This window comes from Coenobita brevimanus, unplaced genomic scaffold, assembly GCF_032717465.1.
Source record: "Coenobita brevimanus isolate Jiangsu-jjx unplaced genomic scaffold, ASM3271746v2 jjx.HiC_scaffold_2705, whole genome shotgun sequence".
Lineage (NCBI taxonomy): Eukaryota > Metazoa > Arthropoda > Malacostraca > Decapoda > Coenobitidae > Coenobita > Coenobita brevimanus.
The window spans coordinates 128,946-200,009 of NW_027643659.1; the positions used below are offsets into that span (position 1 = coordinate 128,946).

Sequence of the window (71,064 nt, forward strand, 5' to 3'; positions counted from 1 at the left end):
ATACGATCACAGTACAAAGGAACTGATTAAGCAGGAAATAACTTAGTGTAGAATCCGAATGCAGTATAGATATCGCTGGGAAATAAGCCAGGAAAGATGTGATAAACTGTAGATTAGCTGGAAAGAATGGAAAACACAATCCACTGAGTGTCCACATATAGAGCCACATGGAAATTTATATTAGACCACCGCCATTAAGAAATAAAAGGACCTTTTAACATGAGGCAACGTAAGAACAAGAGAGAGAGAGAGAAAATAAAAACGAAACGACAATGGACGGTATAAAGATTCGTCAAAGTTACATAAGGGTCCCCTACATTTTGTGGGAATTTTCTTTATTGCAAGCCCCGCCCCCAATGCGGCGTCTACCTGTCTGCCACAACCCATTTAAAACCCCTATACCCAGTCAGCGACCCTCAGTGTCGCTCTTGGGTTGGTTGGGTGTACATCTGCTTCGTTTAGCGCATGGCGCCTGGCCATCTAACTCTTCATCTGCATCTCGCTGCCACACACCAGTGATCAGCGCCTCAGTTACCAAATGTTACGTGGGGAGTGTGGACGTGCGCCGCCCAGCTCCGTGGCGCCTGGCTGTCTGGTTACACCAATGCACACCAGTCTCGCGTCATGGCAAGGGCGGAACATGTTCGTGTTTCGCTGAGGGTTCACTTAAGCACCAATAGTTTATTTATTACTGACCCTTTTATTAATCAACTACTTAGTTCACATCCTGCAATTCACTTAAGACTCTAAACCACCCCTACACCCATTATCAAGATCACGGCAGCCACGTAATAACCCGCCATCCTCATATCCAGCACCCCCCCCCTCAGACCCTAACCCCCCATACTCCCCTTCCTCCACCCCTCCCCTTTCCTTATCCCCCTACCCAAGCCCCCCAGGGCTACAATACCTTACCCTAACACCCGTATCCTACGTCATTATTATTATTATTATTATTATTATGTGGGCCTGACGCTGTGCGGTGAATGCAAGTCCCGCTCTCACTGGTAGGTCTTCCCATGCTTGACTTCCAAGTCCACTGATGATCACGGTCAGTAGGACCTGTAAAAAGGGTCAACTTTTATTTTAGGTATTCTATAGGCCTATCCATAATATTAGGTAAGTCTGTTACCTGTCCCGTAGATCTTAAACTATAGGTTTTTCTTCCTCCTTCGGCATCATCAATCGAATCAGCCACCGCACCTTCTTCTTGCTCTTCGTGCAAGCTCTGCACGCTTTGAGTACTTTCCTCTGTTTCCTGCAATTGTGAGGCGTTTCCTTCGTCCGCTCTTTCTACGTCTAAAATATCTCTCAGTTCATATTTTTACACTTCCTCTGGTGGGAGAGGATCCTCATGGAGGGGATATGCTCTCCGCACATTACCATTCATTGTCTCGTCTAAATTATCTTCGTGGGCAAGCCTGACTCTGTCTGTGTGGACTTTCATGACTCTCCCCGTGTTTATGTCTACCAGTTTTACTATCACATCACTAATCTTCCCTTTCACTCTAAAAGGCCCATCGTATAGAGGTTGAAGTTTCTTAGGCTCTCCTGGCTTGGGAATCTTTCGTACATAAACCCTATCTCCTGTACGAATCTCTTTTACTTTTGCTCTCGATGTCTGTTAATTCTCCATGGCCTCTTGACTTTCCTCAATGTACCTTAAACATCTTATAAAGGTACGATTAGCTTTAATGACCATCTCATTTTTATAGTTATCCAGATCATAGTGAATGCTATAAGTGGAGCATGAAGTGTGCGAGCATTATAAGCTGGAGACAGGCCTTACCCACCTGAGGCAGCGAAAGGGAAGACACGAAGAGAGGGTGTGGCAAGAGAAAGATAAAACGAGAGAGAGAGAAAGCACAAAAGTATATCGCTATTTTTATCTGAAGCTTCAATTTGTGCTATACGTAACAGATATCTAATGCATATATATTTTTAGTAATGATACAGTACTTTATTGCTGATTCTGATTGCTATCGTCCTTACACCTGCTCTCTTTTACACACAAGACTCCTACAACCCACTCTCAGCTGAATAAAACCTTCTGACCTCAGCAATATAAGGAAGGGAGAATATTCCAATAATAACATTGTAAATTATGCCAGTACGATCACTCTCTGTTTCCTATGCTTTACTCTCAGGTGGATCAAAGCGTCTAGGATTAGCTGGGATGGAACACTAAAGTATTCCCTGTCATGAGAGGGTCACCATACCATCTTTTGGCTATAAGAGTAGCTAAGCAAAGATTCTAAGCTTGGTAGGACTCGCTGCTTGCCTCTGTCAGTCAGTGGCCGCCGGACGACGAGAGGGAGAGGGAACGTCGGCGCGTTCTTGTGGGTACGTGTTGGAATTTGCTGTTATTAGCCATTCAGGGGGTTAAACTAGGACACAAAGATATATTAGTGGCAGCCAGGGAGTGTTATAAGCTAAAGACATGTAAAAAATATGGGTAACAAGTGTATTTGTCGGTGAGACGAAGAAGGTATCAGTGAGTAAAGGAGATGGGAAGGTAAGGGTGCGTTGACTCAATCTCCTAAGGTAAGCGTTAGATTTTGCTGTTTTTAGTCATTAAGATAATTACATTAGGACACAAGGATATCTTGCTGACAGCCAGGATGTATCATAGGCCAAAGACAAGTAAAAAATAAAGGTAATACACGTCAGTTTGATGAGACAAGGGGGCAGTGTGTGAGGGAAGGGAGCCGAGCAGCGTCTCAGTCCTGGCGTCTCAGCACCAGTGAAATAAGTGAGTATCGTCCTGTGGATTCTCGTGCCTATCAGACTGGTGGACATGGTTTGTTTCCCCTTTGTCTCTGTCCACGCAGCAGTACAGATCAGAACCTGAATATAAAGTGACTACTGAGGCTTGTATTTTAGGGTGAGAACTTGCTGGCAAAAATAAGCTAAGTTCTGTACTCATAAATCTGCTGTAAGTGCATTCACGTACACAGGCATGTGCTCAAAAAAAGCATCAATACAATACACACATACACAGACGCACATCCACGTGCACACATGTACACACCTGCACACACACATATATACATGCATATATACATACAGGGAATGCACGAAGGCGCACTTAATTTACCTATATTTACAAAGTTAATGCTCCTGGAAGGAAGCAAGCACATGGTAGTACATATATATTGATGCACCCACATATGTTTCAATACACACATACTGATTCACGCAGCCATTGTTGCACGTACACAGTGATGCACGCACACACGCTGGCACAAATACACCGATGCACACACATGGATGCACGCACGCGTTGATGCATTCAGACACTGATAGACGCACTTGGCAATGTATGCACACACTGATACACACACACGCTGATCCAGGCACACACTGATGAGTACACACACTGATGCACACACATTTATGAATACTCATATGGACACACACACACACACACACACACACGCATATATATGCACATTTACTGATATGCATACCCAAACCTTCATTCAAACAGGTTCACTATGAGCTCTACAATGCATCCACACGCAGTGTCCCTGCCGGACACACACACAGGGTCACCTGGTACACACACACACACACACACACACACAGCAACCACATCAAACCATTCACCTCCACCCCCCACCCTCCACACACAACACATTCACCCACACACACACACACACACACACACACACACACACACACACACACACACACACACACAGCAACCACATCAAACCATTCACCCCCACCCTCCACACACAATACATTCACACACACACACACACACACACACACACACACACAGTACTCTCTAGTGGAACTTGCTGGTGAGGAAATGTGTGTATGTAACTGTGATGGTATCGGGAGGTTGCCATGGTAACACACAGGCACCTCACACCACACACACAAAACACATAGACACACACACACACACACACACACACACACACACACACACACACACAATTTATTTTTGGGTAGGGCTGGTAAAGAGACCTGTATGATCATGAGAGTTAATAGAGACAGCATTAACACTCTTATAGTAGTATGACTCACTCTCAGCTGAATGCTATCGCCAAGCAGTACCTGGAATAAAATACTAGAGTTGCCCCTACCATGAGAGGGCCCGGGTACCATCTAGTGGTTGTAAAAGTAGCTGGACAAGTTTCTCGTCTTGGTAGGCGTCGCTACTTGGCTACTTTTGCTAGTGGCCATATGACAGTAGAAGGACGAGGGTGTGTGTGTGTTGCTGTGCATCAGTCCCCTGTGGTAAGTGTTGGCTATTTGCTGTTTTAAGCCATTAAGGTGACTACATTAGGACACAAGGATATCGCACTGACAGCCAGGAAGTATCATGGCCCAAAGAAATAATACCTATGAGGCTACTAGACGTAATTCTGATGAGACAAGGGGGATGTTAGTGTGAGGGAGATGAGGAGGCCTTGTACCGCCTCAATCTTGGTGCCTCAGACCAGTGAAATAGCAGTGTGAGTGTCATCCTGTTGATTCTCGTTCCGATCAGACTGGTGGACTAGGCTTGCCTGCCTCCTTGTCCATGTCCACCCAACAGTACAGTTTGGGACCTGAATGTATACTGATAAGTGCGATTCAGATATGAGAGGGACAATGTGATGGAAAAAATTATTGTATGTAAATTATTTTGTCCTGAAGCGCATGTACACACACACACACACACACACACACACACATTCGCACACGCGCGCGCACACACGAACTCACGCACGCACGCACGAACTCACGCACGCATACACACACAGACACAGACACACAGACACACACACACACACACACACACACACACACAAAGTATATTATGGTGCTGTTCCTTCATTTGCCTAGGCCGAGATCGTCGTTTTTTTGCAGCTGATTTCCCGTAGTGCAGTGGTAAATTTGGACAAATATACAGCTCTGCATCATTTCCACGTCCCTTCTTCGTGACTAGCATCATTCTAGTGTTAACCCCTTGTCACAACACAAAATTTAAGAAAGAGATTGCAATTTTACGCCAAGTTAGATTGAACAGGGGTCCTTATCCTGCGGCGGTGTGTCACAGGCTGATGATGATGATAATAGGGTTGTCGGAGATGATATTGATAATGATGATAGTGATGCTGCTGATGATAGTGATGTTGAAACTCCTGAACCAACTAACTGGACCGAGATTATGGTGATTGTAATGATGATGAAGCAGTTGGGATAATAATGATGATGATGATGATGACGGTGATGGAACTTATGTAGTAACTCTTTAACAGGGTTGTGATGATTGCTGTGCTTGACGCTGTTGCTCCTGGCGATGATGATGACGATGATGATGACAACGACAACGATGATGATGGTGATGACGATGATGATGGTGACGGCGACGATCTTCATGTCTGTCTATGGCTGAGTCGCCTCTTGTTTTTCGTTTCTCTTCAAATGTAGTTGGTGACTGTGTGTAGGAGAGAGAGAGAGAGAGAGAGAGAGAATGTGTGTGTGTGTGTGTGTGTGTGTGTGTGTGTGTGTATGTCCGCGCATGCTTGTGTGTATTTGCGTGCGTGCGTGCGTGTGTACAGCATTTCCCTCACACTCGAACTATTTATATCATAAGAGTGCAAATGAGGTCAGGGATATTGCTCTTCTTGGCCATACAAATACTAAACATTTACACTATATTCTGAAAAAACATACTGGATTCCTAAGGTCACTCAATGGGTTTCAATAATCATTGTTCACTGTCTCTTTATTTATCGCAAGGATAGGGATGGCGAATAAGAAAATGACTAGAAGAATGCACATGAGTTAGCTGGAAGGATAGAGGGGGATGGGGAGACCGACGATGAGATGGAGGGAAAGAGAAGAAACATATGAGTGGGATACTTGAGCTAAATGGTAGAGGACAGTACATCATGAAGGCGATTTGCTTGTTCACCCCTTACGGGATTAAGGCGTCTGGCTATAGATAAACAGATATAGATAAATAGATAGATAGGTAGGTGATGATGATAATATGATATTGATGATGATGATGATGATGAGAATGGTAATGATAATGAGAATGACGGTGTATATAATGATGATGACGACGACAGCTGTGATGATGATGATGATGAGAATATTAATGATGATTTTTGTCGGCAGGTGGAAGGACGAAACAGCAGGAACTCTACCATCGGTCCAAGCATCCACGATTCCACATCCATCCATCCATCCATCTTGCTTGATGTTAAAAGCTAAGTCTATTTAACTTAAGTAGTACCAATTGCTTCTTCATAAGCTTTCCAGCTGTCTGAACAGATCTGCAGTAGCTTTTAACTTCTAGAATAACTCGGTTCTGGTACTCAGTTTGGTACTTTTATTTTCCTTTCATCAGAACTGCCGCGGCAGATTTTGAGAAAAGTCCCTTAAGTAACTCCTATTATTTTTTTTACTAGGTTTCTAATGCTGTCCATAGATCCTTTGTTGCTTTAATAGTTTCCTAGACAACACAGTCTTGGCGCTGTTCTCTGCCACCCTATTATACCATGTCATATAGTGTTCTCGCTTGCTTGCTCTCTACCCTCGCTCGGTTGAACAATAAATCACTGAAGAAAAGGTGGTATAAAGCCCCCTAAGCCCCCGTAGTATTACACCCTCGGTATGCAGTTCGTTTCCTGTGGCCTTGTAACTTTGTGTACCCGAAGCGCTTACAAAATAACTTGAAATAATTTTCCTTTCGTAACTAGACTCGTTTCACTTTAACTTGGCCTGAGTTGTTGTTGTTGTTCTTGTTACATCTTAGGCTCCTCTGGATGTGAACCCTGTGTTATATTGAAGGATTGTCTGTGTTGTGGTGGTGTGGTGCAGGAAGTGAGTGGGTGTGCTGTGGTGTGGGGGTGCCACTTTGCAGTATGATCACAGGGGATTGTATGTGTGTTATATTTTGTGTTAGTATTGTAGCAGGGAAGGTTGGTGTACTCGTGTCTCTGGGTTCGGTAGTGTCTGAAGGGTGTATGTCTGGTGGTGGCACATGAAGGATGCTGTTTGGTAGAAAGTTTTGGCTGGCCGGGGTGTCTGTGTGTTTATGTATGTGTTTGGTATAGAAAGTTTTGGCTGGCTGGGGTGTGTGTGTGTTTATGTATGTGTTTGGTATAGACAGTTTTGGCTGGCTGGGGTGTGTGTGTGTTTATGTATGTGTTTGGTATAGAAAGTTTTGGCTGGCTGGGGTGTCTGTGTGTTTATGTATGTGTTTGGCAGAAAGTTTTGGCTGGCTGGGGTGTTTGTGAGTTTGTGAATGTGTCTGGGAAGTGTAGAGTCGGGTGGAGGAGGGGATATGTTGCAAAGATACTCTGTGTAGTGTTGGGCGGTTGTTCGATTTTGTTTGTGGAGAGGATGATGCAACATAAGGTTACAAAGGTGGGACGGATCTTGAGCTGAAGTGATGAACTGTGTGCCTCTCATATTCACTTGGTCTCTGACTGAAATTAGTTATGTTTCTTGGTGTAGGCTGTCAGTACTTGTGGTCTTAGTGTCTTCTGCTATCAAGGTATTGTTTTCTGTTCTTTAAAGCTTCTTCGTGTTTGTGTTGGGTAAGATTAGGGCTCAGCTTGTGCGGCAGTAATTCACGGTTGTTTTAATGTATTACTTATAAGTGGAGGATGGAGTTGGGATGTATATGAGAGAGGGTGTGTGTGAATTAGGGGGAGTGATGCATAATGACGGGGGACAGGGTGGCATAGAGGAGACTTGTTTGTGGCCACCTCTTACGGGATTAAGTCGTCTGGCTATAGATAGATGGATAGACAGATAGCTTATAGTTTCCATACAGTTTGCCGAGTAGTAACGATAGTTATCACTAGAATATGATGTTAGTCACGAATGAGTGCTGTGGAAAAAATGTAGGGCTGTAGTATTGTCTACTTCTGCTACTGATCTGCCTGACATTCTGGTATGCTTTAAATAAAACTCTGTGCCAAGTTAAAGTGAAAGGCGTGTATGTTTGTGTAGGAGGAACAAGAGACAAGGAGGTATTCTGTGGCCTGTTTTCTTTGTGCTTCCTAAAAGACACAGTAATAGTTATGACGGGGCATTGGTGGCAAGTTTGTGAGTCAGCACACACTTACGGCCTCTCATTATACAAGGTGGTCCATATATTACGTCACCCAGTTCTTGTGTATTGCGGGCACGGCTCAGTGAACATTACCAGTGTCTACCCTGCATCATTATCTATTTCCCACAACCCTCTTCAGGCTTAGCTTTATAATATAGGCTTTAATTTAGGTCCACTGATTGCATGGTGGAGAATTCCCATAACCTTTTTTATGCTTAGCTGTATATCATTGTATTGTATAATCTTTTATGTCCACGATCACAAGGCTGAGTAGTAATTTGGTGAAGCGATCAGAATGTCTTAGCTCATCACAAAAGCCGTCCCCACAACACACAAGACTGCAGAGCGCAATATACTTATCACCTATATTAAGTCAAAGCCACAGTTTAAAAGGTAATGAAACAAGACAGAAAATTTAAGTTTTCATTATTAACACTTCAGTATAGAATACATTAACAGAGACAGCAATATAAAATATGCATTCAAAAGTAGCATTTGTCCACAGAACATCCTGGAGGGGAGCGACCCGACTTGCAAGGCAGATCACACCATCACCACCAGGCTTCTCTCGGCAGGTCAGGGCAGATCACCAGCAGCAGCAGCAAGTCATCTCACGGCTGGGGAAGACACGACACCCTGCCGCCGCCGCCGCCGCCGCCGCCGCCACCACCACCACCACCACCACCACCACCACCAGGCATCTCAGAGTAGGGGAAGACACCACACCACCGTCAGGCTTCTCACGGCGGGGCAGACCAAACTTCAACAGGGTATGACCAGTGTGGCAAGGAAGCAGCAACAAGGCAGCAGACTCCAGCACGACCTGTGAACCAGATGTGTATTAGTTCAAATCAGTGTTAGCTTTAGTTATTTAATCTTCTATCTATCTCTATCTATTGCCAGACGCCTCAATCCCGTTTGGGGTGGCCACAAACAAATCGCCTCCAAGTCGCCCTGTCCCCCGCCATTTCACTGCCCTGCTCCCAACTCACACCCCCCTCTCTCATATACCTCTCCACCCCATCCCTCCATCTCATCCTCGGCCTCCCCCTCCCTACCTCACTCACATACATTCTCTTCGTCAGTCTTTCACCCTCCATCCTCTCCACATGGCCAAACCACCTCAGTGTGTTCTCCTAACGCTTCCTATCACATCCACATCCACACCACAACGCTCCTTTATATCCTCATTCGTCAGCCTGTCTCTCCATGTGACTCCACAGGCTCCTCTTAAATAACTCATTTCCACTGCTCTCACTCTTGGCTTGTGTCCTTCCAACAACGTCCAAGCTTCACTTCCATACGTTAGAGTTGGTATCACAATACTGTCATGTAGTAACTTTTTCACTTCCATGCTCACTTCCCTGTTTCTTATCACTGCTTTCAATGAACCAGCAACCTTTCTTCCCTGCTGTACCCTTTCAAGCACTTCACCCTCCAAACCTCCATCCTTACTCATCACACTACCCAAGTACTTAAACGTACTCACATTTTCCAATTCCTCACTATCCAACCTCGCTGTACATTCACTGACTTCGCCTCTCTCAAAGACCATCACTTTACTCATCCCTACATTCACCTTTAGATTCCGTTTCTTACACACTCTCCCAAACTCATCCACCAAGCCTTGCAGCTCCTCTTCGTCTTCACTCAACAACACAGTATCATCTGCAAACAACAGTACAGGGAGTTTCCAAACACTATCCTCTCTCACCAGGGCCACTCCAACATCCACTACCCTACCTTGTACCTCTTTTATTACCCCATCCATGTACAGATTGAACAACCATGGAGACATGACACATCCCTGTTTCAACCCAACCTTCAAAGAGAAAAATTCACTTAGTTAACCATCCACACGCACTACAGCCTTTGCACCATTGTACATACTCTTCACAGCATTCAACAACTTCCCATCTACTCCATATATTCTCAACACTTTCCACAATCCTTGTCTATCCACCCTGTCATATGCTTTCTCCAAACCCATGAAAGCCGCATACAACTTCTTTCCCTTCTCTAGAAACTTTTCCACTAAAGATCTAAGAATGAATATCTGATCTACACAACCTCTTCCCTTCCTAAAGCCTCCCTGTTCTTCTCCAACTAATTCCCCTGTTCTTTCTCTAACTCTGTCAATAAGTATCCTACCATACACTTTTCCTATTATACTAAGAAGACAGATGCCCCTATGATTACCTCACACTTCTTTTTCCCCTTTTCCTTTGTACAAGGGAATAATTATACCTGACTTCCAATCCTCTGGGACTCTACCTTCCTCTCAGGCCAATCTGCACATCTTCCACATCCATTCTACTACTATCTCTCCCCCATGCTTCAGCATTTCACCACACACTCCATCAATTCCTGGGGCTTTCCCCGATTTAACTTTCTTCATTGCTTCCACAACTTCTGTCCTACTGATTTCTTCCTGTCTTCTCACCTCCCTCCTTCTCCCAGCCATTCCCCAGCCACTTATACTCGCATTACTTCCATCCTCTATGTTCTCTATGTTAATAAGTAAATGTTTAATTTGAAGTGTGACGTCACTGGTGCATTATAGGAGCAACGTTGAGAGATGCTGGAGATGAGTGAAGATTTTATTCTTTACGGTGTTAGTCTACTTCTTATTATGGTAATTCTTATGCCCATGTGTTTATCAGTGTTTGCTGTCATTATCGAGAGGTGTAGTCGGCTGATGTAAGTTGTAATTATTAGCTATAAGGATGATATACGGCGGTGTGTATCTCCAGGTGACCAAGATGTCCCTTTAAACTGGAGTAAGCAGTGCTACTTAAATCCCCCGATATTCACACCATCTGTTTAGGTTTTAAGGTCGAATGTGATCCTGTACATGGGCAGGCATAGTAGGTTAATTGGCTGGAAAAAATGAGGGGATGTGTGTAAAAACTAATGGGTAGTTTGTTTACATCGGGGATATAAACTCCGCGAGTCCCTTTAACTCTTGCAATCCCGGTGATGCCCTTTTCAGTTTATTCATAGTGCCAGAAGGCAATTTTATTCAACTTATGCAAAGTCTCTGCTATTGCAGGAGTTCAGTGAGGCTGTGTCTAACCCCTACACTTCCAGAAGTCTATACAAAGCTAAATATAATCATGAGATGGCATAAAAAAAAAAAAAAAAAAAAAAAATCCCTGCTCTGTGAGTTAAACTAGTGAAGACTGAAGGTATTAACATGTGTAGGAGAGACACTGGATAAAGCCTGATTGGAGATATAGTATACTGAACTGGAAGGACTGCATACCTTACATCCTTCATTAACCATTGCTGCTACCTTTAAATAAGAATTATCATACTGAAGGTAATTACTAGCAGCCTTCATTAACATATTACTGTACTGTAATTAGGAGAGAGGTTTCATAAGTTGATTGGAAGTCAGGAGACAGCAGGAATATACCATTACTGTTGAGGGGGATGAATTTGTGTGTAGGCTATGATATAGGAAGCATATCTCAGAATATGGATGTACAAGGTTAATCATATCTTGTATAGTACTTACACTTTCAGATTTGATAGCTTTTCCTTTTGTAATCTTTACTGAATGATGCAATCAGTTCATGATTACACATTATATAATCTCAGACTTCATCTGTGTCATTGTAGTTGGCTCACCTTGACAAATTTTAGTCCTTCTGCTGCTTAGTTCCTGTATCTAAGTGGCAGAATAAGACAGTATTATGGTTTTGCATCCTCCCCATAGATCTTCATTGTGATTTGCATGATAATCTAGTCTTTATCCCTAGAAACAGCTCAGCATTCAAGGTGGAGAGATGCCAGGTTTTTGTCAGTTTAGGGTGGACATGTAGTCTATATGGTTTGTCTTTATTCTTTTATGTATTCATTATTATTATTATTATTTTTTACTGTGGATCAAATTTAGCGATTCATCTCTTCCGTTTATAAACCGGTACAACAGATAGGCTTTCATTCTCAGTTCTCACAGAAGGTATAACCAATTAGTACTGTACTGTCTTCCTGTGCAGTGTATATTTTGTCATTTGTACTCTCATTAAGAGTTTCATTAAAGAATTTGTATCATATGTTTAGTTTCTGTGTCACTCAGTGTGTTAAGTTTATGTAATATATGGTTAATCGTTTAAGTCCTGCCGTTCGATAGCAGACGTAAGTTCCAGTTTTTACTTTCTCCCTTTATATAAGTAGCAACTGCTCTATATTCTTTCCATAGCACTTGTTCATGATTAGCATTAAACTGCAGGCTTAGGTATACCAAGTAGCTCAGGAAATTTCGAGATATCTCCTCCTAAAGCGACATTAATAGGTACATGACAATTGAGTTTAGTCTGTGCATGTTGCTCAATTTCCCATTTTTTGTAACATGTAAAGAAATAAAATACAGTAGAAGTTTTAGCCACTACTCTTGTGGGGCTGCGGTAGCATGGTCAGGATGGTGCTGGCTTGCTAATCAGGAAGACCCGGGTTCAAGTCCCGGTGTGATAGAGGTTTCTTTAAAATGTGGCTGAGGGAAGTTTGCGTAGCAGGCTTTCCTTAAAACCACAAGGCCCCATACTTACACTTCAGCTCACATACACCAAGACACTTACACACACTACTACATACATACACACACACACACTACTACATACATTCACACATCGACACACACACACTACTACACACACAAGACACGTACACAGCCACCTTCACACAGTAGACACACACACACACTACTACATACATACACACATCAAGACACACACACACACACACAAGACACGTACATAGCCACAGCCACCTTCACACAGTAGACACAGCACACACACACACAGAGGGTGGGACAGACACACCACAGGCAGACAGAGATGGGTATAAACAAAACACAGGGAGTGAGAGAGGAGGGGGTTTTATTAAAAAGTCCAATTTTGGTATACCTCCTGTGGCAAAATTGATATAGCCCCCCCTTTAATATTTTTTGGATATTTTCATTTAGTGCCCCCCAGGCCCCAGACCCACTCGGCTGAACCAAATTGTCTGGCGTCAGCTGGAACATGATATACCAGAGTTATGCCGGTCATGTGGGGGTTAATGGTGACAGTGTAGTAACTGTCAGGCTCCTATGACTCACTCAGCCGAACAAAATCGTCTGTCAGCTGGAATGGAATACTAGAGTTGTCCCAAGCACCAGAGGATTATTAATCTTAACCCCCCGAGTGATGCTCGGGACAAGCATCACTCAGGGGGCTAAGTTTCTTAACCCTCTGGTGCTTGGGACAACTCTAGTACCCCATTTCAGCTGACTCAGACGATTTTATTCGACTGAGTGAGTCATAGGAGCCTGACAGTGTCAATACCGTCACCATTAACCCCCTCACGACCGACATAACTCTAGCATCATGTTCCAGCTGACGCCAGACAATTTGGTTCAGCCGAGAGAGGATCCTAGGATCCTGAGAGACACTATAACATCACAAACAAAATACAAAATGCCTTCCCTCCATCCTGAACGTACTATAATTCATTTACATTAAGTAAGCTCGTATTTTCGTATTTTTGCAGCTTATTTCATGTATCTTAGTTAAAAGAAAAAAATACTACGAGCCGGTGAATAAAACCCACACTTGTAGACGAAGAATATAATTACCAAACAGTTTCGGTGGACACTGCCACCATCTTCAGTGGTCAAGATAATGAGAGGGAGTGACGTACTGACTATACAAGGGTTCCTTTTTATGCGTGTGTGTGTGAAAGGGTGGGGTAAAGGTGAGGTGGGGTGGGGTAGATTGTAAGCGGGGATTAACCCAACGGTGATTCTAGGGGGGGACATTACCGGACAGGTCAGGTGTAATTCCTATCTGACCTTACCTGTGTCGTAGCAGGAAGGGATGTCCCTTCCTGCTACGACACAGGTAAGGTCAGATAGGAATTACACCTGACCTGTCCGGTAATGTCCCCCCCAAAATCCCCCTTGGGTTAATCCCCGCTTACAATCTACCCCACCCCACCTCACCTTTACCCCACCCTTTCACACACACACAGGCATAAAAAGGAACCCTTGTATAATCAGTATGTCACTCCCTCTCACTATCTTGACCACTGAAGATGGTGGCAGTGTCCACCGAAACTGTTTGGTAATTATATTCTTCGTCTACAAGTGTGGGTTTTATTCACCGTCTTTGATTATCACGCAAGAGTGATTCATCCAGCCAATACTACGAGCTCTGTATCTTTTCATAGCCCTTCTTCGTGACTAGCATCGTATTCTAGTTATCTATAGTTACAACTGAGCATTCAAGTTGGAGGGATCACAACTTTAAGCAATTACAGTAAACAAACAAACAAAAAGCAAGTGTCGTCCTCTTGACCTCTCGTCTTCGCAGGAATGCAGCGGTGGCGCCATCTTGTGCGTGGAATGCGTGAAGTGCAGGCTCTTGAGTGGAAGGAGCACGGAGCCACGGGAGACTTAATAATATTCGCTAGTCAGCCAGTCTAGAAGCCTGGGACATTTGCCTGAAATAATAATAATAATAATAATAATAATGATAATAATAATAATAATAATAGAAATAACAACAAAACCAGTCATATACATAATTCAATATCTTAGTCACTCGATCTGTCCATTCCGCCCCTTCAGTACGAGGACGCATTTCTGTAAGCTATTTTTTCTAACATGGGAGGTTCGATACGTTTGATTAAGCCTATCCATAAGACTCCTAAAGCTGAGTAAATGCCTCTGAAAGTTGCAAAATATAAAATATAAAACGTCTATATGATATAAAAACCTTTGTTCACCTCCGGGACTCGATCTGTGGCGCCTAGAACAAGTGCTGACGTCATGTTTACACTTTGCTACCTTTAGACGATTTCCTGGAGCTTAAAGAAACCCTCTCGGGATGATGGGACAGACACAATAACCCCTTCAGACAGAGAATGACTTAGTTACTTTGTTCTAGGTAACCGGACGATTTTATTCAGCTTAGGAGATCCCCTCGTAGTGAAGGGGTTGATGGTGACTGTATCTAACCCCTCCAGTACGAAATTTCTCTCCAGAGTTGAAGAAAATCGTCTGGAGGAAGAAAGATGAAAATGGAAAAAAGTGTTAATGTGGACAATGAGTTAGATAAGACTGGTTTGGTTAAGGTAGGGTAGGGATGGGACGGTTGTGGCAGGGTGGGGTAGCGTTGGGTCGGTTATGGCCGGGTGGGGTAAGGTTGGGTTAGTTTTGGCAGGGCGGCGTAGGATTGGGCCGGTTTTGGCAGGGTGGGGTAGGACTGGGTCGGTTTTGGCAGGGTGTGGTAGGAATGGTTCGGTTTTGGCAGGGTGGGGTAGCGTTGGGTCGGTTTTGGCCGGGTGGGGTAGGATTGAGTTTTTTTGGGCAGGGTGGGGTAAGGTTGGGTCGGTTTTGGCAGGGTGGGGTAGGATTGGGTCGGTTTTGGCAGGGTGGGGTAGGAATGGTTCGGTTTTGGCAGGGTGGGGTAGCGTTGGGTCGGTTTTGGCCGGGTGGGGCAGGATTGAGTCTTTTTTGGCAGGGTGGGGTAGGATTGGGTCGGTTTTGGCATGGTGGGGTAGGGTTGGATCGGTTTTGGCAGGGTGGGGTAGGACTGGGTCAGTTTTGTCAGGGTGAGGTAGGATTGTGTCGGTTATGACAGAGTATAGAATAGGTTTTGGTTGGTTTTGGCAGCGTGGGTTAGGATTTGGTCGGTTTTGGCAGAGTGGGGTTTGATTGGGTCGGTTTTGGCAGGGTGGGGTAGGATTGGGTCGGTTTTGGCAGGGTGGGGTAGGATTGGATCGGTTTTGGCAGGGTGAGGTAGGATTGGGTCGGTTTGGACAGGGTGTTAGGACTCCATATTATAATTACAAATCATAATAGTTCCGTCATATCCAACGCCTATTTCACTCAGTTATACTACACTGTCTCATCAGATTTGGGGCGATCTTCTCTACGATTTTTGTTCTTCTCCGCTTAGTTCAGTCCTTTAGTTCATTCATGACCCTTGGCTTTCCTTTTTATTTTATTTTTTATGTGGTGGAGCGCAGGTGCACGAGGCTAGACCACCATTAGTCCAGAATATTAAAGGGTAGGCCACCAAGCTACGCCCTGGTAACGTCTACACGTCAAAACATCTGTCCACCTCTGGGACTTGAACCGCGGAGCGCTGGACGCAGAGCTCTCGGTTTGCGGATGTCACTTTTACTCTTTGCTAGCTTCTGACGATATCCTACAGCTTCAGAAAACCCTCTTAGGATGACGGGACAGAATCATTTAATCTTTCAAGCCGAGAACAACTTATTTACATTGTCCTAGCTGACCGCATGATTTTATTCAGCTTAGGAGATCCCCTGATAGAGATGGGGTTGATGATGGCAGTATTTAACCCTTCCAGTTCGAAATTTCTCTCTACTGTAGAGGTGAAGAAAATCATCCGAAGGTAGAGAGAAGAAAACAGGAAAAGTAATGTAGTGGTGAAAGGGCTGTACAGGGGAGGGTAGGTTAAAGTAGGGTAGAGTTGGGTCGGCAATGGCAGGGTAGGGTAGGGTAGGCTGAGGTAGGCTAGTGTAGGGTTGAGAAGAGTAGGGTAGGGTAAATTGAACTGAATAAGTATATACAATAAAATCTGGCGATACAACAACCAGGGTCATATGCCGCCGGACGACAACGAGAATAAAAGCACTCGAAAAGATGAAATACACACACACACACACACACACACACACACACACACACACACACACACACACACACAATTCATAATTAAAACAAGAAAAACACTAAAACACTAAGAACACTAAAACCACTGTATACTAAATTTTACACGGTAGTGCAGCTGCCTACACCAAGCAAAGGTTTCCCCCTCCACCACAACAAGCATCCTCTCCAAGTACCAACAGAAGACTACAATCCCTCTCCTGCCCGGTGCTCAGAGAGGTAACGATGGCGCAATTCCCCAACAGTGGACACCATCAGCAAAAGCCGAAGAGTCAGGGGGACGAAGCATTCCACACAGAAAGTAGGGGAGAGTCCTCCATTAAAAATCAATGAGAGAACCAGGAATGGCCCATTCGGAGCCAGCATAAAGCCGTCTCCCACCTGCATTCAGACCTCGGCAAATGAAGGGGCCCGTTTACCCACAAATATCACACATTTTGTTGGCCCCCACCGCATCCCACCTACTCTGCCAGTGGGAGCAAACAGTGAGTGGTTAGATGAATATCACTGAGCGAGGCAGGGGAGAGGTGAGGATGGGCGAGAGGCAGCAGCCTTTGCCAGAGCGTCAGCATGCTCATTGCCCACAATGGTACAAAACCACAAAGCAGTCCCTAGCAAGCACAGCCATTCTAAAACACTGTAGACAACAAAAGAGGATTGGACGGGAAAACACAAAATGGAGATCGGCAGAGTCGCTAAAAACTGTATAACAAACAGGAGGGAAGCTAAATATCAATTTGACTGCGAGTAAAATAGCAGTAAGTTCTGCGATAAAAGTAGATACGATGGGGGAAGACTCCTACCACGAATGAAATCGGGAAATATAACACCCAAGCCTGTCCCCTCACGGGATTTCAATCCATCAGTACATACGAGAATCGAGACACTGTGAGAGGAAGCATGTTCTAAAAAATAGCAAAGAGCCGCCTGTGAGGAAAGAAAGGCCCCTCTCTCAGGAAAGTAAACACACGGTTGCACCCCTGAGAGGAGCCAGGGAGCCATCCTTGGTACACGCACAGGACAAACAAGAAAGGTTGGAACATCCACATCCCCCATGGCAGCCTTCACCCTGTACCCAAACGGATGTGGATAGCGAGGATACGGCGAGGCAGACACTCCCTCCGGAACAGAGCCAACAAAATCTTCCTGAACTTTAGCAAAGACGGTGACACTAAGGACACTAGTTTGAGGCACTCCCTCCTCTTGAGGATATGAGGGAAACAAGGTGGCACCAATACGGAAAAATTCCATAATCAGTGAAGGCAACCTACCACGCAAACCAAGATGGTGACCTGCAATACCTGGCTTGTGAAACGGTAGGACAACAGCCCCCGCCAAGAAGCAGGAGTGGACGAATCTCTCCAAATTCTATTTATAAGACTCAGGAGGAAGGACACTGCTTCATCATCCAGGTACCTCAGCACTGCATGGGGAATATTATCGACTCCGGAGAAGTGTCATGACAGGGAAAGGGTAGACCAAAGTTTACAACAAGACAAAGGGATGTTGTAAGTCTCTCCGCCCCCAGAACGGATGTCCAACACCTTAATCTCCTCCACCTCCCTAAGCCTGGCAAAAACCGAAGAACGAGTATCCCTACAGGAGACCTCAGCGGTAGGATAGGGTAGGGAACGCTAGGGCAGGGTAGGCTGGGGTAGGGTAGTGTAGGGCAGAGAAAAGTAGGTTAGGATGGGTTGGTTTAGGCTAAAGTAGGACAGAATAGGAGAGGGGTAAAATGTGCCTAGTCCAGGAACGAAAAATATATCAGTTATCCATGTAACTAGCGTTTTCTATTTCGGTAGATTATTTTCTTGTCTGCCTAAAGTATCGTGATGTACGAACAATGAGATTAGATATCGAAACTGTAAGATGCGAATTAGTTACAAAGACGGTATTTTGTTTTGGCTAACGTTACATCGATACGTTCAGCTAAGAGCAACTCGGCAGAACTGAACAGTATATGACGTGCTAGATGAACGCTGTGACCGGAAAATAAATATATATGTATATATACTTCAGCATACAGTAAGCGATTTTATGTTAACTGAAGAGAAGCCACCACAGCTAATGGGTTAAGTTTACACACACACACACACACACACACACACGTTGCGAAAAGTTTCACTGACGAAGTGGGTGGTTACTGTCCCCCTCGAGCAAGGGGACTGGTGTGTGCGTGTGTGGTCACAGCCTTGCCCTTAGATCGGACTATATGAGCTCTCAGCTCCCTTCCGGGAGGGTAAAAGCTGACGATCACGACCATCAAGTGATCCTGACCGACCCGGTGAATTACACACACACACACACACACACACACACACACACACACCATTACTTGCAACTGGCTGGCCTATCATACAGCCATATCCTATATTCATGAAGTACAACACATCTTACATTTATGTAGTATGTAAAAAAAAAAAAAAAAAAAAAGATGGTTATATAATACAGAACTGGGAAATATGATGATGATGATGATGATGATGAGAGGGGAGTAAACAGGGTGAGATGAGGAGAATGAGAGAGATGGATGGACATAACAGTGAATGTATTATGTATATTAACATGACAAATGCCGAAGTAAGCTGGTAAGGGTGAGGTAATATGGAGCCTGACCCTACCGTGACACCATATAATTATTGATTTATCCACCGATAGATCTATCTATCTATCTATAGCCCGACGCCCTAATCCCGCAAAGAGTGGCCGCAGACAAAACGCCTCCAAGTCGCTCTGTCACCCACCATTTGACTACCCTCCCTCCAACTCACCTCCCCCCATATACCTCTCAACTCCGTCCCTCCACCTCATCCTCGGTCTACCCCTCCCTCTCCCTCCCTCCACTTCACCTACATACACCCTCTTAGTCAGTCTTTCATTCTCCATTCTCTCCACATGTCCAAACCACCTCAGTGTATTTCTCCTAATCTTGTCAACCACATCCACATCCACCCCACAACGTTCCTTCACTTCTTCATTCGTCAACCTGTCCCACCATGTCACTCCACATGCTCCTCTCAAGTAACTCATTTCCACTGCTCCCACTCTTGACTTGTTCCCCTCTTGCAAGGTCCACGCCTCGCTTCCATACATCAGGGTAGGGATCACAATACTATCATGCAGTGACTTCTTAACTTCCATACTCACCTCCCTACTTCTCATCACTGCTTTCAGTGAACCAACAACCTTCCTTCCCTGCTGTACCCTTTCACGCACTTCATCCCCCAAAGTTCCATCCTTACTCATGACACTACCCAAGTACTTGAATATATATATATATATATATATATATATATATATATATATATATATATATATATATATATATATATATAATGATATATATACCTCTCCAGTCCTTCCTTCCATCTCATCCTCAGCCTCCCCCATCCCCTTCCACCTCACCTACACTCTGCTAGTCAGTGTCTCTTCTCCATTCCCTCCAAATGGCCAGACCTTCTCAAGGTATTTCTCATAATACTTTCCATCACATGATACATTGCATAATAATTACCTTAAGCCATGCAAAGGAAGGCATGTTGCCTCGTGTTGTGGCCCCGTGTAGATAGATTAGTATGTAGTCCTCTGCAATTAACTGGTCTAGTGTTGTCAGCACATACCTGTACAAGTAATATATAAGTTTCATATACCTTTGTGCCATTAATGTATTAGGTGGTCCATCTATTGTGCTCTCCAGTCTTGTCTGTTGCAGGAAGGACTGTCTACTAATGTGAGGAACAAAGTCATTTTGGCTGCCTCATGAAATTATTAATTAACTGTACAGTCAGTGAACATAATAGAATAAACAGTAAAAGGCATGAAAAAGGCTATGGGAAGTAGAAAATGATGCAGGGTATGCACTATACTATTTTTACTATAACATGGCTCAGATTTTTGTCCTTTAGTGACTTATTTCATGTTGCTAGTGGGAGAAAAAGACAATACTACACCTGAACATCCTTTTCATAGCATATCTTTATAGGTGACATCATATTCTAGTGTTAATTTATTGTTACAACTCATCATTAATGATGTTGACATGGTAGTTTTAGGCCAAGTTAGAGTAAAAAGGATATAGTATTGCTGACTGAGCTGTCCCAGCAACACATGAACTTTGGTTGCATAATACATGGATCACCCTTGATAAGTTTCACTTATATATTTTATTAAGACTTTATACAAGTTTCATATACTGTACTTGTATTTCCATTGTGTAAGTTAGCAGTACCAGTCATATAAAAGTAGCTGATACTTTATTTATATTTCCATATAAATCACTGTTCCAGCATTAGGCCTACATTATTTTAAAATACAGTAATTTCATTCAAGCTGGAAGAAAACTTACATGAAGAGGTTGTCCATGACATAATCATAGTCTTTGCGTGACCTGTCAGGGAGGAAGCAGGCAGAAAAGACGATGATGGCCTCATTAGCCCCTGGATAGTAACCCCCGTGGCTCAACACTTTCTTGTACGGCTCAATCACCTGCAACATTATCATCACCATCATCATCACCACCATCATCATCATCATCATCATCATCCCAACCTCTTTTCCCATACAAGGGTGGGGTGAGGTAGGGTTAAGAGAGCAATAAAAAACACTAATAAACTAGAGGGAGAACTATCTAATTTCTGCCTAGTTAACTAGGCTGCACTCTCATTCACTCACCATTCATGCTCCTGGGATTCTGACTCCACCTTGCAGTCACAATCCTTACAGAGAGAGTGATGGCCTTGGGAGAGGGGGGGAGAACCAACACATCATCCATTTTGGGATGAGATACTCTAGAAAATATGAGTATGAAACGTATTGAAGACGAGGAAAATTTATATAATTAATGCTGAACGTAGGAAAGCTAAAGCGACATACAGTTAACAAATTAGAAAATTGCCAAATTTCGCAACATCAAAAGCAGTGTTTTGGTGATGAGACTTACGGCAGTGTCTGAGGGGCAGGACTCCCATCGGATGGCATGGATTTCTAATTTTGAGCATCCTGTAAGTTTTTTAAAATTTGCCTCCATTTGCTGTGACAGATAATGATGCATTCTAGAAGATGTGGCAGCACATACAAGAGAGTTTGCTGTATATGCACAATATATTGTATATATATATATATATATATATATATATATATATATATATATAGAGAGAGAGAGAGAGAGAGAGAGGAAGTGAGGAGTGTGTGCTGCAGCACAAGCTATTGATTTGTGATATGGTGTTTAAAGAACAAGTGATGAAAAAGAGGACTTATGTACCTAGGAGGAAAATATGGAAGCTGGAAAATCAAGTAGTAAGGGATGTCTTCTATAGCGAGTTGAGGAGAGTGGTGGCTGAACAAGGAGTCGTAGACCGAGGCGTTAATGAACAGTACAGAGCCCTTAAGAACAATCTCTTGAGAGTTACTGATGTAATGTGTGGTTGGACAAGAGGACCACCAAGACATAAAGTAGCTTGGTGGTGGGATGAGGGTGTAGAAGCTGCAATTAAGATGAAAAGAAGGCTTTTCTGGGAATGGAAGAAGGATGGTAGCAAGGAGGAATACTTGGCTGCCAAGCATAGGGCTAGAAGAGAGGTATACAGGGTGAAGTCTGAGTCACAGAGACTTTTTCTTGATAACCTAAACCAAGGGTCTATCATTAATTTTAGTATTTGCCCCAAGTAACTGTACTCCTTGACTACTTCAAGAATTTCTTCTGGTATACTGATGATGCCTTTGGTGTGTGAAGATTACACATTACAGTAGTTTTAGTCCAGTTCATCTTTAGCCCTACTTTGAGCCTTTCTCTGTTTGGGTCATTTAACTATTCTTGCAATAAATGTACCATCATGCAATCCCATTTTGTCCATATAAAAAGGAGCCCTGAGGCCCAGGGATAGGCTACCCATTCCTAATATTTATAGGCAATGGTGACCAGCCCCACTTTCCCGTGAGTGGCATTGTGCAAGCAAAGAGCCCCCAACTTCCTCCTCAGATGAAACCCATAGAGGCTCCATCTGGTCACAGTGCCTTAACCCACTAAACCACCAAAAACCATTTGGTTATACAGATATACTGACTGAAAGTATCCAAGCAGATGTTGCTCATAAAGGTGTACAGTACGTACTATGGGTGGATGGGGTTTACTGCTCACACAATACCATTCTGGGACAATAGATTGGTCATTCTCACTTCAAAAATCAGGAATTAAGTAGACCAACCCAGGGTCCCTATGTTCCTGGTGGGGCAATAAAAGATTGGATGATGGATAAATGATGATGTACTGACCTTCATGTCAATCCTCCGTTCAATTCCAGATATGACAACTGATCGCCATGACCGTTCCTCACTGGTTTCCTGCACTGCTGTGTACTCAGGTAGTGGCTCTATCCTTGGCTGAGGACCCAGACCTGAATCAAGATAGAAGGGTCTTGTTATCTATTCTTTTTTCTTCTTCTTCTTCTTTTTTTTTTTTTTTGAGAAGGGATGTCTTCATGTTGTGTCACTGATATAACCAGGCAACTCCACTGCCTGATAATGCTAATGCCCCTGAACTCTCATCCTATCCCCTGAAAAGAGGTTGATGGACTGCAGGGGAAGGACAATGTACACCTGCAGTCCACTGGGTTCATGTTTCAGATGAGCATGATGGCACAACAACAGCAGTTTTTTTTTTTTTTTTTTTTTTTTACAAATAAAGCCACTGTAAGTTACAGAAAGATTGAGTGTTAAAGTTCTTTTGTCACCTGTAAAGCTCACTTGCCAATTTCCCTGTTTCGGTAGTAGATGGATGGCTATCATCAACTCGGGAGATACTACCATGAGAGTGGTATGTGATTACAAGCTCTGTAACAAGGCACATAATCATCACTCTCAGGCATGAAACTTTGACAAATTGTTAGAGTCCAGGATGAGACATTTATATTGTTACAAAGCTTACCGAACATCTCTGATATCTTTTTTCAGCAGTTATCAGCAACTGTAGGAAAGTAATTAGCTAGTTTTGGCACTTAATTTAGTTGCCAGTTCATATAAAACATAAGTAATACCATGATCAACCCTGTATGGTATGACGATTCCACGAGAGGAAACATGGCATCATTTTGCTTGTGCATGTACCTTATATATCCTACTGGCTGCATGGAAAAAACTGTGATATTATGGAACTTATCACTGTAGTGCATTTATTTTAGGTGAATAACCAAGGGGACGCATTCCTGCCTAATAACTATAGATTCATGAAATTCATGCAAGGTCACATGCTATAAAACTGCTTCAAAGAAACTTGGATTTTCATACAAAATCCATAATGTCTACCCTAATGAGCAGTTAGCTGTAATTTGCAAGTCATGTGCAGTCTCAGCATAAATAATGCTTTCCCATGTGGAGTGGATGTGGAGATGTTCCACTAAAACAACTGGACAAAATTCAGAGCAAAGCTATAAGAATAATTAATAATCCTGCAATTATAAATTAACTACCTCTCTTACAAGTCAGACAAAGTATTGCCTCCCTTGAATTATTTTACAGATACTTTTATGGCAAATTCTCAGACAAAGTTGCATCCATTGTGCCACCTCTCCATACATTCCCCTGTGCTACATGGGCATCTGGTAGCACCATGACTTGACTGTCACACTGCCATATTGTAGAACTTCTGCATATCAGAATTCCTTTATTCTCCAAACTACTTCTCTCTGGAACTTGATTCCCCAGATTTTTCCCCAAAACTTCAGCCTTCAGCAGTTTAAGTCAAACTGTTGCAGAGTTTTTATGAATGGAGGATACCTGTAATTTGGTGTATGATATTTTGTTTTGTTTGGTTTTTCCTTCCTCTGTTTGTCTTTTGTTTCGAAAGAAAAAAATGGACAAGAACCCAGTAAATTGCAGGTTGAAGTTGCCCTTGCATTCAATCATCCTCCTTTCAGGGGATAGGAAGACTGGGAGGGCTTGTATAACTGGGCAGTAGTATCACCCCATTACACTGGTGTCACCTTGTGAAGTCATCCCTATCCAGAACCATGCAACCTTTTGATACAGCCAGACCAATTGTCAGTCAGCAATACTCACACTCCATGATGGATTTCACCATGGGTGTCTGGAGAGGGGGGCAAGGGGGGGCAGTTGCCCCACCTTAGAATTCCAAAGTGTGTCTGGAACTTTTCCGGACGTCACGTATATTTTCGTTCCTTTGAGTTATAGCACATCAGCATATGAATACTTTTCGCCTGCAATTTAAGTACATCTTGATACTATATTTTATAGTGAATTATATGTTCGGTCGGCACATATATGTATAATTTCTTTAATTTTGCCCCCCCTTACAAAAATCCTGCAGATGCCCCTGGATTTCACAGTTCATCCAGTGTATCTGTGTCAACACGGGTGAGCACATTGGTGAACGCGCCACATGAAAGCATCTGTGTATCATCTTCATCACTGTCACATAGGTTCTTTTCATGTAACCTTTTGTTGTAACCAAACAGCTCTTAGCAATACTTACATTCCATAATGGATTCCTGCCGTACATCTAGTGTGTCTGCATCATCAATGAACTTGTCTTGTGAAAGCACCTGTGCGTGATTGTCATTATTTCATATAACCCTTTGATATATTCAGACCAGGTGATGACATAATTATGGAGGTATGCAAAATGTAGGAGGACTGCTTGATGTAACAGAATGGGTTAAGGTAAGCCTGTGCCCATGGTCAGACACGATGAAATGGCTGTTAATCCTTTGCCCAGAGTTAACACATAAAGAAAAAGAGAAAAAAACTCACGCTCCATGATGGATTCCTCTAGTTCATCCGGTGTGTCTATGTCATCTGGCGTAAGCATATCAGTGAACTCATCATGTGAGAGCATCTGTGCGTCATCGTCGTCGTCGTCATCATCGTCATTGGTGTGTTGGCTGAGGGAGGAGAGGGAGTGTTGGTCGTCCTCCACCGCCACTGTCAGAAGCTCCTCTGTCACTGTCAAACGTTTCTTCCGGGTCACCTCCAAGCTTGACGGACGCTCTGTAGAAGAGATGCTCAAAAATAAGAAACTGGGAGTGAGATTCTTGAACATAACTGTATTTATGATCAAGGCCCTGTTATAACTGTGATATGTATTCCCAGGAAGGACAAAGAAAGGACAGTACAGTGTCTTCCCATGTCTCTTGTTCTTCCCAGAAAAAGAAATCTTGGTTATGAGAGATATTATCGTAGGTTAATATATATATTTTTTGAGGGAAGAACAAGAAAAGGGCAGTACAGAATCTCTCATATCTCTGGTTCTTCCTGTAAAATACATATAAGTTATAACAGGGAATCGATTGCAAATGTGTTTGAGAATCCCACCTTGGGATTGGATTCATAAATACACATAGCCCCGTATTCTCTTTGGTTAAGTAGGCCTAGATTTTATCTGTGTGTCTGATATAATGTACCATTGTATCTCTGTTTCTAATATACTGTTGATATATACAGTTAACTTTTGTGGTAGATGGGGGGGACAATCATCCTGTCACTCAGTGTAGGGATGCCCTATGGTCTCTACACTGAGTGACAAGCCTAAAGGTTTCCTGTACCCTGGAAACCATTTACTACACTGGGTGGTAACCATATAACTGGGGTTTTTGGCAAGGTTAAGTATACCCCAGATTCCCCTATCAAAAATCACTTAATCATGGCAAATGTTTTGGAGAGCCTCAGAGGACCCAATACCAGCCAAGGACCCCAACCAAATGGACAGGTTTCATGGCCATGTGGAATGTGAGAGGTGTGAATCAGGACAGCAAGAGGGCGGAAGTGGTGAATGTGTTCAAGAGTGCGAGATATGCCATGATGACACTGTGTGAAACAAAGATGAAAGGGTGTGCAGTGGAGGAGTGGGAGGGTGTAAAGTGTGTGAGGTCGGGCATGAATGGGCGAGGAAGATGCAAGGAAGGAGTTGCTTTGTTGATGAATGAGGTGTGGCAGAATGGAATGAGAGATTACAAATGTGTCACCTTGAGATGTATGTATGTCATGTTCAAGTTTGAGAAGGTGAAAGTGGCTGCCACTGTGATTCTAGCATATGCACAGTGTGATGACAGGAGTGAGAGAGAGAAAGACAGGTTTTGGAATGAGCTGGATGAAGCAGTGGGAGAAATGCCTAGGAGCTAGAAAGTGATTGTAATGGGCAATATGAATGGAAGAGTAGGCACTGGTCCTGAGGATGACATAATGGGTTGTAATGGAGTACCAGGAGAAATTGATAACGGGAAGCAACTGAAGGATATATGTCAGGAAAGGAGGTCCTGCATTTGTAACTCGTATTTCAAACACAGAGATGCACATAAATATACATGGTATAGAGGGAATGGGGATCAAGTTGAAAGAAGCCTGATTGATTATGTGCTTGTGGAGGTCGATGCTGGGAATGGTTGCTGATACGAAGGCAGTAAGAGGACGATGTGGTCTGTCAGATCATATGATTGTGGTATGCAAGATCAAGCTGAAAGGAGTGAGGTGGACCAGGAGAGAGAGGAGCAGTCAGGGAGAAAGTCTGAAAGTCGAGAATCTGAGGATCAAAGAAATGGATGAATACAGGACCAAAGAAGGGGAGAGTTAGAATCAGTATATTGGAATGAAATGGATCTGGACAGCCTGTAGAATGCATATAGGGATTGCTTAGTTAGGAATGCTGAAGTGGTGTGTGGTGTGGCAAGAGTAACAACAAAGAAGAAAGGTACGGCATGGTGACGTGAAGAGATTAAGAGAGCGGTGAAGGAAAAGAGAACGAAGTGGCTGGAGTGGTTAAAGGACAGGGGTTCAATTGAAATAAGAACTGAATATATTGAGTGCAAGAAGCACGTAAAGAGACTAGTGAAGAGGAAAAGGAGATAAATGATGATCAAGGAAGAAAAATGAATGCAAATTCCTCTGAAAATAGGAAGTTATACTGGAAAGAGGTGCAGAAATGTAGAAGTGACAGTGGAAAGAAATGTGAAAGAGTGAAGGATGTAAGTGGTAGATTTTTAACCCATGGGGATGAAGTAGGGACAAGATGGAGAGAATATTTTGAAAGCTTGGTGAATACGTATAGAGAGAGCAGAGCCACTGTAAACATGATTGGGTTTGAGGATGCGCAGAGGAATGCAGTGATAGGAAACGTGACACTTGCACAGGTGAAGAATGCTGTGAAGTGGCTGAAACATGGGAAAGTAGTTGAGGTGTATGCAGAGATAATTAAGTGTAGTGGAGAGAGCAGAATGAAGTGCTTTTTGGAGATATGTAAGAAGGCATGGATGAGTGAAACTGTGCCAGCAGATTGGAAAAAGGCTGTGATTGTACCCCGGTAGTTGAGCAAAGTGGGTACAAGGATTATTGTGGCATAAGTTTATTAAGTGTGGTAGGGAAGGTATTTGGAAGAATTATTATAGAGAAAGTAAGAAAGATATCAGAAGTCCTAGTGAGTGGTGAACAGGGTGGCTTTAGGAGTGCCAGAGAATGTGTGGATCAAATATTTGCTGTGAGACAAATAGTGGAGAAGGCTTGTGAGAAGGACTTTAAGGTGTTTATGGCATTCAAGGATCTGGAAAAAGCATACAGCAAAGTAGATAGAGAAGGATTGTGGAAGATTTTGCACATGTACGATGTAGTTGGGAAACTGCTAGGTGCCATCAAGAGTTTTTATGATAGCAAATGAAGCATGTGTAAGGGTAAATGGGCATCTAAGTGAATGGTTCATGATCGGTGTGGGTGTGTGACAAGGTTGTGTGATGTCCCCATGGTTGTTCAGTATATATATGGATGGGGTGATGAGAGAAGTAAAAACATGAGTAATGGAGAGAGGGATGGCATTGGTACTGAATGGTGATGGATGGAATATCTCAAATTTGTTGTATGCTGATGATGGAGTACTACTTGCAAATACTGGACAAGAACTTAGTAGACTAGTGCAGAGTTTTGCAGATGTCTGTAACTGTCGTGCCTTGAAAGTAAATGTAGAAAAGAGTAAAGTGATGGTTATTGAGAAAGAAGGTGACTCCCAGTGTGATGTTACAGTGAATGGAGAAAGACTGCAATTGGTGAGAGAGTTCAAGTACCTGGGTACAGTGATAGAAAAGAGAGGAAAATGTGCAAAAAAAGTGGAAAGTCAAGTGACACAAGGAAGTAAAGAAGCTGGTGCTATTAAGACCTTGATAACAAACAGAGGCTTGAGTGTTGCAGCTGTGCGAGGCTAACATGAAGAAGTGTTCGTGCCAACTTTAACATATGGATGTGAGAGTATGGTGTGGCATGAAAATGAAAAGTCAAGAGTGAGAGCGGTAGAGATGGGACTGCTGAGGATTGTATGTGGAGTACAGAGAGTGGATAGGATACAAAATAATGATTCGTGAACGATGTGGAGTGAGGAAGTCTGTGGACACCAGAGTCAGAGAGAGTGCACTGAGATGGTATGGTCATATGGAGAGAATGGATAACAATAGAGTGGTGCAAAAGGTATATCTGAGCAAATTTGAAGAAGGGAGGAGGCGAGGTAGGCCAAGGAGAAGGTGGAGGGGTATGGTGGATGAGTGTGTGAGGAAGAAAGGTATGGAAGTCAGTGAGGCTAGGTAACTGACAGGAGATCAAGCTGGCTTGATGAATGTTGTGAGAAGAAGCTCATGATCAGGGATTTGGCACCCCTTTTTAACGTGATAGCATCCAGAGTGATTATATTGGATACGTTTATGTGAAACTACAGAGTGTGGTGAATGTTTTTAACGTATCAGATAGATCCAGGATTCTGGAGGCTTGAATGATGAGTGAATGGAAGCATGGACCATTGTACTGGGCAAATTTGGGCTGTCTAGACATTGCTGCTCCTCACCCTGCCCTAGGGTGGGAAAAGAGGTCCGGATGATACTGACTTTCAGTTATCTGCCATCACAATATACGGCTGAAGGCAGTATCTGGCGCTGCTGGCTCAGCTCTGTTAAAGCAATATCATTCATGGGAAAGTTTTTAGGATAGAGGGTCGACAGGGATAGTAACACAGTATCCTGCTCGACGCTGAATGTCGAGCCGATGGAGGGTATTATGCAATATCTGGTGTTTCACTTTATTTGGCATAGGGCTTGGCTGAATTATGCAGGATAATTGAAAGTTTACTGTACACATTTACAGTCACACTCTTCAGCCAGTCATCTGGAACAACACACTGATATATAATTGAGTTTTTCAAATCAGCAACTAAACCCACTCATATATATCTCCTGAGGCCTTCAGCTTTTCAGCAGTAAATCCAGAAACACCCACCACCTTCCCCAACTGCATATTGCCTATCGCTCTGCTCCCAGTATCAGCATCAATCAAAGTTCAAGGGCCAAACTTTGGATCTGTTGACTCTAAACTTTCCCTGTTCCAGTCAGACTCCTCATTCAGCAAACAGTTATAATGCTCTCTCCAGGGATCTTTAATATCTTCACTGTCTACCATTACCATTTTTTCATCATTCTTCATATACTGCTTACCTATGATATCCCTGTTTTCCCTTTTTGTCTGATTTTCTACCTTAAATACCACGTTCTTCCTTTTCAGATGAATAATGTTGGCAGTGATGATGATGATGATGATGATGATGATGATGATGGTCCTTTATGTATTATAAGTTGATGATGATGATGGTGGTGGTGGATCCTTGATGCTTCCTAAGTTTATAGTGATGATGATGACAATGAGAGTGATGATGTTGATGAAGATTCTTTACATATCCTAAGTTGATGATGAGAATAATGATGATCCTTTACCTTTCCTAAGGGTGACCTGGCCGGTTGGGGGTGAGACAACAGCGGTGTAGAGAGAATAATCGTCCTCTGTAGGGGTGACAGGTGGCTGTGAGGTTTCTTCCCTCTCTGCAAGTCGCACTCCCCCACACTCCTCACTGCCAGGCTCCACCAGGTATCGGAGGGTTGTCGGGGAGCTTGGGAAGTCCACTGGGGGTTGACAGGAAGGGAAATTGACAGATAGACTGATGCTTTAGTTTACTGGATGAATAAGTAGATTAGACAGATTGGTAGTTAGAATTATAGACTGTTTTTTTTAATTGACTTATATGATCACATGCTTTTATGACTGTAACATTTAGCACATTTTTTTCATTGGTGTTTTTCACTGCTACATTGCCCATTTTTCTCATTATACCTGTATGTTCATTTCCTCACTTACAGTATATGATTGCTAGAACACTAAATTCATTAAAAAATCATTTGTTATACAATCCATCCACCCATCCATCATCCAATCCTACATTGCCCCTTGAGGAGTGTAGGAGCCCGGGGCTAGGCAGTTGGTCCTGACATTTAAGATGAGAGTGACCAGCCTCACTCATCCCTGAATGGCACTACATGAGCAATCAACCCCAACCATCCCCTGGATATAAACCTTCACCGCTCAACCCCAATCACCCCTTGGATATAAACCTTCACCAGCTCAATCTGATTGGAGTGCAATAATTACCCACAAAACCACCAGGAGCCAAAATTTGGTTATATGGTTACCACCCAGTGTAGTAAATGATTTCCTGGTGTACAGGAAACCATCTGGCTTGTCACTCAGTGTAGAGTCACCCACAGGCAGAAGGAAGAGGAAAGAATGAAGGAAAGAAAGACAGAAGAAGGAGTGTAAAGTTACCCATAGGCAGAAAGACAAGGAAAGAATGAAGGAATGGAAGACAGAAGAGGATGGAAGGAAAGAAGGATGGAGGAGAGGAAAGGGCAGACACCCAACAGCAGCACTACACTGAGTGAGTGGATGGTGAGCATTCCCACCCACTTTCAAAAATGCATCCCATTCATATAATGATGGCATGCTGTTGATAAATAAGTAGACATTTTGTTGACCACAATAACATTCCTCTGTAGGCATAAATTTATAAAACTGCATTTTTCTTTTCTCCATCCAGTTGACACTACATCAAACTCAGTCTGTAACTTGCTTAACATCATACATGTACCATGTCCACTAACATTTACAGAATATATAGAAGAGTATGTATAATGCATGAATATTATAACCTCTTTCATGTTGTCTCTATATCAGAAAGGGTGTACTCAGGGTGTGTGTGAAGTTGAAGGGTGTATTATTATTATTTGTATTATTATTATTATTATTATTATTATTATTATTCTGTGGTAGGTGGGGGCACTCACCATCCACTCATTCAGTGTAATGCTGCTCGCAGGTGCCAGCCCTTTCCTCTCCTCCTTCCTTCTTTCCATCCTTCCTCTTCTGTCTTTCTTTCCTTCTTTCTTTCCTCTTCCTTCGGTCTGCGGGTGACTCTACATTGAGTGACAAGCCAAATGATTTCCTGTACACCAGGAAGCCAAATGCTGCACTTGGTGGTAACTATATAACCAGATTATGGCGCCTGTGGTTTAGTTGGTAATTAAGGCACTCCAATCGGATTGAGCCGATGGAAATTTATATCCAAGGGATGGTTGGGGTTTATTGCTCATGTAATGCCACTCAGGGATGAGTGCGACCAGTCACACTCATCATCAATGTCAGGACCAACCTGCCTTGCCCAGGGCTCCTACTCTCCTCGTGGGGCAACACAGGATTAGATGATGGATGGATGGATGGATGGATTATTATTATTATTGTTATTATTACATGATTGGATGATGGATGGATGGATTATTATTATTATTATTATTATTATCATGATAGAGAAGTTAGAAGGAGAGTGGAAGATAAAAATGGTAGATTGATGGTGGAGAGGGGAGAAAAAGTGAGTAGACGGAGAGAACACTTTAAGGAACTGTTAAACATAGAGAATGAAAGTAATGTGAGTATAAGTGGCTTGGGAGTGGCTGGGAGCAGGAGGTAGGTGAGAAGGGAGGAAGAGATCAGTAGGATGGAAGTAGTGGAAGCAATGAAGTAAGTAAAAATGGGGAAAGCTCTAGGAATTGATGAGGTGTGTGGTGAAATGCTAAAGCATGGGGAAGAGATAGTAGTGAAATGGATATGGAAGATGTGAAGATTGGCTTGGTAGGAAGATAGAATCCTAGAGGATTGTAAGTCATGTATAATTTTTCCCCTGTACAAAGGAAAAGGTGAAAAAGAAGTGTGTATCAATCATAGGGGTATTTGTGTAATAGGAACAGTATATGGTAGGATGCTTACTGACAGAGTTAGAGAAATAACAGAGGAATAAGTTGGAGAAGAAGAGGGAGATTTTAGGAAGGGAAGAGGTTGTGTAAATCAGGTACTCATCCTTAGGTCTTTAGTGGAAAAGTTTCTAGAGAAGGGAAAGAAGTTGTATGCAGCCTTCATGGATTTGGAGAAGGTATATGACAGAATGGATAAACATAGCATGTGGAAAATATTAAAAATATACAGTAAAAGTCCTGTAATCTGAATGACAGGGGACTGAGGGTCTTTTGAACACCTTTTTTTTTTTTTTTTTTTTTTTTTTAATACTATTGAGAGGGACCTCAGAAAACATTAGAAATATGTACATGATCATTAAATAAACACTTAATATAATATGGGTCATTGTTTTACTCGCTGGAAATGCATAAAGGTGTAGCTGAATAGTTGCAGGCAGTTATTCCAAGTCCAAGAGCAAGTCCAAGCCAGATAAATCCTTTGATAAAGCCCAGACAAAGCCCAGAGAAAAAATCCACTTGATTTACTTAGTTTTCACTCAGTTCACTAAACAGTAACTTACTGTAATTCACTTAATTTTCACTTAATACACTTATATTTATTACTGCATTTAAAATTATCTGCCAGCTCAAAAAATTTGGAGTATTGGGATATTCAGATTATTGGTGGTTGGATTAAAGGACTTTTACTTAATAGAGTAAATGGGAAGCTGCTGAATGCTGTGAAGAATATGTATGAGGGTGCTAAGGCTGCAGTGCGTTTGGATGGTGAACTGAGTGAATTTTTCTATCTGAATGTTGGATTCAAACAGGGATGTGTCATGACTCCATCATTGTTCAATCTGTATATGGATAGGATTATAAAAGAGATGCAAGGTAGGGCAGTGAATACTGGTGCAGCCCTAATGAGAGAGAGCAGCATTTGGAAACTTCCTGTTCTGTTGTTTGCAGATAATACCGGTACTGTATTGTTAAGAAAAGACAAAGGGGAACTGCAAGGCTTGGTGAAAGAGTTTGGGAAAGCGTATAAGAAATGGAATCTAAAGGTGAACATAGGGAAAAGTAAAGTTATGGTCTTGGAGAGAAATGAAGTCACTGAATGGTCTGTGAGGTTGGATGATGTGGAAATGGAAAATGTGAGTCTGTTTAAGTACAGTACTTGGGTAGTGTGATGAGTAACGGTGGAAGTTTGGAGGATGAAGTGCTTCAAAGGGTACAACAGGGAAGAAAGGTTGCTGGTGCTTTGAAAACGGTGATAAAAAATAGAGAAGTGAGCATGGAAGTAAAAAAGCCGCTCCATGAGAGTATTGTGAAACCTGCTGTAACATATGGAAGCAAAGCTTGTGCCTTGTTGGAAGGACACAAGTCAAGTGTGACAGCAGTGGAAATGAGTTATTTGAGAGGAGCATGTGGAGTTACATGGAGAGACAGACAAATGAGGAAGTGAAGAAGCATTGTGGTGTGGATGTGTATGTGACAGAAAGGATTAGGAGAAATACACTGGCCATGTGGAAACAATGGAGAGTGAGAGACTAATGAGGAGAGTGTATGTGAGTGAGGTGGAGGAGGGGAGAGGGAGGAGGAGGCCAAGAATGAGATGGAGGGATGGAATGGAGAGGTATGTGAGAGGGGTGTGTGAGCTGAGGGGAGGGCAGTGAAATGGCAAGGGACAGGGTGACGTGGAAGTGATTTGTTTGTGGCTACCCTTTACGGGATCAAGGCGACTGGGAGTTGATAGATAGGTAGATAGATTATTATTAGTAGTAGTAGTAGTAGTATTAGTATTAGGATTAGTATCAGTATTGTTATTACTATTATTACAGTACAGTAAATGTCCTCTAATACGAATCACATGGAACTGAGGGTCTTTTGATTGTTTTTTTTAGGACTATTAAGAGGGGCCTTTGAAAACATTTCAAATATGTACATGATCTTTAAATAAACACATAAATGATATGAATTATTGTTTTACTCACTGGAAATGCATAGAAGTGTAGATGAATAGATGAAGGCACGTATATCCAAGTCCATGGGCAAGTCCAAACCAGATAAATCCTTAGATATAGCCCAGAAGAATTGGAAAAACACCAGAAAAAATAGAAAATTTTTGCCTTGGCAAATTCTGAATATTGGGATTTTCGGATTATTGGTGGTCGGATTGGAGGACTTTTACTGTATTATTAATATTACTATTTTATCTATCCATCTATCTATCTATTGCCAGATGGCTCAATCCCATAAGGGGTGACCACAAACAAATGGCCTCCATGTCGCCCAGTCCCCCGCCATTTCACTGCCCTCCTCCTAGCTCAAAACCTCCTCTCTCATATACCTCTCCACTCCATCCCTCCATCTCATCCTCAGCTGCCCCCTCCCTCTCTCCCTCTCCCCTTCACTCACATACACTCTCCTCATTAGTCTCTCACTCTCCATCCTCTCCACATGGCCAAACCACCCCAGTGTATTTCTCCTAACGCTCTCTATCACATCCACATCCACACCACAGTGCTCTTTTACTTTCTTATTTGTCAGACTGTCTCTCCATGTAACCTCACATGCTCCTCTCAAATAACTCATTTCCATTGCCATCACTCATGACTTGTGTCCTTCCAACAAGGTCCAAGCTTCACTTCCATATGTTAGAGTTGGCATCACAATACAGTACTATCATGCAGGCATTTTTTTTAAATATCATGCTCAGTTCCCTATTTCTTATCGCTGCTTTCAAAGAACCAGCAACCTCTCTTCCTTGCTGCACCTTTTCAAGCACTTCATCCTCCAGACTCGCACCCTTACTCATCACACTACCCAAGTACTCGTGCTTAAATGCACTCACATTTTCCATTTCCTCGTCATCCTACCTCACTGTACATTCATTGACTTCATTCCTCTTGAAGACCATAAATTTATTCTTTCCTACATTATTATTATGGAGAATGTGAGTACATTCAAGTACTTGGGTAGTGTGATGAGTAAGAATGGAACTTTGGGGGATGAAGTATGTGAAAGGGTACAGCAGGGAAGGAAGGTTGTTGGTTCACTGAAAGCAGTGATGAGAAATAGGAAGGTGAGTGTGTAAGTTAAGAAGTCACTGCATGATAGTATTGTGATCCCTACCCTGACGTATGGAAGTGAGGTGTGGACCTTGCAAGAGGGAAACAAGTCAAGAGTGAGAGCAGTGGAAATGAGTTACTTGAGAGGAGCATGTGGAGTGACATGGAGGGACAGGTTGACGAATGAAGAAATGAAGGAACGTTGTGGGGTGGATGTGGATGTGGTTGAGAAGATTAGGAGAAATACACTGAGGTGGTTTGGACATGTGGAGAGAATGGAGAGTGAAAGACTGACTAAGAGAGTGTATGTAGGTGAGGTGGAGGGAGGGAGAGGGAGGGTTAGACTGAGGATGAGGTGGCGGGATGTAGTTGAGAGGTACCGGTATATGAGGGAGGAAGGGGTGAGTTGGGGGGAGGGTAGTCAAATGATGGGTGACAGAACGACTTGGAGGCGTTTTGTCTGCGGCCACCCTTTGCGGAATTAGGGCGTCGGGCTATAGATAGATAGATAGATAGATGATATGGGAGGAAATATTGTACTGAACAGCAGAATTATTATGACTCCTATGCCCACAAACGTCAGCTGTGTTTACAGCCACAGCCCTTGCATCTACTTCTTCCCCATCTGACCACTGTCACTCCATCCCTCACTCACCACTCAGCTGTTTTGCAGAAAATAAAATAAATATGTAGGAATTGCAGGCACAGTAATTTTGTCTGGCAAAACAAACATTTATTCCTGTCAACTAGATTTCTCTTCTTTGCCAGAGCAAATGCAATGACGAGTGAGTGCCCTGGGACACCACTTATCCCCCAGCCTCAAAGAGACCCATGATGATGGCTCAACAGGACCTGGTACTCAATAAGGTTAGTTACACCTGTTTGGTTAGTGTGTTACATCTACTCAACCTCTGATCACTCTTTCAGTCATACTCATAGGTGATACGGTGATGGAAAGTAGTCAGATAAGGCATTAAAGGAGGTCTAAGGATCAGCCTAAGGTTCTATCTATTTATCTATAACCCGACGCCCAAATCCCGCAAAGGGTGGCCGCAGACAAAACGCCTCCAAGTCGCTCTGTCACCCACCATTTGACTACCCTCCCCCCAACTCACTCTCCCCTCCTTCATATACCTCTCAACTCCATCCCTCCACCTCATCCTTGGTCTACCCCTCCCTCTCCCTCCCTCCACCTCACCTACATACACCCTCTTAGTCAGTCTTTCATTCTCCATTCTCTCCACATGTCTAAGGTTGCTGTTGTTATTTTTATAGAGGGGGAAGGGTGTGGGTTCCACTTGGCCTCAAACATAGCCTTATTAAACCCATGTTTTAATTGTCCCGGTATCCCATAAATCATTATCCGATCCACTTTCCATAATTTAACCCCATCGGATAATGGTGGTGTGCTGTACTGGCATTATTCTTAGGCATCAGAGTATTGAATCACCCTGTAGAAACTTGAAGCCTGCTTTTAAATGCAGAACTTGGGGAGGCAGGAGGGAGGGTTGTACCTTACCTGTCACTGGTTCACAGATCGCTGTCTCTGTCTGTCTGTACCTCATAAATGTTCATTTAAAAAAGATCAGTATTACTGTCAGGAACTGTGCATTACTTGTCTCTGGCCGACAGATTTCTCTGTTAGGCACGGTGTACTGCGGGTGTGTGATGCTGAGGACAGGAATGAGAATTGCAGATGGATGCTGCAGATGATAAGATGTAAAGTTTTGCAAATGGCTGTACACAACCTGTCTGGGAATACATTACCTGTCTCTAACTGTACCTTACCTGTCTCTGGCTCATAGATCTCTGTGTCAGGTAGGGTGTACTCTGGATGTGTGAGGTTGAGAGGTGTGCCCCTGTGTGCGATGGGGGCCTCCGCTCCACTGAGGGCAAACATCTCCTCCTCCTCCTCCATCGCAGCGCCCACCAGGCGCCCATTCTGCTTGAACACAGCATTAATGTCTGCAGTTCACTGAGATGGTTAACCATGTTGAAAATATGGAGAATGACAGACTGACCAGGAGAGGGAATGTCAGTGAGGCAGAGGGTAGGGGGAGTGGGAGACCATGCATGAGATGAAGGAATGGGGTGGAAAGGTATATGAGAGAGGGGATATGAGTTGGAGAGAGAGAGAGCAGCCTCTTGGCAGAGGACAGGGTGACATGGAGATGATTCATTTGTGATTATGTTTTCCATGATTAAGGTGTCTTGCTATAGGCAGATTGATGGTGAATTGTTTAGCAATGAAGATTAGCATTAGAATAGTTTAAAAGAAAGAAAAAACCTGTCTGACACTATACTGCTTTACTGTACACAACAAGTTCAAGTGTTGTATAAGAAACTTTAATTTCTTACTCCTTATTTTAATTTTTTACTCTTTATTTTGAATATTTACCAGGAGTAGACTGTAGCACCAGTTGAACAGGGCGGCACTTCCGAGGTGGAGGGCAAGCTTGTGCCAGGGAGAGCTGGAGCCCTCATTTCACCAGCCCTCAGGAATTGATCCTTACCATCCCCCTTTGCTGAACATTTTCAGTGCTTTCATTTACACAGAGAGTAGGCCAGCATATTCTCTTAATACCTGTACCTTCAACTGTCTACACCACACTATATGCATGTAAAATATCACACCTCCTATTTCCATTCCCTTTACCAATGGCCGCTACATTAACATCAGCAAACGAGGTGATATCTCGGATTGCCACCACCGGCAAGGTAGGGCTGGCAGCACAGGGTCCTCCTGGTTGCCATGAAGCGACTGTACCAGCAGCAACTGTTGCAAATTCTGTTCTTGCTTGTCAGCGGAGAAGAGCAGGTGCAGCCTTATTCTTCGCCAGTGTCCGTGCTTTCGGTACCAATTAGAATTCAGTTCATTTTTTCCTACAGTCCATATCCTCTCTAGCCTTGTTCCTCACAGAACCCCAAATTTCTCCCTCTACTGAATTTCCCCATTTTGTTTTCCTGGTTACCATCTCCTCACAAACTTCTGTAACAAGGGCGGCACCTGTTGTTATACCAAATCTGAATATGCAGTTGACACTGTTTTAAACTTCACCTCAACTAATTTTGATTACTCACTGTATAAACTAAATTATCTAAATATTACCAAATGTGTCTGTGTAGTCTATCACTCCCCCAATGCTTCTTCAGAACCCAGTGTATTTGACTCCATATCCACACAGTTGAGTAACTTTAACTTTGTCCTTAGCACCAAGATTACCATTTTGGGTGATTTTAACGTACTTAATGTTGAATGGTTATTGCATTCTGCCAGGATTGACGATGCTGGTCTAGAGTGCGAGCCGTTTGCAGAATCATTTAATCTCACACAGTTGGTAAAGCAACTAACCAGAATACCAGATAATCCTGGCCATAATGCCCATCTCTTGGATCTGTTCCAGACAAATAATCCAGATCAATACAGGATAGAAGTACTGTCACCACTTGGATCCTCTGACCACAGTCTCATCAAAGCCTCATTAGTCAGCCCCCCCAGACCTCCCTATTCTGAACCTGTCAAGGTGACCCAATGGCACATTGATTATCTTGCTGACATTCCATGGCAGGCTATCTTCTCTAGTGATGTCAATTCTGTCCAGTCCCACATTAATGACTTAATACTGCCTGGTATAGATTTATTCATACCAGGTCAACAGTTAAGTAAAAGATCAAACTCTCCAAAATGGTTTGATAACAACTGTGCCAGAGCAATGGCCCAAAAGTCATTAGCATTTTTTTTTTTTTTTACGTGTCCGACTCTGAGCAGAGGTTCAGGGCCTATTTCTTGGGGGCAGTGGCCTATCCCAAGGCCCAGTAGTCCTCCTACACCTCCACATGTCACCACTTTGGCACTAACACCCACTGTCCATATTGAATACATGCTAGGGCTGTCTCATACAGGACTGGTGTACTGGTATTAGCAGGGGTACTTTTATGACATGTCGGCGGGTCATCTGGTAGATCAGGAAAGTCTGCTTTTTAGGAAATTCAAATCCTTAAACTGTTCCCTGCCCCAGCCGGGATTCAATCCTGGGTCCATCAGGACTGCAAGCCGCCTCTCTACCGATTCAGCCACCGCATATAACTCTTACGTGTACGAAAAGTGTTAAGGATATGTATGATAAAAATGGTTTAATATATGGGACAGTACAAGTTTGACTCATTCCTGTGAAGATACAATTAGGTAAGAACACACACACACACACACACACACACACACACACACACACAATGTATACATTATCATTACCTCAGTGCAGTCTGTATCACTAAAGTCTTACCTGCATGGGGAACCTGAGAGGGTCTCGAACAGACTGCTGGTAGGAGTAAATAGGAGGTGGGATGGATGTGTGATCTGAGAGGGGAGACTGGTTGGCAAGGGTACCACTGCTGCTGCTGCCACCTTCAGACAAGTCCATGCTCTCTTCACTGCCTGGCTCTCCTGCACCCTCACCCTCCCACCTGAAGAAACGTGAAGCTGTAAGAGTTACTCCCCTCTTTGGAGTGTAGGGATTCAAGACCATGTTATCATAGTCCAAAACATTTAGAGACAGGAGAGAGTAAATGGTAATAGTCAATCCCATGTTGCCCCCTTTAGAATGTATGGGTCTGAGTCTTGGCTACCTTTTTGTATTGTATGATACTGATTACAAAGACATCGACATGCTTGCATTCATCGGCTTCGGTCGCCTAATGACAACTCTAGACACTACTTGATCTCATGCAGCCACTTTGTTGTATGCTTTTTCCAGATCCATGAAAGCCATAAACACCTTATGGTCCTTCTCACAAGTTTTCTTTGTTATCTGTCTCACTGCAAATATTTGATCCACACATCCTCTGGCACTCCTAAAGCCACCCTGTTTATCACTTACTAGGACTTCTGATTTCTCTCTTACTTTCTCTGTAATAATTCTTCCATACACCTTCCCTACCACACTCAGTGAACTTATGCCATGATAATTCATGCACTCACTTCACTCACTGTTATTTTTTTACAGGGGTACAATCACAGCCATTTTCCACTCTGCAGGCACAGTTTCACTCATCCATGCCTTCTTATATATCTCCAACAAGCATTTAATTCCTCTCTCACCACTACACTTAATCATCTCTGCATACACGTCATCAACCCCAGCTGCTTTCCCATTTTTCAGCCGCTTCACAGCACTCTTCACCTGTGCGAGTGTCACGTCTCCTGGCACTGCATTCCTTCTCTGCACACCCCTAAAACCAATCATGTTCACAGCCACTCTGCTCCCTCTATTCCCATTTATCAGGCTTTCAAAATATTCTTTCCATCTCGTCCTTGCTTCATCCCCATGGGTTAATAATCTACCACCTACATCCTTCACACCATCACATTGTCTTTCTTTTTTTCACTTCTACATTCCTGCATCGTTCCAGAAGGAGAGTTAATGAGACAAAAAGCCTTTGACTCCACCTTGTTGAGAAGAGTGTATGTGAGGAGCCTCCCCACACAAGAGAGTTATACTCTACACAGGGGCGAATAAAACATTGTGTGTGTGTGTGTGTGTGTGTGTGTGTGTGTGTGTGTAATACTCACACGTGTGGCCGCTACTCACGTGTCGTTCATCTTCACCTAGAAAGAAAAAAAAGAACAGGTTAGAGATAACTCTCTAAGTACAAACTCATTATGGGATCTGGCTATAGATAGATGGATAGACAATTTTTTGTTGTTTCCTTTTTGTCATTTTTTTGCTTACCTTTTGGGGTTCTCTTTTTATCAACTTTATTTTGCCATTTCCATTTTTCTTGTCTGTCTATTTTGTTTAATTTTCTCTATAATGGCTCCAACATGCTTGCATGAGTCAGACTTAGTCACTTAATTACGGCTGTCTGTGCTATACTTGTACACAGAACAGGCGAAACTTGGAATGTGACATCCGTAGACTGTCAGGCAGCAAGATTTTCTCATAGCGAATTTATAGCCGATCGAAAGTTAGGTTAGGTCACTTTGGGCAGGGTTTGGTCTGATTAGGTAATTTTTGGTTGGGTTGGCTTCAGTTCGACTAGATATAGACGGATTAGGTTAGATTGCTTTAGAATACGTCCGTTTTGATAGGTTTTGGGTTGGGTTTTATTTGGTTGGGTTAGGCTGGGTTAGGTTCGGTTGGATTAGGTCATTTTAGGCTTGACTGGGTTGGCTAGGTCAGGTTTAGGTCACCTAGAAAGAAAAAAGAAAAGGATAGAGATAACTCTCTAAGTACAAACACATTATGGGATCTGGCTATAGATAGATGGATAGACAATTTTTTGAAGTGTCCTTAATGTCATTTTTTTGCTTACCTTTTGGGTTTATATTTTTATCAACTTTATTTTGCCATTTCCATTTTTCTTGTCTGTCTATTTTGTTTAATTTTCTCTATAAAGGCTCCAACATGCTTGCATGAGTCAGACTTAGTCACTTAATTACAGCTGTCTGTGCTGCTCAGTCCCTGGCAGCCTCCCTATTCAGTCCTTTATCCCAGAGGTCACACTCTATGACCTCATCCCAGGTCTTTTTTTGGTCTGCCTTTCACAACCCTACCCCCATCGTTCATACTTGTCACTTTCTACACCCAGTTGTCATCCCCCATCCTCTCCAGATACCCAGACCATCTCAGTATACCCCTCCTCACCACAACACCAATACACCTTTTATGTTTTCTCTTTATTTCGTATCATATATTTTTTTCTCAATTTTCTTCATTTGTCTTATAATAATTTAGCATTGGTTAAGAAGAGGTACATGATTGGATAATAAGGTGAAGGTCTTAGTGTTTTCTTGGTGGTAGGTAGGGGCACCCATCATCCACTCACTCATTGCAGGGATGCCTTATGGTCTCTAAACTGAGTGACAAGCCAAATGGTTTCATGTTCCGAGGAAACCATTTACTGCACTGGGTGGTAACCATATAATCAGGATTTTTGGCCAGGTTAAATGTCCTTCAGATTCCCCTATCTAAAATCACTTAATCATGGCAAATGTTTCAGAGAGCCTTAGTGGGCCCAATACCTGCCCAGGACCCCAACCAAATGAGTAGATTCGCGTGGCCATGTGGAATGTGAGAGGTGTGAATGAGGAGAGCAAGAGGGTGGAAGTGGCGAATGTGTTCAGGAGTGCAAGATATTCCTTGATGGCACTGTGTGAAACAAAAATGAAAGGATGTGAGCTGGAGGAGTGGGAGGGTGTGAAATAAGTAAGATCGGGCATGAATGGGTAAGGAAGATGCAGGGAAGGAGTTGCTTTTTTGATGAATGAAATGTGGCAGAACTGAATAAGAGATTACAAATGTGTCAGCTGGAGATCTATGTATGTCAACTTCAAGTTTCAGTAGGTGAAAGTGGCAGTAATTGTAGCTTATGCACCGTGTGATGACGAGTGAGAGAGAGAAAGACAGGTTTTGGGATGAGCTGGATGAAGCAATGGGAGAAATGCCCAGGAGCTATAAAGTGATCGTAACGGGCGATATGAATAGATGGAACGGGGATCATGTTGAAAGGAGCATGATTGATTGCGTGCTCGTGGAGAGGTCGATGATGGGAATGGTTGATGATACGAGGGCAGCGAGAGGACGATGTGGAGTTTCTGTCAGATCATATGACAGTGGTGTGCAAGATCAAGCTGAAACAAGTGAGGTGGACCAGGTGAGAGAGGAGCAGTCAGGGAGAAAGACTGAATGTCGAGACGCTGAGGATCAAAGAAATGGCAGATGAATACAGGACCAAAGTAGGGGAGGAGTTAGAATAAGTGAATTGGAATGAAATGGATCTAGACAGCTTGTGGAATGCATATAGGGATTGCATTGTTAGGAATGCAAGGATCTAGACAGCTTGTGGAATGCATATAGGGATTGCATAGTTAGGAATGCAAAAGCAGTGTGTGGTGTGGCAAGGGTAACAAACAAACAAGAAAGGTATGGCGTGGTGGTTTGAAAAGGTTAAGAGAGCAGTGGAGGAAAAGAGGAAGAAGTGGCTAGAGAGGTTACAGAACAGGAGTCCAGTTGAAATAAGAACTGAATGTACTGAGAGAAGAAGCACATAAAGAGACTAGTGAAGAGGAAAAAGGAGAAGGTAAATGATGATCTAAGAAGAAAAATGAATGAAAATTACTCTGAAAATAGGAAGTTATTCTGGAAAGAGGTGCAGAAATGTAGAAGTGACAGCGGAAAGAAATGTGAAAGTGTGAAGGACGTAAGTGGTATATTATTGACCCACTGGGATGAAGTAAGGACCAGGAGGGAAGAGTATTTTGTAAGTCTGATGAATGTGAATGGAGAGAGCAAAGCGACAATTAACATGACTGGTTTTGGGGGTGTACAGAGAAGGAATGCAGTGCCAGGAAACGTGGCACTTGCAAAGGTGAAGAACGCTGTGAAGTGGCTGAAAAATGGGAAAGCAGTTGGAGTTGATGAGGTGTATACAGAGATGAAAAAGTGTAGTGAAGAGAGCAGAATGAAGTGCTTGTTGGGGATATGTAAGAAGGCATGGATGAGTGAAACTGTGCCAGCAGAGTGGAAAAAAGCAGTTATTGTACCCCTGTACAAAAGTGAAGGTGAGTGAAGTGAGTGCAAGAATTTTTGTGGCATAAGTTATTGAGTGTTGTAGGGGAGGTATATGGAAGAATTATTGTAGAGAAAGTAAGAGAGAGTTGTCAGAAGTCCTAGTGAGTGATGAACAGGGTGGCTTTAGGAGTGGCAGAGGATGTGTGGATCAAATATTTTCAGTGAGACAGATAGTGGAGAAGGCTTGTGAGAAGGACTATAAGGTGTTTATGGCATTTATGGATCTGGAAAAAGCATTCAACAAAGAAGACAGAGAAGGACTGTGAAAGGTTTTGCGCATGTGCGGTGTAGATGGTAAGCTGCTAGGTGCCGTCACGAGTTTTAATGAAGGTAGTGAAGCATGTGTAAGGGTAAATGGGCATCGAAGTGGATGGTTCACAATCGGTGTGGGCATGCAACAAGGTTGTGTGATGTCCCCATGATTGTTAAATATATACATGGATGAGGTGATGAGAGAAGTAAAAACACGAGTAATGGAAAGAGGGACTGTGGTGGTAGTGAATGGTGATGGATGGAATATCTCAAATTTGTTGTATGCTGATGATGCAGTGCTACTTCCAAACCCCGGACAAGAGCTTGGTAGTCTAATTCAGAATTGTGCTGATGTCTGTGAGTGTCGTGCCTTGAGGGTAAATGTAGAAAGGAGTAAAGTGATAGTCTCCCAGTGTGATGTTACAGTGAATGGAGAGAGACTGGAATTGGTGAGAGAGTTCAAATACCTGGGTACAGTGATAGAAAAGAGAGGAAAATCTGCTGAATTGGAAAGTAGTGGGACACAAGGAAGGAAAGTAGCTGGTGCAATGAAGGCCTTGACGTGAAACAGAGGCTTGAGTGCTGCAGCTGAGTGATGCATACATGAAGGAGTGTTAGTGCCAACTTTAACATATGGATGTGAGAGTATGGTGTGGCATGAAAATGAAAAGTCAAGAGTGAGAGCAGTAGAGATGTGACTGCTGAGGAATGTATGTGGAGTACAGAGAGTGGACAGGATATGAAATAATGTGATTCGTGAAAGGTGCGGAGTGAGGAAGTCTGTGGACACCAGAATCGAAGAGAGTGTACCGAGATGGTATGGTCATCTGGAAAGAATGGATAACCACAGGGTGGTGAAAAAGATATATCTGAGCGAATTTGAAGAAAGGAGGAGGCGAGGTAGGCCAAGGAGAAGGTGGAGGGATATGGTGGATGAGTGTGTGAGGAAGAGAGGTATGGAAGTCAGTGAGGCTAGGGAACTGACAAGAGACTGAGCTGGCTAGATGAATGTTGTGAGAAGTGCATGATCAGGGATTTGGCACCCCTTTTTAATGTGACAGCGTCTGGATTGACTCTTTGGATACGTTTATGTGAAGCTACAGAATGTGTTGAATGGTTTTGGCGTGTCAGATAGAGCCAGAATTCCGGAGGCTTGAACAATGAGTGAATGGAAGCGTGGCCCATTGGGTTGGGCAAATGTAGGTTCTCTGGACGTTGTTACTCCTCACCCTGCCCCAGGGTTGGAAAGGGGGTCCAAATGATGATGATGATGATGATGATGATGATGATGATGATGATGATGATGATTATGATGATGATGATGATGATTGTTATTATTGTTATTATAATATCCCTACGCGACCCCTCACCAACCACTCACTCAATGTAGTGCTGCTTTGGTGTCTGCACTTTCCTCTCTTCCTTCTTTCTTCTTCTTTCATTATTTCCTTCATTCTTTCCTCTTCCTTCTCCCTATAGGTGACTCTGCACTGAGTGACAAGCCAAATGGTTTCCTTTACACCTGGAAACCATTTACTATGCTGGGTGGTAACCATATAACCAAATTATGGCACCTGGTGGTTTAGTGGGTAATTAAGGTGCTCCAATCAGATTGAGCCGGTGCATGTTTATATCCAAGGAATGATTAGGGTTTATTGTTGGGGTTTATTGCCACTCAAGGATGTGAGGCTGGTCACTCTCATCTTAAATGCCAGGACCAGCTTGCCTAGCCCCTGGCTCCTACATTTCTCGTGGGGTGACATTGGATTGGTTGATGGATGAATGGATGGATTGTTATTATAAAATTTTATTTTTGTTACTACTTCTGCTACTATTACTACTGCTAATATTTTTTTTCACTTAAGATCACCTCCATCCATATTTTATATTATAGTGTGAAGATCAGTACCAATCTTCATAATACAAGGCCCCATTTGGAGTTGTAATGTGAAGTACCGGTACTACTGCTACTACTGCTGTTACTACTCGTACTACTACTACTACTACTATACTACAATTGTTATTGGCACCATAACAATTTTCATACTACAGACGAATCTCATACATGATAATACCATACATTCGAGAGAGAGAGAGAGAGAGAGAGAGAGAGAGAGAGTTTAATATACACATCCCAGGCCTGTTATTTTCTTGAACTGAATAACTTTTCCAGGATGAAAGGCCTCATCAACTCTGCTTAATTTTTACAGTAAAATATTCACGGGTCCAGAAAGATGACGGTAATATTTGGAGAGAGAAAAAGGGGTTGTGGGGTGGTGGTGATTATGATGACGTTGATGATGGTAACAATTATTATAAAGCTGCTGCAGCTGCTGGTGATGATGATGATAATGATGATGGTAATGATGATAATGATCCTTCTGCCACTACTGCTGCTGCTGCTGTTGTTGTTGCTGCTGCTGCTGCTGCTGCTGATGATGATGATGGTTGAACAGTAACATTAGGAGTGACACTAAAGAAAGGAACAAGGAAAGATGAGGAACATGAAGAGAGACCTAGCAATGACCCGAAGAGACTGGAGGAGGGATTGGAGAGGGAAGAGAGGAGGGGAAGAAAGAACAGAGGAGGAGGGAAAAGGGAGGGGACTCGAGAAAGAAGAAAAGGATGAATGATGAGAAATGTGAGGGGAGGAGAGACTAAAGGGAAGGAAGAGAGAAAGGGTAGAAAGAGAGGAGGGGGAGGAAGAGAGGAGTGACAGGAGGAAGAGAGGGAAAGGTAGATAAGGAGGGGAAAGAGAGAAGGGAAGCAAGTGAGAAGAGGAAGAAAGAGAGGAGAGAAACAAGTGAGAAGAGGAAGAAAGAGAGGAGGGAAGCAAGAGAACAGGGGGAGGATGAGAGGATAGACGGGGAAGGAAGGGAGAGAGGAGGGAGAGGAAGAAAGGATTGCGTGAGAGAGGAGGAAATGAAGAAGGAGAGGAAGAGAGAAAATAAGAAGAGTGTAGGAGAGGAAGATATGAGATGGATGAAAAAGAGAGAAACGAGAGGAAAAGAGTGGGAGAGGAAAAAAGAAATGTGAGGAAGAAACTGGCAGAAGGGGAGAGGTGCGGAAGATGAGAGACTCAGGCTAGGAGGAATAGAGAAGGGGGACGACGAGAGGAGAGGAATGGAGAAAGAGAAGGGGTAGGGAGCGAGCTGAGGGAGGAAAAGGGTTAAGAAGGGAAGAGACGAGGAAATGAATGGATCAGAGGTAGAGGTGAGGAAGAGAAGAAAGAGGGGCGGCACGAAGAGATACGAGGGCAAGGGGGAAAGGAATGAATGGAAGAGATAGCGAAGGAAAATCGAAAGGAGGGGGATGGAGAGGTGATAGAGGGAGGGAGCGCACAGGAATGGAGGGAGGGAGGGAGAGAACAGGAACGGAGGGAGGGAGGGAGGGAGAGAACAGGGATGGAGGGAGGGAGGGAGGGAGAGAACAGGGATGGAGGGAGGGAGGGAGAGAACAGGGATGGAGGAGAGGAGAGAGGAAGATAAGAGAAATGGTGGGAAGAAAGAAGGGAGAGAACGGAGCGGGGATATAAAGGGAGGACGGGAGAGAGGAGAGAAAATAAGAATGGAGAGAAGATAAGAAAACAGACAGAAGGAAAGGAGGGAAGACTAAAGGGGAGAGAGAGGAGAGGCAGGATAATGGTGGGAAAGTTGAAAACAGGAAACATGAAAAGGAGAGGAGATAGAAGGAAGTAGAGACAGAAACCGCAGAGAGAGAGAGAGAGAGAGAGAACTAAAGGACACGTATTGTTGACACCCAGACCCGGTACACAACACTGTACCCAGTCCGCGGTGCAACACACACACACACACACACACACACACACACACACACACACACACACACTGTAAAAAACTGCATAAAAAGAGAGACGACAAAGACGTAAGGAAATTTAGTTTCCCAAATAGGGCAATTGATCAGTGGAATGCACTACCGAAGGAAATAGTGTGTGCCAAAACAATTCATAAATTTAAGGATATGTACGATAAATATGGTTTAAGACACGGGACAGTACGAGCTTGACTCATTCCTGTAAAGATACAATTAGGTAAGAACAATTAGGTAAGAACAAACATATACTTGTACACAGAACAGGCGAAACTTGGAATGTGACATCCGTAGACTGTCAGGCAGCAAGATTTTCTCATAGCGAATTTATAGCCGATCGAAAGTTAGGTTAGGTCACTTTGGGCAGGGTTTGGTCTGATTAGGTAATTTTTGGTTGGGTTGGCTTCAGTTCGACTAGATATAGACGGATTAGGTTAGATTGCTTTAGAATACGTCCGTTTTGATAGGTTTTGGGTTGGGTTTTATTTGGTTGGGTTAGGCTGGGTTAGGTTCGGTTGGATTAGGTCATTTGAGGCTTGACTGGGTTGGGTTAGGTCAGGTATGGTATGGTTAAGTGAGACTGGGTAGGATTAGGCAGGGTTAGATGCGGTTAGGCTGCGTCAGAATTAGTTAGCTTAGGTAGGGAGGTTACGTGAGATAGTGAGGTTAAATACAATTAGACTGGGTTAGGTGAGGTTAAGTTAGATTAGTTTGGGTTATTTTAGGTTGAATTAGGTCACTCGAGGTTAGGCCAGGTTCAGTTCGAGCAAATATGGATAGGTTAGGCGAGACTGGCCTAAAATAAGATTCAGACAACGTTATAAACACAACCCCCTCCTCCCATCTGATTCTGTGACCTACGTCTTGGCTTCAGTCTTTCTCTCCCTATTTCACTCTCTCGTAAAAGTCTTGGTCCCTGTCGAAACGCCTAAATTTACTGCATTGTCAAAGTGGTTTATGCATTGCGGTCTTTTGTTGGTCGGTCCTTCCAAAGTCAAGTATCGCACGAGGTGGACGTGGTTTTGTGTGTGTGTGTGTGTGTGTGTGTGTGTGTGTTCGTGTGCGCTTGAAGCTGTGTGTACTTGAGTAATGCCCACATGCACACACAAAGGCCAGGACAGTAGTGTGTGTGTGTGTGTGTGTGTGTGTGTGTGTGTGTGTGTGTGTGTGTGTGTGTGTGTGTGCAAACGTGTGTACTTGACTGATATCCACATGCATACACACAAAGGCCAAGACACACAGAGTAGTTGTTTATGTGTGTGGGTTTATGAATAGACTACACTTACACTCAGGCCAGGACAGACATAGGGTAGTGTGTGTGTGCGTATGTGTTTGTATGTGTTAACAGAATACACATACAGAGTACCATGTGTGTGAACAGAATATGTAGAGTAGCATGTGTGTGTGTACGTGTGAATAGAATACACATGTAGACGTGTGTGCTACCCACACTAACACCCTCTAATTCTTTCAGCCAGGATTGGAGACGTAGCGTGTATATGTCAGGACTCCATATTATAATTACAAATCATAATAGATAGCATGATGGATAGATAGATAGACAGATAGATAGACAGACAGATAGAAGCAGCAAGTACGTGTGGACATTCAAGTGCATATACATACATACCAGTTCTCACAAACCACTTACTAAAGTCAGTCAATAATATCTTTACAAACACTCCCGACGCAGTGCCAAGCGACATAGGTTTCATAGCACCTTTTTTTTTTTTTTTTTTTTTTTTTAGGGATTTATGTGTATTAAACCTTAAGGATTCTTTAGTATGTTGCGTTTATTGTTTTGATATAAACACAATTTCCATCAGTAACCTTCAGAATGACACCAAGGTGTAATGTACAAAATAATTCGCTATGGAAAACGTGTTAGGAAATCTCAAGAGTCACATATAATATGGGCCAAAACCTTATGACATCTAACCTTCAATCCGATGACCTAACAGTAATGAGGGGGAAGTGAAGACTAAAGCTCACCCTTTCAAGTAGGAAAGTCTGCTTCCTAAATGAATAAAATTGCTTGTCGGTATCCACACTATAATGAACCCCTTCAATACGATGTCTACTAGATTTAATTATTGCAACTACAAGGAGATTTTATTCAACTTATGACATCTGAACTCTTCACCTTAAGTGGAACTGCCGAGACAGACAGAGACAGACGGAAGCAGAGACTAACAGAGAGACAGAGGCACAGGCAGAGGAAGATTTAGAGAGAGAGAGAGATTGGATCAGTTACAAGGACAGGGAAAACTGAGGAGAGGAAATCAGGTAAGGAGAAGGGTAGAAAGACCGAGAGAGAGACTGAGACAGAGAGAAGGAGGCAGAGACAGAGAACATGATGCAGAGGTGAGTGCATGCAACTGAATGAGGTAAACGTGAGAGGATGCGGGGTTTGGAAGTGGAGGAAATGGAACGATTCTTTCAGTCCAAAATGGAAGAGGCTGAAAGAGTGCGCACATATTCATTCACGCAAACACTGATACAAGCACTGATCAGCGCATGCACGCACACTAATACACGCAGGCACTGATAGGCACTGATACACACAGGCACTGAATCACACAGGCACTGATACACACAGGCACTGATACACTATCTATCTATCCATCTATATACCTAGGCTGCTTCCCCCAAGGAAAGGGAGGTAGCCAAGACAGGACGACACACACCCCATTTACTCATCCATTCAAAGATGTTCATTCGCATCTTAGCCCCAAAGGGGAGAACGGACAGATCCTCACCGCACCACACTGCACAAGGGTCAACTGCGCAATGCAATCAGTGACATCCGCAGCAGGGCCCGACAGCAGAGCTGCTTTACCCCTGCCACATCATAACAGACTCATCCCCTTACCCGCACCTGACCTGAAATAGCTGATCAGACCAAATGGGGGAGAATATCCCCTCAGGGCTGCGTCATCACTTATTCATTCACAATTTCTCTCCACCCATTTCTGTCACGCACAGCCACTCTTCCTTGCTCAACAGACGTCCCTCTTGCATCTAGCGCTCTCTTCACACTGTCCATCCATCCTATTTGTAGTCTTCCTCTCAGCCTTACACCTCTCACATCAGATCTAGTTATCTTTTTCACCAATCGCTCATTATCCATTCTCTCCATATGCCCAAACCATCGCAACACCCTCTGCTCAACTCTACCAGCCATCTCCCGAACAACTCCAGTTCTCCTTCGCACTTCATCATTCCGCACTCGATCCATACGCGTCACTCCACACATACTCCTCAGACACCTCATCTCCATTACATTCAAACTTTTCCTCTCTGCTACACCCATATTCCATGTTTCAGCCCCATACAATGCAGTCGGTACCACAACACCCTCATACAGCCTTCTCTTTACATCCATTCTAAGCAAACGACATCTAAACACTTTTTTCATTCCTCCCAGTACCTTTCCTACTTCATTTATTCTAAACTTCACTTCTGCATCTATTCTTCCATCCACAGAAACATGTGACCCTAGATATTTAAAACACTCTACCTCCTCAAGCAACTCGCCATTCAAAACTATATTCATCCCCCTACCATCTACCAACCTCGTACACTTCATCACTTTACTCTTATTCCCATTTACTTTCAATTTCCTCCTTTCACACACCCTTCCAAACTCCTCTACCAACTGTCTCAATCTCTCCTCTGAATCAGCCACCAGTGCATTATCATCTGCAAACAGCAGCTGCTTCAGATTCCACTCTCCACCATCAACATTCACCAGACTCAGACCTCCACCTAAAACTCTTGCATTCACCTCCCTTACAACACCATCCATGTAAATATTAAACAACCAAGGCGACATCACACATCCCTGTCGCAGCCCCACTCTCACAGGAAACCAATCACTCACAGCATTTCCCACTCTTACACATGCTCTACTATTTACATAAAAACTTTTCACCCCTTTTAGTAACCTACCATCAAGTCCATACAATCTTAAAACAGTCCACAAAGCCTCCCTATCAATTCTATCATACGCTTTCCCTAAATCCATAAATGCCCAAAACACATCCTTACCTTTCGCTAAATACTTTTCACACACTTGTCTCACGACAAACACCTCATCAACGCATCCCCTCCATCTCCTAAAGCCACACTGCTCATCACCAATCACTCCCTCAGTACCCTCTCTAACTCTCATAATTAACACTCTACCATACACCTTACCTACAACACTCAACAGACTTATACCCCTAAAGCTAGTACATTCATACTTATCACCCTTGCCTTTATACAACGGGACCACACAAGCACTTGCCCAGTCAATTGGCACCATACCTTTCTCAAAGCACACATTCAACAATCTTACTAACCAGTCAACAATAGTCACTCCACCACCCTTCAGGCTTGAGATTTTATTAGGTCTTGTGGTATTATTCTTACAAAGCTCATGGCCTCATAGTGCCAGGGATTGATTCCTGGCACTGCAGCATCCTATCCTATCATCATCAGCATCATCATCATTGTCGCTGTTGTCAATGAGCAAGTAATATGAGTACCTAGATTAAGTTAACTGGCACTGTATACTCTAGTGGTGGAAAGATCTACTTAGCCTACTGAGCCTGGCACTGCAACTAATCCTAATTATCATCATTAGGCATTATCATTAGCTCTCATCATTAGGCATTATCATTATCAACAGCTCTGCCTCCTTTTCCCACCCAAGGATGGGGTGAGGAATTCTCAATTAAAATTTCATAAGTAGGGGAGCAACTGTAATACTCTGTACATCTCAACTTGGCTAAGAGTGATTTAGAAAGGATGCAAAGTAACAGTACTGCCATCCTTGTCTTACTCTACTTCAGGGCTTTGGGGATTGGGCTGCAAATGACACAAATCTTTGCCAAGTCAAGGTGGACAAACCAAAAATGTTCTAACTCACTTTTCAGAAGGGCGGTAATAGCCGTAGTTGTAGTGGTAGGTGTAGTAGTAGCAGTAGATAAGATTTGAAGACAGATGGCCTAGGGTAACCTCTTCTGACCAGTTAATTTCCCCACAGGTTAAAGGCCACTGTGTTACAAGGAGCCTGCAGCACCAACCCCAATGTAGCATTGTCGCCCATCGCAGCATCGACATCGATTGCTGCATTGCTAACCCCATCACAGCAACGACATCGATTGCAGCATCACTAATCCCACTGCAGCATCGACATCAATCGCAGGATCACTAACCCCATCGCAGCATCGACATCAATCGCAGCATCACTAACCCCGTCGGCAGTGGTAACACCAACACAGCAACAACGGAAACATCAACACGAGTTTCACAGGCAGCCCCTGAAAATGTGGCAGGTTTTAAGGAGATAATCTCAGCTCTGTTGATAATTTAACTCTTTGTCTGTGGAGGTGTTCAATACAGATCTTAGTTAACTCTTAATGTATTGGTGCTGGAGTGGCACTACTAGGATGAAAGAGGGGAGATTGCCTTCCATATCCCCCAACAGGAGAAAGGTGGACTACAGAAGGGTAACTCAGCCTGCCATCCACTGAATTCATATTCTGATGGGCCTGGGGTTGCAACTACTACAGCTACTAGTACACGAGAACAAATATGAACAAATCCATTTTACATCATTTGTCTGGCTCAATTCCCTGGTAATAGTCCCTCATGTACTTCCTTATTCCCAGAAAGGAAGATTGTGGACTGCAGCAGAACATGACAATCCTATGGTTCTGCATTATTTACATAATTCTTAATGACTAGTATTATTCTTGTGTTACTCTTTTGTTACTACTCAAGACTGAATATGAAAAGATAGCAGTTTAGATAAATAGGTAGTAGGAAACGGGGTTGTAGATAGACTTAATTTCTTCACAGAGAGGGCTGTCTCCTAATATGAATAAAACAGTCTGGTGGTAGCAAGTATAAACTATATGACATCAGCAGAAGGCCCCATACTACAGGTCCCTTTGGCAAAATAAAAGATGTCACAGCCAAAAGAAAAAAAAAATCCTGCACTTTTCCCCCCATGTAAGATGAGGTACTTTAACTGGTTATAATAATAATAATAATAATCTATCTATCTATCTATCTATCTATTGCCAGACGCCTCCATCCCGTTTGGGGTGGCCACAAACAAATCGCCTCCAAGTCCCCCTGTCCCCCGCCATTTCACTCCCCTGCTCTCAACTCACACCCCCCTCTCTCATATACCTCTCCACCCCATCTCTCCATCTCATCCTCGGCCTCCCCCTCCCTCTTTCCCCCTCCATCTCACTCACATACACTCTCTTCGTCAGTCTTTCACCCTCCATCCTCTCCACGTGGCCAAACCACCTCAGTGTGTTCCTCATAACGCTTCCAATCACATCCACATCAACACCACAACGCTCCTTTATATCCTCATTCGTCAGCCTGTCTCTCCATGTGACGCCACAGGCTCCTCTTAAATAACTCATTTCCACGGCTCTCACTCTTGACTTGTGTCCTTCCAACAACATCCAAGCTTCACTTCCGTACGTTAGAGTTGGTATCACAATACTGTCATGTAGTAACTTTTTCACTTCCATGCTCACTTCCCTGTTTCTTATCACTGCTTTCAAAGAACCAGCAACCTTTCTTCCCTGCTGTACCCTTTCAATCACTTCACCCTCCAAACCTCCATCCTTACTCATCACACTACCCAAGTACTTAAACGTACTCATATTTTCCAATTCCTCACTATCCAACCTCGCTGTACATTCACTGACTTCACCTCTGTCAAACACCATCACTTTACTCTTCCCTACATTCACCTTTAGATTCCGTTTCTTATACACTCTCTCAAACTCATCCACCAAGCCTTGCAGCTCCCCTTCGTCTTCACCCAACAACACAGTATCATCTGCAAACAACAGTGCAGGGAGTTTCCAAACACTATCCTCTCTCACCAGGGCCACTCCAACATCCACTACCCTACCTTGTACCTCTTTTATTACCCCATCCATGTACAGATTGAACAACCATGGAGACATGACACATCCCTGTTTCAACCCAACTTTCAAAGAGAAAAATTCACTTAGTTCACCATCCACATGCACTGCAGCCTTCGCACCATCGTACATACTCTTCACAGCATTCAACAACTTCCCATCTACTCCATATATTCTTAACACTTTCCACAATCCTAGTCTATCCACCCTGTCATATGCTTTCTCCAAATCCATGAAAGCCGCATACAATTTCTTTCCCTTCTCTAAAAACTTTTCCACTAAAGATATGAGAATGAATATCTGATCTACACAACCTCTTCCCTTCCTAAAGCCTCCGTGTTCTTCTCCAACTAATTTCTCTGTTCTTTCTCTAACTCTGTCAATAAGTATCCTACCATACACTTTTCCTATTATACTAAGAAGACAAATGACCCTATGATTACCACACACTTCTTTTTCCCCTTTTCCTTTGTACAAGGGAATAATTATACCTGACTTCCAATCCTCCGGGACTCTACCTTCCTCCCAGGCCAATCTGCACATCTTCCACATCCATTCTACTACTATCTCTCCCCCATGCTTCAGCATTTCACCACACACTCCATCAATTCCTGGGGCTTTCCCTGATTTAACTTTCTTCATTGCTTCCACAACTTCTATCCTACTGATTTCTTCCTGTCTTCTCACCTCCCTCCTTCTCCCAGCCATTCCCCAGCCACTTATACTCGCATTACTTCCATCCTCCACGCTCAACAATTCCTTAAAGTGTTCTCTCCATCTGCTCACTTTTTCTCCCTTCTCCACTAGTAATCTACCATTTTTATCTTTCACTCCCCTGCTAACTTCACTTCCACCCTGTCTTACTCTTTTCACCTCTTTCCAGAACATTTTCTTACAGTCCCTCCACTTTACACTCAAATTCCTTCCAAATTCCTCATCCACTCTCTTCTTACTCTCTCGTACTAATCTTTTCACCTCTCTTTCTTTCTACATATAACTCTCTCTTCCGCCTCTCAACTTCTTCCACGCCCCTATTTCTCATCCATTCATTGCATGCTTTCTTCTTTTGTGCCACAGCCTGTTTCACCTCTTCAGTCCACCACGCTGTTCCTTGCACCCCCCTCCGTCTTCTCTTCCTTCCACACACCACATCACATGCTGCACATATCCCTTCTGTAAATATTCTACACACACCTTCCACGTCCCCCATCTGCTCCAATTCATATTTGGCCAATCATTCCTCCACTTCTCTCTTACACTCTGCCTTTTTCTCATCCTCTTGTAACCTTTCCACTCTCCTTGCAACTACTCCTTCCTCTCGTCTTTCCCTTCTTCTATTCCTCCATCTTACTTGAACTTTAATTCTGGCCACCACCAAGTAGTGGTCAGAAAGTCCACTCCCCCAACCTCTATAAACTCTTGCATCCAATATACATCTTCGCATCCTTTCATCCACACACACATAATCAATCATTGCCTTCCTTTCACTCAGTTCACCACCCATCCTTCTCATCACTCGCCATGTATACCTGTGGATCATTTTATGCCTGACGAGGGTATTGGCTATCAAAAACCCCCTCCCAGCACAAATGTCCACTAACGCACTCCCATTCTCATCTACCTCAGCAGGCACACCCCACTCACCAACTATTCCATCCACCTTCACATTCCCAACTTTACCATTCATATCACCAATCAAAAACACTCTCTCATTCCTTCCAAACTTTTCCATGCACACTTCTACATTTGTCCAGAACTCTTCTCTCACTCTTCTAGCACGATCTTGCGTTGGCGCATACACACACACAATCGCCCACATTTGTATTCCAACTTTCAACTTTACCCACACAATCCTTGATCCAACTGATCCATACTGTCTTATGCTCCTCTTCCATCTTTTACTCACAACTATACATACTCCTTCCTTTGCCCTCTCATTCTCACCTACTCCTGCACATATACCCCATCCATACTCCCATTCTCTCACACTTTCTCCTCAACATTTTGTTTCAGTTATTCCACATACATCCACTTTCGTATCCTCAAGCACCTGGACAATCTCTCTCTCTTTCACCTCATCATTTGCTCCCCTTACATTCCAAGTTATATTATTATAATAATAATAATAATAATAATAATAATAATAAATCATCCATCATCCAATCCTACATCGGCCAATGAGGCAAGCTGGTCCTAACATTTAAGATGAGAGTGCCCAGCCTCACTCATCCCTGAATGGCATTACGTGAGCAATAAACTCCAACCATCCCTTGGATATAAACCTTCACCAGCTCAATCCAACTGGAACATCACAATTACCCACTAAGTCACCAAGCACAAAAATTTCGTTATATGATTACCATCCAGCACAGTAAATGTTTCCCTGGTGTACAGGAAACCATTTGGCTTGTCACTCAGTGTAGAGTCACCCACAGGCAGAAGGAAGGGGAAAGAATGAAGGAAAGAAAGACAGAAGAGGGGGTGTAAAGTCACCTGTAAGCAGAAGGATGAGGAAAGAATTAAGGAAAGAAAGAGAGAAGAGGATGGAAGGAAAGAAGGATGGAGGAGAGGAAAGGGCAGACCCCCGAGAGCAGCTCTACATCGAGTGAGTGGATGGTGAGCGCTCCCACCTACCACAAATAATAATAATAGTAATAATAATAAGTACTTTAATAACCCTGTCTCCCGCCATTTCACTGATCCCCCCCTCTCATATACTGCTCCATTCCTACCTTATCCTCAGTCTCCCATTCCTTCTCCCTCAACTCCCTATTCCAAATGAGGAGGATGGTGGACCGTAGGAGAAAGGGAACTTCTGGTTTCCTGTCCAGGCAGCTGGCTGGTATTTATGTGGCAGCTGGTTGGTATTAATTTGGCTTTCTTCTCCCCCCCTGCTCCCTCTCTGTAGGCGGTTTCCATGGCTCAGTCAACTCACACACCTGAAAATATACTACACATTAGTTCTTTCCTTTCAAACCTTGATTAACAAAAGTAGCTTGTTGGCAGCAAGAACATTATCATCTGGAGACAACATGAGTTAAATAACTTGGCAATACCAAATGCAAGATGTTTTCAATAATAATTCATCCATCCATCCATCATCCAATCCTACATTGCCCCATGTGGAGCATAGGAGCCCGGGGCTAGGTAATTGATCCCGACAATTATGATGAGAGTGACCAGCCTCACTCATCCCTGAGTGGCATTACATAAGCAATCAACCCCAACCACCCCTTGGATATAAACCTTCACCGGCTCAATCCAATTGGAACATCACAATTACCCATAAGTCACCAGGCGCCAAAATCTGGTTATATGGTTACAACCCAGCATAGTAAATGGTTTCCTGGTGCACAGGAAACCATTTGACTTGTCACTCAGTGTAGTCACCCACAGGCTGAAGGAAGGGGAAAGAATGAAGGAAAGAAAGACAGAAGAGGGAATGTAAAGTCACCTGTAGGCAGAAGGACAAGGAAAGAATGAAGGAAAGAAAGACAGAAGAGAATAGAAGGAAAGAAGGATGGAGGAGAGGAAAGGGCAGACACCCGAGAACAGCGCTACATCGAGTGAGTGGATGGTGAGCGCCCCCACCTACCACAAATAATAATAATAGTAATAATAATAACTACTTTAAGAATAACGAGAACTACTCTAAGTCTCAATGGCATGCCTAATGGGCCACATCCCCACACATCATTCAAGGCCCTGAAATCCTGATACCACAACACAGGCATAACTATCCACACACATGCATTTCATAAAAACCATCCAATAATCCATCCAACTTTTCAAGTTAAATAAGTGCTGTCAACCCTCATCATGTACTCCCCCATACAAATGTCATCCAATCATCATCTATCTGCTCAGCAAAAAATCAAACACACACCAAAATGAGATACTGGTCTCTGGTTTGAATAAATCTACACTACCTGTCTCCCTATAGCAGGACGCCTTAATCCTGTAAGGGGTGGCCACAAACAAATTGCCTCCAAGTCACCCTGTCTCCTGCCGTTTCACTGCTCCCCCCCTCTCATATACTTCTCCATTCCTACCTTATCCTCAGTCTCCCCTTCCTTCTCCCTCAACTCCCTATGCCAAATGAGGAGGATGGTGGACCGTAGGAGAAAGGGAACTTCTGGTTTCCTGTCCAGGCAGCTGGCTGGTATTTATGTGGCACCTGGTTGGTATTAATTTGGCTTTCTTCTCCCCCCCTGCTCCCTCTCTGTAGGCGGTTTCCATGGCTCAGTCAACTCACACACCTGAAAATATACTATACATTAGTTCTTTCCTTTCAAACCTTGATTAACAAAAGTAGCTTGTTGGCAGCAAGAACATTATCATCTGGAGACAACATGAGTTAAATAACTTGGCAATACCAAATGCAAGATGTTTTTAATAATAATTCATCCATCTATCCATCATCCAATCCTACATTGCCCCATGTGGAGCATAGGAGCACAGGGCTAGACAACTGGTCCCGACATTTAAGATGAGAGTGAGCAGCCTCACTCATTCCTGAGTGGCATTACATAAGCAATCAACCCCAACCACCCCTTGGATATAAACCTTCTCACGCTAAATCCAATTGGAACATCACAATTACCCACTAACCCACCAGGCGCCAAAATCTGGTTATATGGTTACAACCCAACATAGTAAATGGTTTCCTGATATAGACATAATTTCCACCAGTAACCTTCAGAATGACACCAAGGTGTAATGTACAAAATAATTCGCTATGGAAAAGGTGTTAGGAAATCTCAAGTCACATATAATATGGCCCAAAAGCTTATGACATCTAACCTTCAATCCGATGACCTAACAGTAATGAGGGGGATATGAAGACTAAAGCTCACCCTTTCAATTAGGAAAGGTTGCTTCCTAAATGAATAAAACTGCTTGTCGGTATCCACACTATAATGAACCCCTTCAATACGATGTCTACTAGATTTAATTATTGCAACTACCAGGAGATTTTATTCAACTTATGACATCTCAAAACTCTTCACCTTAAGTGGAACTGCCGAGACAGACAAAGAAAGAGACAGACGGAAGCAGAGACTAACAGAGAGACAGAGGCACAGGCAGAGGAAGATTTAGAGAGAGAGAGATTGGATCAGTTACAAGGACAGGGAAAACTGAGGAGAGGAAATCAGGTAAGGAGAAGGGTAGAAAGACCGAGAGAGAGACTGAGACAGAGAGCAGGAGGCAGAGACAGAGAACATGATGCAGAGGTGAGTGCATGTAACTGAATGAGGTAAACGTGAGAGGATGCGGGGTTTGGAAGTGGAAGAAATGGAACGATTCTTTCAGTCCAAAATGGAAGAGGCTGAAAGAGTGCGCATGATGAGAGCAAGAAAGAGGAGAGGAGAAAATAAGTTACTTAATGACCAGAGGTGTAAGATGGTGAATTGAAGTAGGAAATGCAAAAATGTGGAAGACAGGAAGACAAAAGATTATTATTAATGAGAAGCAGTGGAAAATAGTGATTTGAAAGCAGGAATTGCATACATGGAAGGCAAGACAATGCTTGATAAGTGTCCTGAGTACCAACACAGACGTCAGGCAGTGAAATCTGAACAGTGATAAGCGAGGTAAACAAGAGAATATTTACACTCCCACTCATATTTTGCATTCTGAAGTAAGGCGAAGAGCTGTGAAATACAACACTTTCTGTTTAAATTTTAACAATTGAACAGAAGACGGAGAGCTGTGAAACAACTATGCACCTCTTACATTTCAAGAAATACTATTATATTTTTAACTTTTTTTTAGCATAAACATATATTTTGGCTACTCAGAACTATCATACACGCTGAAATGTATGGGAATATACTGTTTGGTTTCAGTTTCATGGATGGGAGAGAATTCGTTACCTTTCTGTTTGATTTAGTTCAGGGAAGACAGCTGTTCAGGAGAGGAGCATAAACACCCCAAAGAGAAGAGAGAGAGAGAGAGAGAGAGAGAGAGAGAGAGAGAGTATATATTTCTTCCTTATAGAAAACATCCTGCATCACACAACCCGAAACACACACATATACACACTCAAACAGACAGACACACACACAAACCTCATACTTGTATACCCGAACCGGCGAAACTTGGACTGTTACACCCGTGAGACTCTCCAGAGAGCATAATTTCTTATATAAGCGATTTTATGGGAGACCCGAGAAGTTAGGTTAGGTCACTTTGGGCAGGGTTTGGTCTGATTAGATAATTTTTGGTTGGGTTGGGTTCAGATCGACTAGACATAGACGGATTAGGTTAGATTGCTTTAGAATAGGTCGGTTTTGATATGTTTTAGGTTGGGTTCTATTGGGTTGGGTTAGGCTGGGTTAGGTTCGGTTGGATTAGGTTATTTCATAAGAACATAAGAAGAGAGGATAACTGCAGTAGGCCGGTTGGCCCATCCTAGGCAGCTCCTAGAAGAGTAACTTAACTACTAGAATGAGATAAGGATAGCAAAGAAGAAGGCTCTCCCCCGCCCTCCAAACCCTCCAGCCGAAGCCGGCAGGAAAAAGTCAGAAAGAACACCACGCCGTATAGAAAAACTGGCGTGGACATTTTACAGGAAAGTGTGAAAGGAGAATAGAGACTATCATAGTGTAACCTGAAAAGAAAATTTATTTTTGAATTAGTATTGGTTATAATATTTTCTTTATTCTATATCCACCCCTTATTTGTCATATGCTTATCTAGCCTATGCTTGAAACTCTCAATGGAAGAGGCAGCAACTACTTTACTAGGTAGCTTATTCCATTCGTCTACTACTCTATTACCAAACCAATTTCTACCGATTTCCTTTCTGAAACGGAATTTTTCTAGTTTGAAACCATTATTTCTAGTTCTATCCTGTATGCTCACTTTAAGTACCTTGCTAATATCTCCCTTATTTATACCATTCATCCACTTAAAAACCTCAATTAAGTCTCCCCTTACTCTACGCCTCTCTAGCGAATGCAGACTTAGTCTTTTCAGTCTGTCTTCATATGACAGGTTCCGGACGTCATGTATCATTTTAGTCATTCTTCTCTGTACATTTTCTAACGAATTAATATCCATTCTATAGTAAGGACACCAAAATTGTACTGCGTAGTCTAAATGTGGCCTTACTAATGCTAGATAAAGTTTCAGTATTACTTTAGATGATCTATTGCTCACGCTTCTCGAAATAAATCCTAGGACCCTATTTGCTTTATTTCTCGCATTAATGCACTGTTGCCTAGGTTTAAGGTCGTTACTAATCATAACTCCTAGATCTCTCTCGCATTCCGATTTGCTAATTTCTTTGTTATCTAAGCTGTATTTAGTATCTCCAATGGTCTTGCCTACGTTAAGTACTTTACATTTTTCAACGTTAAATTCCATTTGCCAAGTTTTAGACCATTTGGACAATGTATCGAGGTCTTTTTGTAAGTAATGGCAATCGTCAGTCGAGTTAATGATACGCCCTATTTTTGTATCGTCGGCAAATTTGCTGATTCTGCTATTGACTCCTAAGTCTAGATCATTTATATATATGATAAATAATAAGGGACCGAGTACTGAACCCTGTGGTACACCGCTAGTTACTAATCCCCAGTCCGACTTAGTTCCATTTATTAATACTCTCTGCTTTCGTCCTTTCAGCCAGGATTCTATCCATTTTAAGATATCGCCGTCTATACCGTGTGCTCGAACCTTTCTAACTAACCTTTCGTGTGGGACTCTATCAAAAGCTTTACTAAAGTCCAGATAAATAACATCGTAAGCTTTATCGCTATCTACTGCCTCATAGACCTCCGAGTAGAATGACAACAAATTTGTGAGGCAGGATCGTCCTTGCCTGAATCCGTGCTGACTTTCGTTTATAAGATTAAATCTTTCTAAGTGTTCTCTAATCCTTATTTGCCAAAATTGACTCTAACATTTTTCCTACTATTGACGTTAGACTTATCGGACGATAATTCGACGCAGCTGATTTATCACCCTTTTTAAAGATGGGCACTACGTTTGCGGTTTTCCACGCCTCTGGAACTTCTCCTGAACTTAAAGAGTCATTAAATAACGTTAAAAGTGGCTGACATAATTCTTCTTTGGTTTCTTTTATAATTTTTGCATATATATCGTCCGGACCTGGCGATTTTTGAGGTTTTAACTTGTTAATTTCTTTCAATACGTCCTCCTTACTAATGGTTATTTTACTAAGAATATTTTCCGTATTCTCATGGTAAATATTTGCTGCTTGAGGGACCAGGCTTAGATTTTCCTTGGTGAATACTGATATGAAATAATTATTTAGGATGGAGCACATTTCTTTATCTTCACTGGTAATGTCACCTGATTCTGTTCTGAGTGGTCCTATCCTATCTTTATTTTTCGTTCGGTACATTTGATAAAAACCCTTGGGGTTTACTTTTGATTCACTTGCAACCTTAATTTCATAACTTCTCTTTGCTTTTCTTATCTCCCTCTTTACTTCTCTATTTAAAATTGTGTACCGGTTACGTAAGTGTTCCTCTCCACGTTTTATTTTTCTATATATTCCTTTCCTTTGGCCTATGAGAGATTTTAATCTGTTGTTTAACCATCTTGGTTCTGAATTGTTAGTTCTAAACGGTTTTGAAGGAATATATCTATCTTGGCCTCCGTATATTATATTTATTAACTCGTTATACTTCTCACTGGTCGAACGTCTGTTTGGTACTGGAGCTGAGTTAATTTCCGTCACCTGGACTACATTCCTATCTACCACCTTCCCCCTCACAGACACCTGACGGACATCCCCACGTGCTTCCTGCGCCTGACCTATGACCTGGGGATCCCCACTAACCTGACATTCCCTCAAATAGCTAATCTCCCTGTGGAATACCGTTCGAAAATAAGCTCTTAAGCCATCGAAATCTCCTAGACGAAAATTAGGAACGGTGGAGGTATTTTCAGTGGAACAGACATCCCAAATAAATTTGAACTTAATTTCTTCATGATCGCTATTACCAAGTCGTCCACCAACCTCTATATCGCTAATGATATTTTCTTTATTAGCTAAAACCAAATCTAGTATATTATTACCTCTGGTGGGCTCCCTGATATACTGATAAAAGGAAATTATCCTGTACTACCTCTAGAAATTCCTCTGACTCTGCATCTCCTGTCTGATTTCTCCAATCTATCCTTGGCAGATTAAGGTCCCCAACAATTATTACTAAGCTGGACTGTGATGCTTTCCTAATTTCCTCCCAGAGGTATTTACTATCAGCTCTACTTAATTTTGGAGATCTGTAAATTGCTCCTAAGACTAATTTCTCCCTATTGTTACTAATTTCAACCCAGACACTTTCTGTGTCCCTATTTACTTTAATGTCTGCTTTATTGTAACAGTTTAATGAATCCTTTACATAAATAGATACCCCTCCCCCCTTTCTTCCCTGACGGTTTGACACAAAAATATTATAGCCTTTTATCTGATATTCTGCTAAAAATTCTCGAGTGTCTGTATTCATCCAAGTTTCACTAATAACGGCAATGTCTATTTTCTCTGTACAAATTAAAGCCCTCAGTTCATCCATTTTATTACGTAAACTCCGGCTGTTTGTGTAGTACACTTTCAGATTATTACGAGTAGTTATGCCTTTACCTTGGCATTTACTGTTATTTATTTTATTACTAACTGGGAAACTCTTTACTTTACTAATATAACAATTTTTTGTACTATCGCTTATCGCCCTTCTATCATCGCTTGTTCTATCATCTATCATCGCCTGCTCAATTTGAGGTGCCTGAGTGGATGTATCTACACTATTGGTTGAACTTTTGTTCTTAATTTTGCAAGTATCGATGCATCTATCCAAACATGGTAATAATGATTTCTGACTGTAGTTGCTGCATCTTCCTGTACACCTACTTCTCAATCTCGAAAAAATCCCTCCAACTCCCTATCTATCATTCCAGCTAAAACAGTAACTCCTTGCCTGCTAAGATGAGTCCCATCCCAACTATACAAGGCACTTCGTCCATAAAACCGGTCCCAGCTGTCTATGAAAGGTATTGCATTATCTTTGCAATACCTTTCAAGGCGGCAATTAAACCCTATTGCCCTGCTCAACCATTCCCTTCCAACCCGCCACCTTGGTAAAACACCAAGCACTACAGGGGTTCCTCCCCTCTCCCTAACCTTTTCTAACATCAACTTGTACCTTTTCCACAGTACCTCACTCTTACGGCTACTAATATCATTGCCTCCTACACTGAGGCACACAGTGGGTTTGTCACCACTTTCCTTTACGATATTTGAAATTTTATCTACCACATTAGCCACCCTGGCCCCTGGAAGACACACATGTTTAGCGAGTGGAGTATACATGGCCCTGTTCAGATATCTCACCTGGGAGTCTCCAACAACAACAACATTTTTCTTACCTTTCTTGTTCTGTTTATACTTACCTGTACTGGAAGTTCTCTCACCGTCCTTCTCCTCTACTTCCCTCTCTGCCTTCCCTTCACATTCGTCCCGTAGTGTGTCGAATGTATTAGTTGTCTTAATTTCTGTTTGCTTTTTAAGGGTGAACTTCGTTGCACCCTTGTTAACTAGTGTCCAACCTTCAGCCTTTTTCTCTTTCTCCTTCAACATCTCCTCCAACAATTCCCTCATCTGTGCCTTCTCCTGCCTGAGAATTTGTACCTCCCGCTTCAGTTCGAGAAGTTCCTCCTTTAATTCAAGGTAGTCCTTTTCAGTACCTGCAGTGGGGACACAGCTCTCTGCCGAGGAAGCCATTACGCACTAGTTCACACAAGGTAGCACACACTATCACGGGTCACTTCGGGTCACCACAACACACACACTCACGGATCACTAGCACAGCACTATCGCTGATCACTACAACACACTAACACAACCACTATCACAGATCACTAAAGCACACTAGCACAACACTACCACAGGTCTCTAGCACGTCTGAGCTTGACTGGGTTTCGTTAGGTCGGGTATGGTATGGTTAAGTGAGACTGGATAGGATTACGTAGGGTTAGAGGCGGTTAGGCTGCGTCAGAATTGGTTACGTTAGGTATGGGGAAGTTACGTGAGATAGACAGGTTAAATACAATTAGACTGGGTTAGGTGAGGTTAAGTTAGATTAGTTTGGGTTATTTAAGGTTGAATTACGTCATTCGAGGTTAGGCAGTGTTCAGTTCGAGCAAATATCGATAAGTTAGGCAAGACTGGCTTAAAATAAGACTCAGAAAGCGTTATAAACGCAACCCCCTTCTCCCATCTGATTCTGTGACCTACGTTTTGGCTTCAGTCTTTCTCTCCCTATTTCACTCTCTCGTAAAAGTCTTGGTCCCTGTCGAAACGCCTAAATTTACTGCAATGTCAAAGTGGTTTATGCATTGCGGTCTCTTGTTGGTCGGTCCATCCAAAGTCAAGTATCGCGGAGGTGGACGTGGTTTTGTGTGTGTGTGTGTGTGTGTGTGTGTGTGTGTGTGTGTGTGTGTGTGTACGCTTGAAGCTGTGTATACTTGAGTAATGCCCACATGCACACACAAATGCCTGGACAGTAGTGTGTGTGTGTATTAAAAAAAAAAAAAAATGGATAGACAGAGAGGGAGGCGGGGTGATTCAGCATCCATGTTCTTGAGTATCCCAAGCGTTTTAAGCCAAATTACATGCGCTGGGGAGACAGTTGGACTTTGTACCTTACGTCAGGGATCCATAAGGCCTATTTTCCCTCATCCAGGTCGGCGTTGGTATAGGGAAAAATTACCCTTCAGTCACCGACCCTTAAGGACCGGGATTGGGCCACAGGGGTAGTTCCACTCTATAAACTTTATCCAAAAACAAGCACCTTTTCCATGCTCTCTTTCCTCTTTCCTTATCCATCCGTTCCTTCCTTTCCCCCCTTCCTTCCTAACCTCCTTTCCTCGCTATCTCCGCCCTTCCTTCCTTCTTTTCGTCTCAACCTTCCCTTTCCTTCCTTCCTACCTTCCTTCCTTTCTTCTCTACCATCTCCTTCCTTCCTTCATTCATTCACTCATTCATATCCTACTTCCCTCCCTCCCACCCTCCCTTTTTCCCTTCCTTCCTCGCCACCACGGCAGGATGCAAGAGGCAGCCACTTTTCCCTGCGTGTGGTTGTAAACGTGGGCGATAATCTGTATTTATAAGGTAAGTCTTCCCCTGAGGCGGCTTATAGGGACTCACCGATATTGGAAGGAGAGGGACTGGAGGCAAAGTGATGGACATGATGCGTGTGAAGGAAGAGACGGAGAGAAAAAGTGACCAACAAGATGAGGGGAAGAAGAAAGGAGTGTTGGAGGAAAGAGGGAAGAAAGGATGGGGGGGGGGAGGAAGTGGGTGAGGAAATGAAATAAAGTGAGGAAGGATAAACGAAGTGAAGAGAAAAAGAGATGAAACTATAGCCTGCAAGACAAAGTGCTGGGAGGTGGGGTTGCCACGCCCGTACAAAAAAAAGTTTCATTTCCAGTCCTACACTCCTATCAGTTTCAGTTGCATTATCTGACAGGCGGGGAACTAGGGGTCAAAAACCAATCTTCCTCTTCCCCATGGATAGCATTATATTCCTACAGGTATATATCTTCATACTTAAGTCTTTCTATTAATTTAAGGTCTGGCCACAGTAAAAAGAAAGCAAAGTCTAACCAGATTGTAAATTTATATGACCAATCTCTCTCTCTCTCTCTCCTGTTTTGTAAGGCAGCCATCAACTAATTTCCTCTCCTCCTCTTCCTCCTGCTTCTCTGCCGTCCATCATCGGCTTCTCTCTCTCCCTTTCTGTCACCCATTATTTTCTCCTTCATCCATTTGCATCCCTCGCATTATCCCCTCATTTGTTCCCCTAATCTCTCTCTTCTCTAATCTCTGTCTCTGTCTGTTTGCCCGTCTGTCTTTCTGTCTATCTACATTGTTACTCTCCCCCACCTCCTACTCTTACATCCCTCCCACCCCCCACCTCTCTCTCTCTCTCTAACACGTCTATATTTTGAATTAGGGAAGCAAATGGCTAAACTGAGGGTTGTACTTTGTAGGCAAACCTAAACTTCTTACATACACATCTCTCTCTCTCTCTCTCTCTCTTAACTGCCTTAACAGAAACGAACTGTAATATTCCTCATACTAATGACGGACTGATATAGACAAATAAATACTGAGAGAGAGAGAGAGAGAGGAACCGAAGCACAGCCGGCAAAAGAGCAAGAAGATGAAAGGCCTTGGAAAAGACTATGAATTATGGATACCTGGAATGAATACCGCGATGATGAATGAATGTGATATGAATGTTGTGGAAATTTATGATGCTGAAGGAATGTTAAGTCAATGTTGCAATGTTGTGATGTGGAGGGAATGTTATGATGTGGAGGGAATGTTGTGATGTGGAGGGAATGTTTTGATGTGGAGGGAATGTTGTGATGTGGAGGGAATGTTGTGATGTGGAGGGAATGTTGTGATGTGGAGGGAATGTTGTGATGTGGAGGGAATGTTATGATGTGGAGGGAATGTTGTGATGTGGAGGGAATGTTATGATGTGGAGGGAATGTTGTGATGTGGAGGGAATGTTGTGATGTGGAGGGAATGTTGTGATGTGGAGGGAATGTTGTGATGTGGAGGGAATGTTGTGATGTAGAGGGAATGTTATGATGTGGAGGCAATGTTATGATGTGGAGGGAATGTTGTGATGTGGAGGGAATGTTGTGATGTGGAGGGAATGTTGTGATGTGGAGGGAATGTTGTGATGCGGAGGGAATGTTGTGATGCAGAGGGAATGTTATGATGTGGAGGGAATGTTGTGATGTGGAGGGAATGTTGTGAGGGAATGTTGTGATGTGGAGGGAATGTTGTGAGGGAATGTTGTGATGTGGAGGGAATGTTGTGATGTGGAGAGATTTCAACTTAATGCCATTCCCTTATTCCCCTCTTTTTCACATGCTTGCCTTCTATACACATCCTCTCTCTCTCTCTCTCTCTTTAATCCCTCCACCCCCGTGTCTTTCCTCCACTCAGCACAAGTCCATTACGACATCTTTAACGGAGTAATTGTGATCCACTATGATTCTCTCTCTCAGACCACGGAGCTGAGCAGACGTGCTGACCTACCACTCTGTCTAGTACTCACACTCACGAGTTTGAGCAATGGATATTTCTGTGCTTCAAACACTGATATCTACTCAAGATAAGGCATATCAAGGCGCACTGGAAATTTTCATGAAGCAAGTAAATGAAAAACTGCAAGCATTCCAAGTAACGGTGAATGAACTCACTAAAAGCTTGGAGTTCAAGCAAGGAGAAGTAGCGGACTTGCAACACCAAACAAAGCAGTTGGAAAATGATAAGAAAGGCAAAGAAACCTTGATCAAGAAATTGACAGATGATCTAAATGCAAGTGAGAGAGAGTAATTCAAGAACTAGAAGAACGCTGCAATTACCAAGAGGATTATAGTCGCCGAAATAATATCAAAATAACTGGCCTAGAGGAAAGTCAAGAAGGTGAAACCTGGGAACAGTCCACCGTTCATGTCTGGAAGTTGTTGGAAGAAAGGCTTCAATTACCCAAGATCAACCTGGAGCGGGTTCACCGAGTTGGACGACGACATGACAACAAGCCTCGGCCAATTATAGCCCGCTTCTTAAGATTCAGTGATCGTGAGGCGGTGCTCCGGAAGGCAGCAAAACTACGAGGTACAGGAATTTACATAAATGAAGATCTATGTCCAGCCTCGCAAGAAATAAGAAGAACGAAGTTACCCTTACTCAAGCAGGCCAGGAGTGAAGGAAAAATAGCATATTTCAATCACACTAAACTAGTCATCAAGGAAAGACCGGTAACGAGCAGGAACGATGGTCCGAATGGTGGTGCTGTTGCTCGCCGTAGTCTTGGTGCTGGCGTTGGTGCAGAGGGAATCATCACTGGTGCCTCGCTTAGTGCAGGTGGCAGTAGAAGTGCTGGTGATCCTGGTGCTGGTGCAGGCTCCCTCATTGCTGATGGAGCAGTCGCTGGTGGTAGCACTGGTGTTGGTGAACGGACTGGTGGTGTTGGTGAGGCAGTTGCCACTCGCACAACCAGTATGGAGGGAGCAAAAGGCGCCACCGGTACTGCTGATGCTACTGATATACCAGGTGTTGATGGACGTGCCACGGCTGGATTAAGCATGTGGGAGGCCCGGGGCCCGCTTGGAAGGGAGGCCCCCTTTCCAACTCCCCAGTGGCATACACCACAGACTGGTAACCTAAATCCTAATATATAAATAGGACACTTTTAGTTAGGAAATACTGAACGGGGACTATTCATCCAATGCTGTAATATGTAATGCATAAACACGAAATGAAATGAACACAAGTTGCTCTGGTGGGAGGCCCCCTCTTTGTGGGTGGCCCAGGGCCTGGCCCCTTGGCCCCCCTTAATCCGGCGGTAGGGACGTGCTCCTTCGGGCAAGGAGTATGCTACCAGAAAGAATACAAGAGTATCTAAGAAATAAGTAGCTAAGTAACAGTTACCTGGACATTTTTTTCCTTTTATTTTTTTTTCTCTTGCATGTTAGATAACAGTAATTTTTTT

General features: G+C 43.1%; 1 protein-coding gene across 3 annotated transcripts; it reads right to left on the reverse strand.

Annotated features, from left to right (window-relative positions):
• Positions 1-14,432: 14,432 nt before the first annotated feature.
• LOC145390006 (uncharacterized) lies at positions 14,433-53,656 on the reverse strand. Of its 3 annotated transcripts, none has more exons than XM_080265098.1 (10): positions 53,485-53,656; positions 41,505-41,521; positions 40,200-40,380; positions 37,705-37,858; positions 30,503-30,688; positions 25,524-25,760; positions 23,031-23,152; positions 21,106-21,245; positions 20,275-20,380; positions 14,433-14,560 (listed from the first exon to the last, which is right to left on the reverse strand). In XM_080265098.1, the coding sequence occupies exons 2-10, from the start codon at positions 41,513-41,515 to the stop codon at positions 14,540-14,542; spliced, it is 1,158 nt and encodes a 385-aa protein (XP_080121224.1). In that variant the 5' UTR covers positions 41,516-41,521; positions 53,485-53,656; the 3' UTR covers positions 14,433-14,539. The 3 variants fall into 3 exon arrangements, with proteins under 3 accessions (XP_080121224.1, XP_080121226.1, XP_080121225.1); XM_080265100.1 differs by having other exon boundaries at positions 40,200-40,367; positions 41,501-41,521; XM_080265099.1 differs by having other exon boundaries at positions 41,486-41,521.
• Between the last annotated feature and the right edge of the window lie 17,408 nt (positions 53,657-71,064).

What these genes read in the sequence shown, in the direction of transcription:
- LOC145390006 (XM_080265098.1), bottom strand. An exon ending in GATCTATGAGCCAGAGACAG is followed by an intron (nt 30,689 to 37,704) that starts GTAAGGTACAGT and finishes GTCAACCCCCAG; the next exon opens with TGGACTTCCCAAGCTCCCCG. An exon ending in GTCATGGACAACCTCTTCAT is followed by an intron (nt 20,381 to 21,105) that starts GTAAGTTTTCTT and finishes TTACTTGTACAG; the next exon opens with GTATGTGCTGACAACACTAG.